Consider the following 72,089-nt stretch of genomic DNA (forward strand, 5'->3'; position numbering starts at 1 on the left):
TATATATAAGACATTAGATTTCAAGTATTTGTCTAGTAAGTCCAGTGTTTGGGTTACTTCATGGATTATTTCTATCAATTTTTGTTCTTCGAACGGCCCATACTTTCTCTTTACTTTGTGTACCTTGGTATTTTCTGCTGAATGCTGAACATTTGAATATTGTTATGTATTAATTCTGATACCTTATTTTATCTGCTCCACTGGGTTTGCTGTTTTTAATTATTGAAAATGATAGTTGTCCATTTTTTACTGAGTTTTCCAAATTGTCTTTGCAAAAGTGGTATTCCTCGTTATGTGCAGTAGTTAAGTCTCTCTTACTTTATCCAGTTTTCAACTATCATTTTGATAGAGGTTTACTTAAATGGCAGAAACTAATAAATTTTTAAAAATAATAAACCCTTTCTCCCTGCCTTTGCACATTGCTTGTGTGCTGGAGGTCTTCCTCAATACTCAACCAGGATGTTTACTACTCTGTCTTAGACTTCCTTTATTGCTTGCAATGAGCTGAGAGTTCAGTCATGGCTAAAATGTTATGACCCTCAGGTCTTTTCTGAGCATGAATCTTGCTATTGGCCATCATGAGGTTTTCTAAATTCCCCAAGAGATATAGGTGTTTTGTATACCCTAATTACTCAAAGAAACTCTTCTCAAATTATTGTAACCACTATTCAGGTTTAGTAGTCTATTTTGTCTTGGCTGTAATCTTTTGCCTTGGTTTGGTACAGGTTTTTTGTTTACCTTACAGTGTTTTTAAGTGATTCTTAACACTCTTCTGCCCCGAGTGAATTCTACATTAAGTCAAATAGCAATGAGTTAATTACATCAGTCCTTCAGGTAGCTCCGACAGGTTAGAACAGACAAACATAATAATTTAAAAATAAAGTCTATTTTATTCCTTTCAGGACCAGGGACCATAATCTCCCATGTGAAATGTCAACTTTTCTCTTCCAGATGGCCTCTGAGCCAGGGTTGGGGTGAGGCAAGAGCAATTAAAAATACCACAAAGCTTTTCCACCGGTTTAAAGTTCCCCTTTTCCGTATTCAGCATTTACTTGGTTTCTGTAAACCTTTGACTGTTTTCTAGAACTCTGACACACTTCATTTTTAAAGTTTCTACTTGTTTTTTGATGTGACTATGAAGAGATGGGCATTTGCAACTGCCTATGCTAAAATTTTCCTGATACACACTCACACTCACAACTGTGTGTGTTTTTTCTTTTGCCTATTTGCCAACAGTCAAAACAATGGGTATTAAAATCACTACAATATAAATTTCTTCATTTTTGTGCCTCCTAAGTTTTATTAAAATAAAATATTAATATAGTTTTTACAGGCAAATTTATTTTTTCTATATAATGGCCTTTGATCATAAATACATATTTTTTTTCTCAGAATCAACTTTTTAACTTTGTCTACAAAAAAAGTGAAATTGTCTTGTCTACAAGTATACTCCTGAATTAAATGTTGTCTGGATTTTAAGATTACTATAGGAGTAGAAAAGAGTTGCATATCATTAAATATTGAAAAATTTCCACGGTAATCTAAATAATTTAAGAAAATGTTTTAAACACCACAAGACATTTATTTGTTGTTGATTTTATTTCCAATGACTAAGAAGATACTTTCAATTTTATATATATTCATGTGAAAAATCAACGTGTTCCCAATTTGTGCACTTTGTAGAAATACATACATTTTTAATATTAAATACTATATTTAGATATTTAGTACATATAATACTTTTTAAATATATCATTGAATTTAATATTTTTAAAAGCTGCAAGCATCAACATTAATTTTACTTTGAAGCAGTTTGAACTTATTTTGAAACAACATTTGCACTGAACTTTTACTATTTTAGAATAATACAGCACTTCTTGAAAAGACCCATTGCTTAATATTACCAAAATGAGAGTTGAGTTTCAATATAAATTTTTGAAAGAAACATATAATAAAACCATAGCAGCATGTAAAAGGCAAGGGGAAACACAGTCTGAAGAGACAATACAATCATGACAACCAGAGTGCAATAGGATACAGCTGCTGGTGATATCATATAGATACTATAAATAACTATCATTCGCATGTTAAGCACTCAGTCTAATGGGAAAAAAACAGACAATATAAAATATGATAATGTAAGCAAAGAGATGAAAATACTAAGAAAAAATAAAATGGAAATGTAAGATAATAAAAAGTATGATATGATAAATAAGGAGTGCCTTCATGTGCTCACTGGTAGTCTCAATAAAGCCAAAGGAAGAATCAATGTTTCTCAACTTCTGATTTACACACAAGTTTTAAAAACAGTACAGAAATTTTCATATTCACACACATTTCCCTTTATTATTAAGACCTTACATAGTATGGTAGATTCATCACAGCACATAAAATAATATTAATACATTAACAATAACTAAAGTTCATACTTTATTCATTTTTCATTAATTTTTATCTAATATTCTGTTTAAAGTTCCCTGTTCCATCCCAGATACCGCATTATATTTAGAAATTGAACTGTTAATTTTTGTAAAGGTAAAAATTCACATTTTTTAATGCATTATACTTTTGCTATTGTAGTTTAATATTAAATTTCAATTTTAAAGACAAATCAGTTCTTTTCTATTTTTTCCATTCCAATATTATAGTTTTTCACTTTACATTAAATTTAATTTTCACTGAAGTTAATTGCTATACAAGTATAATATTTATGTATAGGTTTATTTTTTCATATGAGTGTCCAGTTTTTTCCAGCACCATTTATTGAAAACACTGTACTTTCTCCACTGTATTGTCTTTGATCCTCTGTCAAAGATAATTTCTTTATCAAAGATATTTCTGTGGATTCTTTTCTGAACTCTTTATTCTGTGTCATTAACGTATGTGTCTATTATTTCATCAATATCAAGGAGTTTTAATAATTTTATAGTAAGTCTTGAATTCAGAAAATGTGAATCCTCCAATTTTGTTATTTTATTTTCAGAATTATATTGGTGCTTATAGATCCTTTGCCTTAAAATATTATAAAAAGGTGGAATCAATTTGTGACTATCTACAATATACCTTGCTGGAATGCTGATTGTGATTTTTTTTTTAATTTCTAAATTTAGCTGGAAAAAAGTTGACCTCTTAAATACCAAGCCTTCTAATCTATCAACGGTAATATCTCTCAATTCATTTTGAACATTTTGCAGTCATTCTTTCAAATATTTCTTCTACACTTTTCTCACTTTTTCTCCTTGGATTTCTGAAGCATAAATTTTATACATTTTTGTAGTCCTATACAGCACTTTAACATTTCTTTCTATTTTACATTGTTTCCCTACCTCTTTGCATTTAGGTTTGGAAAGCTCCTATTGACCTATCTTAGAGAACATTTATTCTTCCTTTGGCTTTATCCAGACTATCACTGAGCCCAAGGAAGACACTCCTTACTTATGATATCATACTTCTTATTATCCTACATTTCCATTTTATTCTTTCTTAGCATTTTCATCTCTTTGCTTACATTACCCTATCTTTTATTTTATGTTGTCTTTTTTTTTTTATTAGACTAAGCTTTTAACATACTGATGATAGTTATTTATAGTTTCTATCGGATATCTCCAACAGCTGTATCCTATTACACTCTGGTTGTCACGACTGAATTATCTCTTCAGACTGTGTTTTCCTTTGCCTTTTTCATGCTGCTAAGGTTTTATTATGCATTTCTTCCAAAATTTATGTTGAAACTTAACTGTCATTGTGGTGTTATTAAGAAGTGGTTTCCTTTGGGAAGTGCTGAAACCATGGGGCTCTGTGCTCATGAATTGGTTATCCATTTTAAAAGAGGCTTTGGAGCGAGTTTGCCTCTCTTGCCCTTCCACCTTCCTCCACCCATGTGAGGAAACAAGAAAAAATTGTCATCTTAGATGCAAGACACCAAGCCCTCAGCAGACACCAAACCTGTCAGCAGCCTGATTTTGGACTTCCATACTCCAGAACTGTAAGAAATAAACGTATATTATTTACAAATTTCCCAGTCTGTGGTATTTTGTTATAACAGGATAAATAGACTAAGATTAATGCCTTGTAATTTTTATTAGTAAGCCACATATCAGGTAGCAGGAATTGAGGTAAATATAACTTTACTGTCAGTAACTATATTGATTTGGCTAAAAATTGGGTCATGTTTATTGTTTCTGGGTTTCCCAGAACTTTCTAGACCCACCCTTTAAATATAAGTACAAGCACTATTCACAATAGCTAAGATGTTAAATCAAACTAAGTGTCCAACAACAGATAAATGCATAAAAATGTGGTATGTATATACAATGGAAATACTATACAGGCACAAAAAGGAATAAAATCGTGTCATTCACAAAAATGTGGATGAAACTGGAGGACATTATGCTAGGTGAAGCAAGCCAGCAACAGACAGTTAACCACCACATGTTCTCATTCACATGTGGCTAAAATAAAATTGATCTCATAGTTGTAGAAACTATTACAAGAGATACTAGAAGCTTGGATGAGTAAGGAGAAGGGGGATAGGGAGAGTTTTGTTAAAAGATAAAAAATGGCAACTAAATAGGAGGAATTCATTCAGCATTCTACAGCACTGTAGGATGGTTATAGTAAAAATACTGTATTACATAGTTTTAAATAGCTAGAAGGAGGATATTGAATGTTTCCAACATAAATGTACATTATAAATTCTATCACTGTGATCAAATTACTATACATTATATGTATTACAGCATCACCATGTACCCCATAAATATGTGCAGTTATATATGTAAAATTTTAAAAAATAACAATAGTAAATAAGTATCAGAGTCTTCAAAGTTATCTAGTGTCGTTTTTGTCTTTCTTTTTGACTATGGACTTCCGTCTCATATTAAGCTTCTCCAGAGAAACAGAATCAAAACAGGATAGGGTGTGTGTGTGTGTGTGTGTGTGTGTGTATGTGTATGTGTTTAGGAATCTGCAGGGTGGGCCAGAAGTTTGAAAATCCAAGAAATGTAGTTCATGTTCAAAGGCAGTCTGCTCCCATCATTCCCTTTACCTTTTCCTCAGGGAGGTCAGTCCTTCTGTTGTGTTCAGGTCTTCAGCTGATTACATCATGCCTACCCAAATATGGATGATAATCTGCTTTACTCAAAATCCACTGATTTAAACGTAAATCTCATCCAAAAACATCCTTACAAAAACATCCAAGATAATGTTCTACCAAATATCTGGGCTCTGTGGCTTAGCCAAATTGATACATAAAATTAACTGTCACTTATGCATGCTGGTCTTCAGAGAGAGTCTGTCTTAAAGCTCCTTCAGCTGTCACGCACTGTTACTATACTGAATCCCTGTTGGTGTGGTACAAGGTTAAAAGGGAGGAGCTTTCCATAATGTTTCAATTAAGTATCCGTGTTTTCTTGGGCCCTGCCTTGGGGGCTCTAATCTTTATTAGTTTATTCAGCATAATAGTTTACGTGTCCTCCTCTGGCTCCTCCTTGCCTCCTTGTCTGCAGTCTTCCCAATGCATTTGTTGGATTTATTAGTTCTTGCTGCCTATGGGCTCCCCTCCTGCAAGGCGATACTAGAAGCCAGGAGTGTGGTGGGATTAATTCCTCTCTCCAAACTGAGATAAAGTTTTTGAATTGGTTTCTGGCATCTTTTCTCCTAGGTGTAAGTCTTTGCAGTGGAAAAAAGATCTCTTTATGTTTTTCACAATAGTTACTTTTTCCCTAATTCTGTCAGAGGCAAGAGATCCTCACATCTAGAGCCTACTAAGTTTCCTAGAGAGGAAGCCCATGAAATCCCCCATCAAGCCTGTCACCCAGTCGTTTCTCACTCTCATGCTAGTTAGCATTCAGGCTCCAGTTATTCATCAAAATTACCTTTGAGGCGTTCCCATTGGTTTATGTCTCCTGTGACTCCTGCACCAGTGACACAATCCTTTATCTCTCTATACCCACTTGTCTCTCCACATTTTGAAAAGGTGATTTGTCTTGTTTATTTAGGATTTTAGATCAATACTTTTCGAAGTGCTCTTTGAAAGCTCTGATAACATTCACAGTAAGAAGAAATCATTTCACAGGACTGTGAACGCATCAGCAGCTCTGGCTTTTCCTAAGAAGGAACATTTTTTATATATGGTGTGCATAAAATCCAGTCATTCAAAGAATATTTGTCAATCATTATCTTGAGGCAAATTTGCTGAAAAAAAATATATAACTTAAACATTTAATCTTGCTAAATATTTTTAATTGTAATTCATATGGTATTGTTTCTTTTAAAAGTCAGTAAGCCATTTTCGTCTTCAATTATTATGTCTGTCATTTTAATGAATATCTCACACAGTTTTTATTTGAATAATACCATTAAGAATTCACCAGTTAAAGTCAAGTTTCCCACTACCAAAATAAATATTTGCAGTCCACTATCTTCTCACATTTGAGATGCAAGCACAATATTTTTCCAAATATTTGCTAAATTCCTGGCAGACTGCCTCAGACATTCTATCCTGTGAAGTTGTTGTGAAATCAGCTGAAGACGTGTGAACTATTTAACAGTTTTATTGAAGATAATGGAAGGTTATCATTTCTGTTTACACATTTTAAATGGAAGAAAGTTCTTTTTACCTGACGCATTTGATACAAAATTTTTCCTGGAGAGAGAAAGTTAATCTACATTATCCACCTTACCATTTAAAAACTGTCAGGGAACAATTCAGGGCACGATGTGGACAGGTAGAAAGAGTGTTGGAAGTAATTTTTAATTTTACTTTGGTAGGTGGATTAATTCTCTTACACTAAGATACTGAATAACATATTTGATTTGTTTTGCTTTATTTTATTCCAGTAGCATGTAAAGAATTAAATGTCAAAAGAAAATATTTCTAATCTTTCAAGCTAAATTGAATATTCTTCTTACAATATTAAGTTTAATAGTGTTTAAAAACAATGGCATATGTCACATAATCCCAGGGCTATTTAAATGCTTTGGAGCATAAAAAGAAAAACAATTAACTTTGTCCTAAAGTACAAGGTATAATAAATAACTAAACCATATAAAAATTTTATAAAATAGACTACTCTAGAACAATCTCACTTTAAATATCAATACACAAATTTCAAACTGAATAGAAACAAATAAAATCAAATTGCACATTAAAACAGTACTATATCATAATCACATTGTACTGATTCCAGGAATAAAAGGTTAATCATAATTAAGAAATGCATTAATATATTTACCTATACATATAAGTCTTAAGTGAAAAATACTATGATATTCCATGTATTTACACAGAAAACATCTGACAAGACTAAACCAAACAACCAATCAAAAGTGAAATGAAATAAAGATTAATGCATTTTATTTAATATGCAGAAGACCTATCTTCATTGTAAATGTCAGCATTATATTTGTGTACTTATTTGATCTTACCCTAAAGTCAACAGCTAGGCAAGAAAGTTCATCTGGTTAAAATGGCAAAGTAGGGCACTCCATAGGCTTTTCCCTCTTTGGAAACCCTGAAAAAAAATAGCAAAGTTGTCAGAATCAACTTTACTGTAACTTTGAAAAACAGTCAGAGGTTTGCAACAATAATTGAGTACTTAATCAACAAAAGTCGTTACTTAAACATGATAGAAAATATTTGCAGCATGTTAAGTTAGCCCTATTTCATCCCATTTCCTTGGCAAGATAGTGGTCTTGAAGATGATAATCTCAGTAGGTATTAGTTATGAAGGAAGAACAGTAAACTTTACTCTCAAGGACTTATGTTTGTATGTTTTGATCTATCTTAGGGTTCTCTGATTGATACGAGGCACTTGCTTTCTTTGTTCTAATTCGAACTCTGACAGGGTATAAAAGGGTCTAAGTGAACGGCATTGCTGGATACCGTTATAAGGGAAATTAATAAGCTGCTTTTGCCTAGGATAAGAAAATACAGTTCAGATATGCCAAAATAGACATGCCAAAAAAAAAACAAACCTTAGAGTAAAAGCAAAGAATATAAATTTGGAGACTATAGCTTCAAAAAGCTCCTACATATAATATAATATGAACAAAGTCTTCATGCACCTACTGAGGAAAACACGTGCTTGGAAAATTACTGAGAAGGCCCTAACTTTTCATTTCCAACTGATCTTTAAGGAAGACAACTAACGCAGTGGCTAACTGTTATAGGAGTGATATAATACAGAACTAATCAGCAAACACAGAAATTTAAAAAGATTATTTTTTCTTTTCTTTCTTTTTGTTTTATGGTTCCAGAAATTTAAGGAAATTTAAGCCTCTCAAGTAGCAGGGACTACAGGCGCCTGTCACCACGCCCTGCTAAATTTTTGTATTTTTAGCAGAGACGAGGATTCACCATGTTAACCAGGATGGTCTCGATCTCCTGACCTCATGATCTGCCCACCTCGGCCTTCCAAAGTGCTGGGATTACAGGCATGAGTCACCGCACCCGGCCTGTTGTTCTTTTCTATGCACCGTGGTTGTTTGTTTGCTTCATGTCTTTCCTATGCTACGTTTAAAAGTTTGCATTCTTTGTCATGTGTGGTTTCTGAAGCTGCTGTTCCTGTAGATTCTGGTAAGCTGCTGGTTTAACCAAAATTAGGCAGGAGATTAATAAAGAAATAAAAGACTGAGACACCACTGTAAACCAATGACAGTCATTTCTTGGAATGTAGGGCAGATTAGTTTCAGAACTGTCCCCATAGATGCCAAACCCACAGGTGTTCAAGTCCCACAGTCAGCCCTGCAAAACTTATGGGCCTGGGCGCAGTGGCTCATGTTTGTAATCCCAGCACTTTGGGAGGCCGAGGCAGGTGAATCACGAGGTCAGGAGTTCAAGATCAGCCTGGCCAACATAGTGAAATCCCATCTCTACTAAAAACACAAAAAGTTGGCCGGGCATGGTGGTGCATTCCTGTAATCCTAGCTACTCAGGAGACTGCGGCAGGAGAATCGCTTGAACCCGGAAGGAAGAGGTTACAGTGAGCTGAGATCACACCATTGCACTCCAGCCCAGGCGACAGTGTGAGATTTTGTCTCAAAAAAATTAATTAATTAATTAAAATCCCCAAAAACCTATGGATATGAAAAGTCTGCCATTCACATATGCAAGTTCTACATCCCCCCATACTGTATTTTCTATGCCTTGACTGGTTGAATACATCCATGCTAAACCTGCAGATAAGGAGAGCTGTCTGTAGACCTAACAGACATATACAGAATATTACAATCAACAATAGCAAAATATACAGTCTTCTTATGTGCACATGCTGCATTTCTCAGGACAGACCACATCTTAATTAATTAAAAAAAAGAAAATCTGGCCAAGAACAGTGGCTCACACCTGTATTCCCAGAACTTTGGGAGGCTGAAGTGGGCGGATCAGGAGGTCAGAAGATCGAGACCACGGTGAAACCCCGTCTCTACTAAAAATACAAAAAATTAGCCGGGCACGGTGGTGGGTGCGTATAGTCCCAGCTACTCAGGAGGCTGAGGCAGGAGAATGGAGTAAACCTAGGGGGTGGAGCTTGCAGTGAGCTGAGATTGCACCACTGCACTCCAGTCTGGGCAACAGAGCAAGACTTCATCTCAAAAAAAAAAAAAGAGAGAAAGAAAAAAAGAAAATCTCAATCATACACAATATCTTTTTTGACTTCAGTGACATAAAATTAAATATCAAAAACTAAAACAAAGACTGGAAAATTCACAAGTATGTGGAAATTTAAACAACATACACGGAGAAAAAATGACAATGAATAAAATGATAAATCAAAAAATAATTTAGAATAAAATTAAATTTACATTTTCATAAGAGACACATGTAGAATAAAATGAATAAGATATCAAACTTATAGAATGCAATGAAAGCAATACTCACAAGGAAACTTATAGCCTTATACGGTTATATTTATAAAGAAGAAAGATTTAAAATCAATAATTTATAGACCTCAAGGAAATAGAAAAAAACAGAAAACAAACTAAGCATGAAGCTAGTATAAGAAAATAAATGCTAAAATGTTAAAGTAGGAAGAAAAAGAGACAAAGAATAGAACAATAGAAAAAATCAACAAAACCAGAAGTTGACTCTTTCAAAAGATTAACAAAGCTAACAAAACTTTAATTGTACTTGATGAATAGAAAAAGAGAAAAATTTCAAATTATTAAAAAATGAAAGTGGGGACATTACTACAGTATGTAGGAGTCTACTGTAAACAATTGCATCCTAAAAAATTAGATAACCTAGACAAAGTGGACAATAATCTAGAAATACATAAATTATCAGGATTGACTGAAGAAGAAATAACAAATCTGAACAGATCTATAAGAAGTAAAGAGATTGAAATAGTAATATAAAAAAGAAAATCTCAAGAGTCAATAACATCACAATTGAATTCTACCAAACTTTAAAAACAGAATTAATGACAATCCTCAAACTGTTACAAAAATAGAAGAGGAAACAGTTTTAATACATCTTATGAGGTCAGCATTCCCAGACACCAAAGCCAAAGACACCACAATAAAAGAAAACTATAATAAAATATCCCTTAAATATATAGAAAAATATCCTCAATAAAATATTAGCAAACTGAGTACAACTGCATATACAAATTTATATACCATTAACAAGAATGATTTAGGAATGCAAGTGTGGTTCAACATGAAAATTAATCATGTTTAATCAATTAATCATTAGTCATATCACATTAACAGAACAAAGGGAAAAAACATTATCGTCTCTACTGATGCGAGAAAACCATCTGACAAACTCTATCATCTTTTTATGATACGACACTATACAAAGTAGGAATAATAGAATAGAATTTCCGCACCTGAAAAAGTGTATTTATGAAACTCTATACCTAGTATCATTCTTAACGATGGAAGACTAAAACTTTTCTAAGATCTGGAACATGTCACACTTGACTTATTTTACCACTTCCGTTCAAACATTAAATTGTACTAGAAGTTTTTGCCAAAGCAAGTAAGCATAATGAAAAAATAAAAGGCATATATATTGAAAAGAAAAACTAAAATTGTCTTTCTTTATAAATGATGCTATTCTATATAAAGAAAATACTGAATAATATATACACACAACTATTGGATGCATAAATGACTTTAGAAAAGTTATAGGACACCATGTCAATGAATAAATATCATTGCATTTCTAGATACTGCCAATGAACAATCTATAAATAAAATTAAGAAAACAATTACACATTCAATAGACTTCAAAATAATAAAATACAAGTAACTTTAACCAAAGGGGTGTAATATTTTACACTGACACTGCAAAATATTACTGAAAGAAATCTAAAAATTGCTAAGTAAATAGAAAGTCATCTTGTGTGCATGAATTAGAAGACTTAATATGGTCATGATTGAAATACTCCACAAAGAAATCTTCAGGTGCATTTTAATTTCTAACAATATCCTAATGGCCACTCTCTGTCTGTCTTTCAGAAATGAAAAAGCCAATACTAATATTTCTATAGGATTGCCAGGGCTGCTGACTAGCTAAAACAATCTTGAAAAAAAAAAAAAAAGAAAAAAAAAAAGGACAAAGTTGAAGGCGGGAATAATACCACAAATGTCAGGAATATTATTGAAAAGCTATGAAGCAAGAGAAGCAGAGTAGTACTGGCATAAGGACATTCATATAAATTGAATTGAGTGTCCAGAAATAAATTTATACCTTTGTGGCCCACTTACCTTTGACAAGAATGTCAACACCACTTACTGTGAAAGCAAAATAGCCTCTTCAATAAACAGTGTTAAGAAAATGAAATATCCAAATACAAAAGAATGAAGTTGTACTCCTCTCTCTCAATGTAAACAAACATTAACTCAAAAAGGTCAAAGATGTAAATGTAAGAGCTAAAACTATCTTACTCTTAGCAGAAATCATAGAGGTTTCATTTTGGCAGTGATATCAAAAGCATGAGAAACAAGAAAAAAATATATTAATAAATATATTAATAAGACAGAGTAAAAAATTTAAAAAATAGTTTATTCACAAAATATCAGAAAAGTAAAAACCATACGAAATGTGAGAAAATATTTACAAATCAAATATCTGACATGGCTCTAATATTTAGAATATATAAGAAACTCATTGCTCAACAACACAAAGACAAACAACTCAATAAAGACAATGAGTAAAAGGTCTAGAGAGACACCTCACTAAAGAAGACCTACAGATAGCAAATAAACATGAAAAGATCATCAAAATTATATATCATCATAGAATTATGGATTAAAACAATGAAATACCAATAGACACCTGTTCTGATACTTATAATACAAAATGCTGACAATACTAAATGCTGGTGTGGATTTGGAGCAACTGGAACTCTCATTTATTGCAGGTGGAAGTATAAAATGGTAAGCCACTTTGGAATACCATTTGTGAGTCTCTTACACAGCTAAACATAATCTCATCCTAAGATTCAGTATTTGTACTCCTTGGAATTCACTCAAATGAATAGAAAACTTATGTCCACCCAAAAACCTGCAAATGGATGTTTATACTGTCTTTAGTCACAGTTGTCAAAACTTGAAAGCAACCTAGCTGTCCTTCAATAGGTGAATGGATAAATAAACTGTGCTATACCTACGCAATGGAATATCATCCAGTGATGAACAGAAATGAGCTACCAAGCCATAAAAAGACATGGAGGAACCTAAAATACTGTTAAAGGAAAGAAGCCAATTAAACGAAAGAAGACTGTCTGAAAAGGCTAACACTATATAATTCATCTACAAGGCAATCTGGGAAAGGCTAAATTGTAGAGAGTAAAAACATCAGTAGTGCCCAGAGCTTTGGGATAGGAAGGAGAATAAATAGGCGGAGCACAGGTAATTTTTAGTTTGATTAATTTTGTGTGATACTGCAATGGTAGAAACACAATATTATGCATTCATCGAAACCTATCACACTATACAACACAAAGAGTGAAACCTAATTTAAACTATTCACTTTAATTAAAATCACGTATTTGTATTGGTTTTTTAGTAGTAACAAATGTACCACACTAATACAAGATGTCAGTAATAAAAGAGATTGTGTGCAGTGGGGAGGCAGGTTGCCAAGCAGAGGCAATATGGGAACTTTCTGCACTCTCTGCTCAACTTTTCTGCAAATGTAAAAATGCTATAAAAAATAAAGTGTATAAATTTAGAAAACAATACACAACACAAACCTATGGAGAAAAAAAAGAATGACGACTGTTTTATCATCATTTAACTTTGTATTACAGGTATTAAGTAATGCAATAAAGTAAGAGAAATCAACTGGAGGCATCAAAAATGGAAAAAAAGAAATTAGAAAGTATCTTTTAATGCATGTAAACTGAAGGTAACTATTGGTAAAAAAATATATATGTATATGTAAATCAATGTTTTTAAATCCTCTTTAATCATTCTACTGCTCTGCCTATAAAATGATGATGTGGGCAGTGAAATTGTCATCACAACAACCTTTCTGTAATTGTATCCCTAGAAAGAAGCCCACGATCCTTTATCTTGGATGATCAAAGGTATCTCAAACAAGGAATAAAATACTTTTAAAAACTCATTGATTTACAAGTTGTCAGTCTTTGATCATGGTCAGATTTCTATACATGCTATAAAAACACATGAGATTATTAGATTTTTTTTTTTTTTAGATGAAGTCTCATTCTTGTCGCCCAGGCTGGAGTGCAATGGCACGATCTTGGCTCACTGCAACCTCCGCCTCCCGGGTTTGAGCAATTCTCTTACCTCAGCCTCCCAAGTAGCTGGGTTTACAGACAGTTGGTACCACACCTGGCTAATTTTTGTATTTTTTTTTTTTTTTATAGTAGAGATGGGATTTCACCATCTTAGCCAGGCTTGTCTCAAACTCCTGACCTCAGGTGATCTGCCTGCCTCAGCCTTCCAGAGTGCTGGGATTACAGGCATGAGCCACCAAGCCTGGCCAGAATTTTGTTGAAAACTCATGTAAGTAATGTTTCTTAACCAAAATAAAATAATGTAGAATAATAAAATTGACTTTCCCCATGGAAGATGAACTACCCTTTTTGTCCTTTTTTTTCCAGTATTTTTTGTGTTAGATTCAGTAGGTATGTGTGCAAGTTTATTAGATGTGTATATTAAATGATGCTGGAGTTTGAACCTCTAATGATTCCATTGCCCAAGTAATAAACATAGTACCCAACAGGTAGTTTTTAAAACCTTGCCTCACCGCCCTCTCTCTCCCCTTTTGAAGTCCCCAGTGACTATCATTCTCATCTTTCTGTCCATGTGTATCCAATATTTACCTCCCATTTATGAGTGAGAATGTGTAGCATTTGGTTTTCTGTTTCTGTGTTAGTTTGCTTAGGTTAAACACAAAAATGCAAAAACAGCTGCATCTATGCTGCTGCAAAGGACATGATTTTGCTTTTTTGATGGGTGAGTGGGGTTCTAGCTGCAAAGGACATGATTTTGCTTTTTTGATGGCTGAGTGGGATTCTATTGTGTGTATGTACAATATTTTCTTTATTCAGTCCACTGCTGATGGGCACATAAGTTGATTCCATGTGTTTGCTATTGTGAATAGTGCAATAAACATAGAAGTGCAGGTATCTTTTTGCTAAAATAGTTTATTTCCCTGTGGGTATATACCCAACAATTGTGTTACTGAGTCAAGTAGTAATGGATCCAGCAATCCAGTTACTCTTTATGGTTCTATCAAAAACCTCCAAACTGCTTTCCGCAGGAGGTGAACAAATTTTCACTCTCACCAAGAATATATGAGTATCCCCTTTTCTCCACAGCCTCACCAACTTCTCTTATTTTTCAACATTTGTCTCACTCTGTTGCCCAGGCTGGCATGCAATGGTGCGGTGTCTGCTCACTGCAACCCCTGCCTCTCGGGTTTAAGCGATTCTCCTGCTTCAGCCTCCCAAGCAGCTGGGACTACAGGTGTGTGCCACCACACCCAGTTAATTGTTGTATTTTTAGTGGAGACAAGGTTTCACTACGTTGGCCAGGCTGGTCTCAAACTCCTGACCTTGTGATCTGCCTACCTCAGCCTCCCAGAATGCTGGGATTACAGGCATGAGCCACCACAACTTTTAATAATAGCCATACTGCCAAGTGTGAGATATATCTCATGGTGGTTTTGATTTGCATCTCTCCAGTGATTAGTGATGTTGAGCATTTTCTATATGTTTGTTTAACACCTGTATGTTTTCTTTTGAGTAGTGCCTATTCGTGTCTTTTGTCAACTTTTTAATCAGGTTATTTTTTTTCTTGTTAATTTGTTTAAGTTCTTTATAGATTCTGGATATTAGTTCTTTGTTATATGCATAGTTTTCAAATGTATTTTCTCTCATTCTTTAGGTTGCATGTTTACTCTGTTAGGAATTCATTTTGCTCTGCAGCGGCCCTTTAGCTTGATTAACTCCTATCTATCTATTTTTGATTTTATTGCATTTGCTTTTGGGGTATTCATCATAACTTTTTGCCTAGGGCAATATCTAGAAAAGCATTCCCTAGGTTTTGTTAGAAATTTTAGTGTGAAGTCTTACATTTAAGTCTTTAATTCATCTTAAGTTAACTTTTGCCTACTGTGAGAGGTAGGGGTCAGGTTTCATTCTTCTGCATGTGGTCAGCCAGTTTCCCAGCACTATTTAATGAATAGGATGTCCTTTCTACATTATTTATTTTTTGTTGACTTTTCCAAAGATGGTTTGGTTGTAGGCTTGTTGCTTTGTTTCAGGGGTCTCTATTATGTTCCATTTGTCTATCCGTCTGCTTTTGTATAAGCACCATGATGCTTTGATTACTATAGTCATGTAGTATAGTTTAATCTCAATTAATCTGATGCCTCTGGCTTTACACTCTTGGCATTAGATTGCCTTAACTACTCAGGATCTAGTTTTGTTCCACATAAATACTAGGTTTGGCCAGGCTCAGTGGCTCACGCCTGTAATCCCAGCACTTTGTGAGGCCAAGGTGGGCGGATCACAAGGTCAGGAGATCGAGACCGTTCTGGCTAACACGGTGAAACCGCATCTCTACTAAAAATACAACAAAATTAGCCAGGCATGGTGGCAAGTGCCTGTAGTCCCAGCTACTCAGGAGGCTGAGGCAGGAGAGTGGTGTGAATCCGGGAGGCAGAGCTTGCAGGGAGCCAAGATGGCACCACTGCACTCCAGCCTAAGCTACAGAGCAAGACTCTCTCTCAAAAAAATAATAAATAAATATAAAATAAAAATAAAATAAAATAAATGCTAGATTTTTTTAAATTCTATAAAAACTGACATTATTAGTTTGACAGGAATAGTGTTGATTCTGGAGATTGCTTTCAGCAGTATGAACATTTAATGATATTGATTCTTCCATCCATTTGCATGAAATGATTTTTCATTTGTTTGTGTCATCTGTGATTTCTTTCAGCGGTGTTTGTTTTGTAGTTCTCCTCATAGAGATGTTGCATCTCCGAGGTTACATGTATTCTTAGGTATGTTCTTCTGGCTATTGTAAATGAGATTGCATTCTCAATCGGGTTCTCAGCTTGAATATAACATTCAAGTTTATCATAAGCTAATTACAAGTGGTATACACTTATAACAAGTGTATAGAAATACTACTTGCTTTTGTGAGTTGATTTTGTATCCTGAGACTTTGTTGAAGTCATTTGCTAGACTTAAGAGTCTTTTGGTAGAACTTTTAAGGTTTTCTAGGTATAGAATCATATCATCAGTAAAGAGAGGTAATTTGACTTTCTCTTTTCTTATTTTGATGCTTCTATGTTTTCTGTTTCCTGATTGCTCTGGATGGGACTTCCAGTAATATGTGGGATAGGAGTGGTGATATAGACATTCTTGTCTTGCTCCACTTTTTAAGAGGAATGCTTCCAGCTTTTGTTCATTCAGTATGATGTTGGCTGTGGGTTTGTCATAAATGCCTCATTATTTTTTGGTATGTTCCTTCAATGCCTGGTTTGTTGTGGGTTAAATCGTGAAGGGATATTGTATTTTGTTTAATGCTTATTCCATGTCCATTGGGATGTGCATATGATTTTTGTTTTTAATTCTGTTTATGTGGTGAATCACATTTATTAATTTGCATATGTTAAAACATCCTTGCATTCCAAGAATAAAGCCCTCTTGATTGTGGTGAATTAACTTTTTGATGTGCTGTTGGATTCAGTTTGCTAGTATTTTTTGAAGATTTCTCCTGTGTTAATCTGAAATATTGGCTTGTAGTTTTCTTTTTGTTGCGCCTTTGCCAGATCTTGATATCATATGATACTAGTTTTGTTGAATGAATTAGGGAAGAGTCCTTCCTTCTCGATTTGTTGAATAATATTAGTAGGACAGGTACCAGCTCTTCTTTGTACATCTGATAGAATTCGGCCGTGAATCCAGCCAATCCACAGGGCTTTATTTGGCTGGTAGGTTTTTCATTACTGATTCAATTTCATTATCAATATTATTCTGTTTGAGATATCTGTTTCTTCCTACTTTAATATTGGGAGGTTGTGTGCATTTAATAATTGATCCATTTCCTTTAGATTTTCTAGTTTGTGCACATAGAGGTACCTAGTAGGTCTCTGAGGATATTTTGTATTTCTGTGAAATTGATTGTGATGTCACCTTTGTCATGTCTGATTCTGCTTTTTTGGATCTTCTCCTTTATTCTTTGTTAATTTAATTAGCTGTCTATAATTCTTATTTATCCTTTCAAAAAACAGAGTTTTCATTTTATTGATCCTTTGTATTTTTTTTTAGATCTCAATTTCATTTACTTCTGCTCTGATTTTAATTATTTCTTTTATTCTGATAGTTTTGAGTTTAGTTTGTTCTTGTTTTTCCAGTTGCTTTAGGTGTGAGGTTAAGTTGTTTATTTGAGATCTTTCTATCTTCTTGATGTAGTCATCTAGACCTATAACTTTCCTCTTAAGACTGTTTTTGCTGCATACCAGAAGTTGTTGTTAGTTGTTTTTGTATTTGCATTTGTTTCAAATAAATTTTTCTATTTCTGCTTTAATTTTATTGTTTAAGCAAAAATCACTCAGGAGTAAATTTATTTTCCATGTATCTGTGGTTTTGAAAGTTCCTCTTGGTATTGATTTCTATTATTATTCCAGTATAGTCTGCGAAGATGCTTGATATAATTTCAATTTTTCAAATTTGTTGAGACTTGCTTTATGACTGATCATGTGGTCAATTTTAAAGAATGTTCCATGTGCAGATAAGAAGAAGGTATATTCTGTGATTGTTTGATGGATTATTCTATAGATGCCTGTTAGGTCCAAATGGTCAAGTCTCAAATTAAAGACCAGAATTTATTCATTAGCATTCTGCCTTGGTAAACTGTCTAATGCTGTTAGTGGGGTGTTAAAGTCCCCCACTATTATTGAGTGCCTGTCAAAGTCTTTTGTCTAAAGATAATTGTTTTATGAATCTAGGTGCTTTGATGTGTAAATATTCAGGAGAGTTAGGTCTTCTTCTTGAATTGAACCCTGTGTCATCATGCAATGCCCTTGTTTGTCCCTTTTTTACTGTTATTGGTTTAAATCCAACTTTATCTGATACAAAAATAGTGACCCCTGGTTTTGTTTTTTGTTTGTTTGTTTGTTTTTTGTTTGTTTTGTTTTTTGTTTTTTTGTTTTTTTTCCATTTTTCTGCTATGGAAAACAAAAGTAAATGGCTTTCCATTTCCGTCTCTGTACTTTGAGCCTTTGGGTATCATTACATGTGAGATGGGTCTCCTGAAGGTAGCAGAAGAATGGGTCTTGTTTTCTTAATCCAATTTGCCACTCTGTGTCTGTTAAGTGGAGTGTTTAGGCTATTTATATTCAAGATCAATATTAACATGTGAGGTTTTGTTTCTGTCACGGTGTTGTTAGCTATGTGTCTTGTAGTCTTGATGGTGTAGTTGCTTTACAGCATCTCTGGGCTACATGCTTGCATGTGTTTTTATGGTAGCAAGTATTGTTCTTTCATTTCCATGTTTAGAACACTTAATCTACTGGAATTGTGTCTGGAGAGTGCCCAGTATTCTGCCACCTTCAGAAAGGAAGGAAAGCAAACGTTCATGAAAGGAGAGGCATTCATTCCATTCCCAGCTTGCTCCAGATCTGGCAGTTGGAAGACATTCTGCAACAATGTCAAAACAGACAAAGAAACAAAAAAGAACTCCTTTAAGAATCTCTTATAGAGCCAGTCTAGTAGTGATAAATTCCCTTAACAATTGCTTCCCTGAGATAGACTTTATTTCCCTTTTGTTTATAAAGCTTAATTTGGTGGGACATCACATTCTTGGCTGGCATGGCTTTTCTTTAAGAATGTTAAAAACGGGCCACCAGTATCTTTTGGCTTGTAAGTTTTTCTGAGAATTCTATTAGTGTGACAGTTTTCCCTTTATAGGTAACATTAGCCTTTTCTCTAGCTGCCTTTCAAATTTTTCTTTGCATTGACTATAGATAGTCTAATCATTATGTGCCTTTGAGATGGTAATCTTGTATAATGTGTCACTGAAATTCTTTGGATTTCTTGTACCTGCCTGTTGTCCCCACTAGCAAGATTCAGAAAATTTTCCTGAATTATTTCCTCAAATATATTTTCCAATTTCCCTTATTTGTCTTCTTTCTCAAAAATGCAGATTTGATCAACTTTACATAATCCCATATTTCTTGAAGGTTTTATTCATGTTTAACGGGTGTAAATTTTTTTTCTGCCTTGCTCATTTTGAAGGACTGGCCTTTGAGTTCGTTCTTCTGCTTAGTCTATGCTGTTGTTAAGTCTTCCAACTGTATTTTGAAATTCCTGAAATGAATTTTTCAATTCCAGAACTTCTGTTTGGTTAGTTCTTGATATAGCTATGTCATCTTTCAACTTTTTTTCTAGCTTTTGGATCATTTTTTTGTCTTCTTTGTTTTGAATTTCAAATTTCTCTTTGATATCCTTGAGTTTCTTTGCCATTCACATTCTGAATTCTATTTCTTTCATTTCAGTCGTTTCATTCTGATTAGAATCTATTAATTAGGATCCAGAGGAGGCCTTCAGAGGTGACAGAACACTCTGGCTTTTTGTAGTGTCTGAGTTCTTTGCACAGGTTTCTCCTCATCTGAAAGAGCCAAAGGTTTTTAAAATTTTGTCATTGTTTGGATGGGGCTTCTTGATTTTTTATACTTATTTTTTCTTAGACATATGACTGTGGTATATATTGCATATGATTGATTAGCTTCATTTCTCAGTGCTTGCAGGGTGCTTAGGTTCTGTGTGGATGCCACGGTTGCAGTCAGACTTGTGCAGTGGCATTCTCAGACATTACCTATTGTAGCAATGCAATTTGTTTGTTTGTGTAATTCAGGCTGCAGTGCAGTAGACAGTGCTTCACAGTAAGATCCAACAGGTAGGGGTGGATGTGGAGGCAATGAAGAAGCATAAAAAGCACCCTCCCTTAGAAAGCATTTGCCTTCTTTCAGGGTGGAGCCACTGGAAAAGCCCAAAAGGAAACTCTTTCACCCCATGTTTCCTGGTCCCTGACAAGACTAGTTGCAGAATCTGCAACAGTTCACTGAGGAGGGGATTTGTGGGGGTGAAAGGTGACTCCTACTCCACAGTTATTACTGGGCTTTGGTGGTGCTGTCTTTGACTGCTGGTGCTGTGCTTGCATTTCCTTTGACGTGAGGGGGGCTTTGACAGGTTGTACTCCTGCCTCCCTTAGGGGTGGTCTGTGCCAAGAGTTATATCTCCAGCAGAGTAGAGTTTCCTTCCCTCCCACTCCTCATAGCTGCTGTAGTACTGCCCCCTAATTGATCAAAGGAGAAGATGTGAGTGCATAAAGCTGTCCCTGGCTGCATGTCTTACTGCCTAGAAGAAACCTCAGCATCAGGAACTCTCCTTCCACTCCAGTACTGGGATGGGAGAGATCCCAATCCCATGGCCTAGTACTGGGGCACTTTCCACCCTTGACACTCAGGTCTGGCTGTGGGGGCCTTTCCCCTGTCCCAGAGTAACCACCCAAATCTATGGCCTAAGACTGCAATGCCAGCTGTGTTCACCAGGTTACCAGTGTTTCTAAACTCTCAAAATGGTGCCACCTGTGAGCTTGTAACCAGAGAGGGTGGAACCCCTCTCAGGCAAGAAATGTGAGCAACAAGTTGTGGAGAGTGCAGTCCACTCAAGTCTCAGTCTCACAGCAGCCCCTAGCAGGGCGCTGGGTATTGTCTTGGGTAGGTGTAGCACAGCCTGACTTCCCTGCCCCTCCTTGGCTGGGCAGCAGCTGTAGCTGTTTCAGCCCAAGCTCAGGCAGAGTATGATATACAGCTTGGCATTAAACTTTCAAAATGATACCTTAGGCCTGCACCCTAGGAGGGTGGGACATGACTTCAGCAGGCAGTGTGGCCAAGAAGCTATGAAGAGTGGACTTTGACTGGGTCTCAATCTCACAGCAGCCTGTTGCAGGGAAGAGGGTATTTCCTAGGTATACATGGGATGGCCTGATTTCTCTGCGGGCTCTTGGCTGGGCAGTGGCTACAGCCATATCAGCCTAAACTCAGGCCAAGTGTGGAGCTCAGCCTAGAATTAAACTCTCAAAACAGCACCTTGGCCTAGGGTATAAAGGATGGGGCACCACCCAGGCAAGCAGCGTGGGTAAGAAACTGTAGGGAGTGCAATCCACTCCCTTCTCAGTCTCAACAGCAGCTCTTAGCACTGTAGTAAGTACTTATCCAGGGGCACATGGGTGCACCCATTCTCTCCTCTTCCTCCCTCCAGCAGAGCAGCAGCTGCAGCTACATCTGTAGATTCCTGGTATTTGGACTCTCAGAATGCCTCCCAGCTGTAGCTGCTCCAGGATTCAGTGACTGGAGGATTCTTTGTTGATTCCCTTACTGGACCAACATCTCTGTGAAAAGCTTAGACAGCTCCATATGTCAGACATGAAGCTCTAGTCATCAAGGGTTTCTCCCATAGCCAAAATCATTAAAGCCCACTTCAGAGCTCTGGGATTTCTCTCTTACTGCTTTCCTGCATCCAGAAGCTGCGCTCAGCTCTCAGCAAGTTCCTAGCTGGGCAAGCTGCTCTGAACCCTCTTCTTAATTCTAGCACTTCCATATCTTCTCTGCCAAATCCAAGCATTTGTTTCTTGTTAATCTGTTTGAAATGTGAGTGTCTACATACTATGCTGGCTCTTCTCCTGGAGGAGGAACATACTACCTGTGTCTAGTTGACCATCTTGATCCCAGTCTCTTTTTGTCCTTTTGAACTGGTCTTCATGATAGACTTGACAAACAGGGCTGCTGTGCAAATTATACAAAGTCAAAGTAGAACCTGTCAGAGCACACCAATTAAGTTCCTCTGTTTCTGAGTCATTCCACTTCACTTCCATGTGATGTATGTTGGGCTACTAAATGAGGTGAGAAACAATGTTTTTATCTCACAGGAAGCTGCCTTTGAAATACCAAATATGATTTGGTGTTGTGATGGTTAATACTGAGTGTCAACTTGATTGGATTTAAGGATACAAAGTATTGATCCTGGATGTGTCTGTGGGCGTGTTGCCAAAGATTGCCGGGCGCGGTGGCTCACGCCTGTAATCCCAGCACTTTGGGAGGCCGAGGCGGGTGGATCACAAGGTCAGGAGATCGAGACCATGGTGAAACCCCGTCTCTACTAAAAATAGAAAAAATTAGCCGGGCGCAGTGGCGGGCGCCTGTAGTCCCAGCTACTCGGGAGGCTGAGGCAGGAGAATGGCGTGAACCCGGGAGGCGGAGCTTGCAGTGAGCCGAGATTGCGCCACTGCACTCCAGCCTGGGCGACAGAGCGAGACTCCGTCTCAAAAAAAAAAAAAAAAAAAAAAAAAAAAATTTGAGTCAGTGGGCTGGGAAAGGCAGATCCACCCTTAATGGGGGTGGGAACAATCTAATCAGCTGCTGACGCGGCTAGAATATAAGCAGGTAGAAAAATGTGAAAAGAGAGACTGGCCTAGCCTCCCAGCCTACATCTTCCTACTATGCTGGATGTTTCCTACCCTAGAACATCAGACTCCAAGTTCTTCAGTTTTGAAACTCAGGCTGGCTCTCCTTGCTCCTCAGCCTGCATATATATATATATATGTATGTGTATATATATACACACACACACACACACACACACACACACATATATATGTATGTATGTAAAACAGTGAAATCATAATTATATATATATATATATATGTATATTCCATTATTTCTGTCCCTCTGGAGAACCCAAATACAGGTGTAAACACGATGTAAGATTGTCCAGGGAACACTTTCTGAAGTGTGATATTGGACATGCCAGAGGAGACTTTTACTAGAAATAACTTTTTAAAAAGCATTCTCTGGTAAAGATAAATTGCCAACACTTTTGCTGTTACATCAGCCAGGTCAATTCCATCAACACAATTATTATCATTACAGAGCCCTGATTTTTTCTGTCACCACACTTTATAATTACTTACCTGTGCAATATGCAGGCCACCTTGAAGGTGAGGGAAATTACAGACTTACTCCTTCTGGTAATAGCATTATAGGTACTTTGTACCAATACTGTCACTGAGAACAACGAAAACTGCCGGATAAAATAAGGAGGGAAAAGCCCATGATGTTAGAGTATGTGTGGTAGAAAGCACAGAAGGTCAGCAGAGCACTAAAGGTAGTTTTTTTGTGGGGGTGGAGATAGGCCAAGGGCTTACTTTTAGCAGACTCCGGGGGCCCAAGGACAGAAATAAAGGCTGAGATATTGCTCAGTGGGGAATGTAATTGAGGAAACATTGACATCTTATGCTGGGACCCTAATGGTTACATTTCAGAGTCAGTGTGATCCAGATTTGGTTTGTTTTACTCCTGCTCCAACCCAGGAAATTGAGGAGCAAGCAGATTAGGGGATAGACAGTAAAGGAAGACATCCTGGCCTGAGAAGTGTTGACCTTTGTGCCTGCGAAGTGCTATGCTTTCATGGATGGGTAAGCTGGGTAGTCTTTATCCTGGTCATTCTGAGAAACACATTGCATGAAGTTCATCAGTGGGAGTCTGAGAGTATGAAACCCTCAGATACTAGGCTGATCTAAATGCAAATTCTCATACGGTAAAAGGAAAGAATGCTCAAAAAATCTGTTAAGAGTGTTTACCTTTAGGAAGGAAAAATGTAGAAATAAGATGGAAGGAAAGCAATTGGTCTACCAACTTTATTATTTATAATATATTGCTTGAATTAGAGATTTTGATGAAAAATGAGCATTTATTCCTACTGGGTGGTGAAAAGATAGTACTTCTTAAAACTGATCTTTAAATATGGGCATACCTTGGAGATAACTTCTAGTTGAGTTCCAGATCATTGCAACGAAGTAAATTAAGTGAGTCATGGGTATTTTCTTTGGTTTGCCACTGTAGATGAAAGTTATGTGTACACTATACTGTGGTCTATTAAGTGCAATAGCATTATGTCTAAAACAATATGTAGGCCTTAGTTTAAAAAGACTTTAATATTAAAAAATGCTAATAATAACGTGGGCCTCCAATGAGACTAAACCTTTTGCTAGAGGAGAGTGTTGCTTCAATGTTGATAACTTTTGACTGATCAGGGAGGCACTTGCTGAAAGTTGAGGTGGCTGTGGCAATTTCTTTAAATAATACAACAATGAAGTTTGTTGTACTAGTTGACTCTTGCTTTCATAAAAGATTTCTCTAAAGCATGTGATGCTGTTTGATAGCATTTTATCCACAGTATAACTTCTTTCAAAATTAGAATCAACCCTCTCAAACCCTGCCACTGCTTTATCAACTAAGTTCATGTCATATTGTAAATCCTTTGTTGTCATTTCAGTAACAATTACAGCATCTTCACCAGGAGTAGATTCCATGAAATAACACACTTTCTTTGCTTGTCGACAAAAAGCAATTTCTCATTTATTAAAGTTTTACCCTGAGATTGCAGCAATTCAGTGGCATCTTGAGGCTTCACTTCTATTTCCAGTTCTCTTGCTATTTCTACCACATCTGCAGTTATTACCTCCACTGAAGTCTTGGATCTGCCATTTGCATCTAGAATGGTGAATTTTTCCCAGAGGGTATCCAATTAACTTTACCCATATCCATCAGAGGCATCAGTATCTCTGGCAGCTATCATCATACAAAATATATTTCTTAAATAGTAACACTGGAAAGTCAAAATTACTCCTTGATCCATGGCTGCAAATGGATACTATGTCAACAAATATGAAAAAGCATTAATCTCCTTGTACATCTCCATCAGAGCTCTTGGATAACCAAGAGAATTTTCAGTGAGCAGTAAAATTTTAAAATAAGTATTTTTTTTTCTGAGAATGCTGTAAACAGGTGTGATGTTTGTCATTCTATTTATAGAACACAAGCAGAGTAGATTTAGAATAATGCTTAAAAGTCCTAGGCTTTTCCAAATGATAAATGAACATTGGCATCAACCTCAAGTCAACAGTTGCATTAGCTCCTAACAAGAAAATCAGACTGTTCTTTGAAGCTTTGAAATCAGGTATTGCCTTCTCCTTAGCTATGAAAGTCCTAGATGGCATCTTTTTCCAATAGATGACTACTTCATCTACATGGAAAATCTGTTGTTTAGTGTTGCCATCTTCATCAATGATCTTACCTTTATCTTCTGAATAACTTGCTGCAGTTCTACACCAGCACTTGCTGCTTCACCTTGCACCTTTGTGTTGTGGAGATTACTTCTTTCCTTATGCATTATTAACCAAGTTTGGCTCACTTAAAACTTTTCTTCTGCAGCTTTCTCACCTTTCTTAGCCTCATATAATTGAAGAGCATTATAGCCTTGCTCTGAGATAGGCTTTAACTTAAGGGAATTTTGTGTCTGGTTTGATCTTCTATCTAGACCACCAAAATGTTCCCCATATCAGCAGTAAGGCTGTTTTGCTTTCCAATCATTCATGTGTTCACTGGAATAGTACTTTACATTTCATGAAAGACCTCCCCCTTTGCATTCACAACTTAGTTAACTCTTTGGTCCAAGAGGTCTAGCTCTCAGCCTGTCTCAGCTTTCAACATGCCTTCCTCACTAAGTGTAATCATTTCTAGCTTTTTATTTAAAGTGACAGATGTGGGACTCTTCCTTTGACTTGAACACTTAGAGACAAATGTAGGGTTATCAATTGGCCTCATTTCAATATTGCTGTGTGTCAGGGAATAGGAAGGCCTGAGGAAAGGGAAACAGATGGGCAAACAGTCAGTAGATGGAGCAGTCAGAACACATGCATCTGTCAATCAAGTTCACCATTTTATATGGGCATGATGCATGGCCCCCAAAACAATTACAGTAGTTACATCAAAGATCACTGGTCACAGATCACCATAACAGACATACTAATAAAAAGTTTAAAATATTGTGAGAATTACCAAATTGTGACACTGATGACTAGAGTGAGCACATGCTGTTGGAAAAATGGTGCCAATAGATGTGCTGGACACATCTGGACACATTGAGGGTTGCCACAACCTTAATTTGTCAAAAAATGCAATACCTGCAAAGTACAATAAAGCAAAAAGCAATAAAGTGAAGTAAGCCTGTATTTAGGTTTTTGAAGTTTTAATTATTAAAGTAACAATGCAGAGAGTGGGGGAGAAAGAAAATCTGTTCAAAAACATCAGAAACTTGCCTATTTCTTTTCTAGAAAAGATTCTAGTTCTTATGGAGTGTCTTATATACGGCATTAATGAAAACAACAACAATACAGCCAAAGGTAGTTTGTCAATTCTTAACAACTATTATCCCTTAATTGTGCAAAAATATCTTCCTCTGGGCAGTGAGGTGTTATCTCAATAGGAGAGAATATGCAAATTTGTTGTTGACAGTAGGACATATTCTAAGATGGTGAAAAGATTTCAGCGTTTTTACATGACAGGACTGCCAGAAGCACTATTTCTCCAAAGATGAAGTACTGTGGTACTGAAAGTTCTGAGGAACAGTGGGTGAAGCCATTCTGTAAAAAGACACTGAGTTACCCATCTGTGGACTCCTCAGTGAATGCAGAATGAGCAAATTCCAACATGAATGGTTTCACTGTGAATGTATACGTTTATGTCTAAAAACATGGGCTGTGCATAGTATTAAGTAGGAAGTCCATATTTATTGGATTCTTTTTATTACCTACCCCTGAAGTTCACTTAAGTCTCATGAGATGGAAAGTCTACTTTTAAACTTCTCTCCAATCTAGTCATTTTTTCATCTAAATCAACAACATCTCTCAATTTATTGTGACAGCCTTCAAAACAATATGTTTCCTGGCTCAGCCTTATTTCTACAAATGTATTTTCCACATATAATTCAGTGTGGATACTGTGAAATCTGATCACTCATTTTCCCGTTGCAAACTCTCCAATGACTGTTGCTCTCAGGCTTAAGGTAGGTATTTGCAGAGGTTTCCAAGTTTATCGGGTACATAGATAAAGAGACAGACAAGAAGGACCAGAGAAATTATTCAAAAATCTTAAAAAATCAAGACTTGGAGGGTGACTATGAGTTTTTCAAGGAGAATAAAAAATGATTATGAGCGTTCTAGGCAAAAGAAACTGTTTGCAAGAACTTGGAGACATGAGAGTACTTGATATTTTCAGGGAAACAGTGCAGAATAATAAAGTGTCTCCTGGGCAATGTTAGGTACAGGGAAAGATAAGTAAAGTTTGTAATTTCTGTAATACAAAGTTTTGTGATTTTGATTACTATTTTGTCTTTGTGGAAGCCTAAGTGTTCTTTGTGAGAACATGTGAATCATATGTTTAAGATTAGCCTAAAGTGGACATAGGTCTACTCCTTAATAAGGCATTTTCCATCCTCCATCCTTTTCAATGATGCAGGATTTTTTTTTTTTTTTTGGATGATCTAAGATACACCAGGGAGTTAGAATACTGCTTGATGACTGGTATTATTTGGATGTGACTAATGACTATGAGATTAGAGTATAATTTCCAGGTATTGGGTTCAGGCAAAGATTGGCTATTAAACCTGAAGAGCCTATAAGCAATAGCTTATATGAATTAGGAAATAATAAATATTGATGAGTGGGTGATACAGATATGAAAGCCATCAACCACATGTGGTAATTGGAGACTCAGCATGAACAAAATTGTTTAGAAAGTATGCACAGAGTAGTAAAACGGGAAGCACTTGACAAGCATGCAGTGACTAAAGGATCCTGTAAAAATAAGTGAAATAATGTAGTTGGAGAGAAAGAATATAGTTTAGGAGCAAATGATGCCATGGAGACCCAGAAAGGGGTCAATCCTATGAAAAACTGACAAATGATCAGGATGAGGATTGTTAGAAACTCAAACGCAATGAGTTAAGTAGGAGTTATACATATATACATTTTACATTTTTTAAGCCTAGGTGGTATCATGAAGGAATTCTAAATGTCTACAGAATGGTAGAGGGGAAACCCATTGTCAAAGGAAATTTTTAGTGATGGGGACAAATTGGCTACAATTTGAAGCTGAGGGAATGAGAGTAAGATAATTTAGATCAGTGACTTTTACTATTTTTATGTTTTCTTAAAGTACATATTATGAAGCATAAGCTTGACTTCTGTTCCAAAATGGCAGCATAAACACAGGGTGGCTTCGCTCACCACATACAGAAAACCAAAACCAAACATATACCATAAAAATTTCCAGCAGCAATATCCCAGGGCTCAAATATGAGGATGAATCAGTTCCTGGGACTACAGAGAAGGACAACAACAACAAAATACTTTGAGCAAATTAAAGAGAATTTTATTTTCGTATTCACAATACTTCTCCCCACAGCTGGCCCAGCACCAAGCACACCAAGCACATGGAAAAAATTCCCTGACTCATGGTTTCTACACTGGAAAAAGTGAGACCAAGGTGGCAACCAGCTTCCCCACCATCTTGGTTTTTTTTGGCAGATCTGTCCCTGCCTCATGCATGAGAAACATTGCGAGTACAGGAATGGAGACGTATGCCTGAGAACAGTTAGAGACAAAGGGGACAGGTGAAACTATTATCCCCAGCCTTGAAAACTCTGATGCATAACTTAGCCAAAATAGACATCAAATCAGTGTGAGTGTTCAGCTTCACCATGCTATAGGAGGTAAATTACACAGATGCCCTAGTCATAAACCCTAGCCAGCCCTTCCATGCTCCTGGGATGACCTCTTTGGGAACTCCCTCATTCCATATGCTCTGATTGTTTGCTAAAGCAGAGACAAACCTGGACTTTTGGTGCCATCTTGTACTGAAAAAGAGGCAGCAACCTAGAGAAAAAATATATATATAAAAGAAATCAAGCAGGTAAATTATGAAGAATCTCTCAGCAAACATAAACATTTTTTAAAAGCTAAACAGAGAAAACTGCAATACAAAAGTAATTATTCAATGCAAAGGCAGATGACATTCACAAGAAACAAGAGCAAACAGGAAACCATGACATTCCCAAACAGACAAAGTGAGGAACCGGTGGTTGACCATAATGAGTCAGCAGTATGTGAGCACCTTGACCAATAATTCAAAATAGTAATTTAAAGGAAACAGTGATCTCCAATACAACATGCAAAAACAATTTAAAAATTTATTAGAGAAATTCGACATAGAAATTGAAATAATAAAAACAAACAGAAAATTTTAAAACTAAGAAATATATTTGTTGAAATGAAACATTCATTAGAGACACTCAAAAGCAGAATATATTAAGCAGAGGAAAATATCCATGATCTTAAAGATAGTCTATTTGAAATTACACAATCAATAGAGAAAAAAATGAAAAAGAATAAAGATCATTTATAACTACCTGAAGAGACCAAACGTAAGAATTATTGGTGTTTGAGAGAGTTGAAGAGGAGCAAGGGTAGAAAGCTTATTTAAATAAATAATAACAGAAAACTTTCCAAAACTTGAAAAAGATACTAGGTAGAGGAAGATTAGAGAACACCAAACAGATATGACCCAAATAAGACTACCCCAAGGCTTATAATAATCAGACTCTCAAAGCGCAAGAACCAAGAGCAGATCTTAGAAGCAGCAAGAGAAAAGAAGAGAATGACCTATGAAGGAACTCCAATTCATCTGGCAACAGACTTCTCAATGTACACCGTGCACCACACTTCTCAACAGATGCCAAGAGGGAATGGAATGACATTTTCAAAGTGCTGAAAGAAAAAAGAATTTGCCATTCAAAAATGCTTTATCCACCAAAGCTATCTTTCAACTACGAAGGAAAGAGAATTCACCATCACCAGATCCAACTTACAAGAAATGCTAAAGGGAGTTCTTCAATCTAAAAGAATTAAAAAAAAAAAAAAAATGTACAAAAAGGACACACTAGAAAGTTTAAAATTCACTGGTAAAATTAAATACAAAGACAACCCAGAATACTCCAATACTGTAATTGTGGCATGCAATCCACTTATAACACTAGTATGAAGTATAATGTAATTAATACATTAACCAGTCAAGCAATAATTCTGAAGTTGAGGAGTGTAATTAGGTTGAAGGAAGAGAAGACTAACCAAGAATATATCCAGATGAATTATGTGGTACTTAACCCCAGTCTCCACAGTCTCATTAGCCATGTACCCTCATACCCAATCCCAGTTACCAAAGGTATCTGCATGGCTATCACCACCTACATTTTCTATAGCTTCCCACAAAAGATAAATAATGCTAACTTACTTAAAGTTAAAAGTTGGTCACTGATAATATTTATAGAAAAATTTTAAAAAACCATATGAAGAAAAATAAAATAATTAGCAAATAGAAGTGCTTATTAACTTGTTGAATAAATATAAAAAAACTGATACCTAGATTACAAATAAAATTGTCTTGAAAGTTGAAAAGAGACTATCCATTCTTTCATTGTAAAAAAAAAAAAAATTGAAAAATTGAGATTTCTGGAGTGATTCTTGCTGTTTGTTATTAATATATAACAGCCTGAAAATTACATTATTTATTTAAAAAATTAAAAATTGTAGGCAGAGAAAATGTAGATTTTAACAGTTTTCTATTACAAATGCATATATTAAAAGATCATAATAAAACAAGTTCTCCTTTTAATCAGTCTGACTTTCTGAATTTGATTTTGCCTTCCTTTATGATCTGTGGCATGCAAAGCAGCTCTTAAGAACATGGAGACCGCCTCAGGCCCAGTACTTGACCAAGAGGGCATGCTCCACACACCGCAGTGCAGTGTCCTTAGCTCTTCTAGCACGTCTCTTTGACTTTTTTTTTTTTTCATTTGAAACTAATGCTTATATCTCAAAGTGAACAGAAAAATAAAGGAATGAAAGAACCAGCACAGTTTCTCTATTATTCCCTTGTACTTTAGGGAAAAGTTATATCTCGGTAATTCTCCCAAATTGTTACGTGTTTACACTTTCATTGAAAACATATATTTTTGAGAAAATAAATACCAAGAACTCCCACGGTAGCATTTTTTTCAGCAACCCTTATGCTGAAAATGTTTCTTTGTAATATCCAGGCTAAATTCCTTCTATTACAGATGAAGCTAATTTTCTTAAGTTCTATCCTTAGTGAAAATAGAGGGCAAGCTGCACTCTCCTCCACCCTGCCAATACAATACTCTTGAATACAATTTAATTTACCTTCAATTTCCCCTGCCCCATACATATGGTTTCATTAACCTTTTTCCATAGAGGCTATACGTCATCTTGTCACCCTTATAAAGTTGAGTTTGAAATGCCTCAAACTGCAAGTAATAAAGCTGTCACAAATCTTAATTAGAAAAAATATGACTTCAAATTATTTATATTCTGTGTAGCTACTCTACATAAAACTAAATATAACTGTTCCAGCCAAATATATTGTCTCACTTACATTTTGAAAATCAGTACCCCATCACTGTTTTATTTTCATTTTGAGCACTGTGATCTCTTTGTATTTTCCCAGAATACTATATTATAATGTACTATATATATAAAACTCTAATTTCAAGATATAGAAAAAAAAACAAAAGAAGAGGACTTATCCTGATAAAAGTATCTGTTAGCAGAAAATCAGACGGTAAATCAGTGGCATAAAAGTTACTTAATACAAAGATTAACATTGAATCTAGAATGCTAGCACAGTCAAACACACACCAATAAAATCTAATGGTTTATTCTTCATTGGTGCTGCAATATAATAATCTTAGGGGGAAAACAAGCAAGAACCAGTAATAATGCATTTACCTGAACTCTCCTTTGGAATGTCTACAGATTCTTCCAGGAAGCTTAGCATTTCTGATTGGTGGCAAGGTCAAACACTGATAGCTATTCTGTCCAATAGTCATTATCTGCACGTGGCTACTAAGCATTTGCAATCTGTCTAGTCTGAATTGAAATGTGCTATAACGCAAAACACACAGTGGAACTTGAATGTCAAGATGGAACCAAAAATGTAAACTATCTTAATAAAGTTTTGCATTGATTAAATGTAAAATAACATTTTTATAATTGGGTCAAATAAAATGTGTTATTAAAATTAATGTCATTTTAAAACTTTCTAAGTGGCAAGTAGGAGACTTAAAATGACTATGTAACTTGCATTTATGGCTAACATTATATTTCTACTGAACAGTACTGGTTTTGAGGAGGATTGTCAAACTACCGCTCTTGGTCAAATCTGACCAGCTGTCTGTGTAAACAAAGTTGTATTGAAATGCAGTCATGCTTATTCTAAATATCCTATAGTCTAAGGACATTTTTGTGCTACAGTGGTAGGGTTGAGTAGTAGTGACAATACTGACTCACAAAGTATACAATATTTATATTTGGACCCTTACAGAAAAAAATAATGTTTGCCAATCCTTGATCTAGAGAAACAGCAGATGACTTGAAGTAGTGAAAATGAGTGGGGTGTATTTAGCAGAGAAGAGAAGATTTGTGAGATTGGAAAATTTGAAAAGCCATACTGTCTCTAAAATAATTAAAAAGGAAACTGAAATGAATAGCCAAACAAAACATATTTTCTAAGCTGAGTCTTTTGAATATAAAAAATATTTAAATTTAATGAATTCTAGTTTGTCTTTTTTTCTTTTTTTAATTTTGTTTTTTGGGACTTTTTTTTCTTATTTAAGAAACTTTTGCTTGATCCATTATTCCAAAGATTTCCTCTCATGTTTTCTTCTAAACGTTTATAGTTTTATGTCTTAAACATAAGTTAATGATGTATTTACAGTTACATTTAGCATATGTTGCTATGTAAGGGTTGAAGTTCATCATTATACATATGGGCATCAAATTTTTTTCCATCACTATTTGTTGAAATATTATTTTGTTCCAAATTGAATGGAGTTGACACTTTTGTTAAAAAAAAAAAAAAAAAAAAAATCAAACAAAACAACACAATCTTGACCCTATCTGGGAAGGTTTAATTCTAGACTCCTTGTCTAGACCATACTGCTTTGTTTAACGAAGACTTGCAGTCTGTTAATAAATAAATAAATAAATGCCCTCTAAACTTGTTTTTGTTTTTTCAATTCAACTACTCTAAGTCCTTTACTTTTCAATAAAAATTAAAGGTCATGCCATTTTTTTAAAGCTTGTTGGCATTTTGATTAGAATTATATTGAATTTACAGCTCTTCTAAGGGAAGATTGATGTCTTGAAAATATAGAGTTCTACAATCCATGAACTTGGTACATCTCTTAATTTATTTCAGACTTTTAAATAATTGTAACTAATATTGTTGTTCCTATTATATGAAATTTGCACTTATTTGCCTAATTTTATATTTAAATGTTTTATGTTTTGATATGATTGTAAATGCATTGTAAACTGAATATTTAAGTATAAGCATCTTATTATTTATTGCTAATACATAGAAATACATCTGATTATTGTATATTGATTTTATGTACTGCTGTCCTGCTAAACTCACTTATTAGTTGCATAGATTTTTTGTAGATTTATTAGAACTTTCTCCAGAGATAATCACATCATCTACTAGTAAAAGAAGTTTTATTTCTTGCTGTCCAATGTGATGGTTTTTATTTCTTTTTCTGACTCTGATTCCACCAGTATCATGCTAAATAAAACTTGTACATATAAAGCTAACTACTTTATTCCTGATTTTAGGGAGAAAGTATTCAATATTTCACCATTAAATATAGTAAGCTATCAGCATTTCATATATGCTTTTTGTCAAATTAATAAAGTTATCTGCTACTTTTAGTTTCTGAGTATGTTATTATGAATGAATATTGATTTTGTCAAATGTGTTTTGGTACATTTATTGAAAGTGTATGTGATTAGTGAGGCAATATGGTCTTTGTTGTGATTGATTACTAAAAAATAAACAAATCTTGTATTCTGGGAATGATTGCAAGTTGATCATGATTTATCATTCCTTGTACATGTAGTTTGATCTAATTTACTAAAAATTATTAAAATTTACTAAAAATTGTTAATAATTTTAAAATAACATTGCTTATTTCATTTTGTCTCATACTATATATATTATTCTGCTTTTGATATGAAGCTAATGCTGGATTTATAAAGTCTAATAAGTGAGTGTGGAAGTTGTCACTCTTCTTTTCTGGAAGAGTTTGAATTAATATTTCTTTCTTCAAATTGGGTAGAATTCAACATTGAAACCATCTAGGCCTGGAATTTACATCATGGAAAGGTCTTTATATTTAGAGTATTTTTTTAAAAAATATAAAATTATCAGACAACGCATTTGTTCTTTAAATGTCTATGATAGTTTTTGTCTTTGTCTTTAAAGGAGGTTGTCCATATCCTCTAAGTTATTGAATGTATGATACAAAAATTATTCATAATATTTTCTCGTTATCTTTTATTTTATGTAGACTCTGTAGTGATAATTTCTGTTTCATTGTTGATACTGCTAATTTGTGTTTTCTCAGTTTTTCCTTGAATAGCCTGAGTAGAAGTTTACATATTAATCTTTTTAAAGAATCGTATTTGAGTTGCATTGATTTTCTCACATAACGTCGTTTCTTTGTTAATAATCTATGTTCTCTACATTATTATTTTCTTTTGTCTGGCTACTTTGGTTTTTATTTTCTTTTGTTTTACTGTTTTCTTAACGTTAATGCTTATATCTAATTCTTTTATTCTACCTTTTCTTCCAATATAAGTATCTACTTTATAACTATATCTAATCGGTGCTTTAGCTATATTCCACAAATGTGGGTGTGTATGTTTTAATTCTCATTTAGTTCAAGATATTTTCTAATTTACTTTATGATTGCTTATATCACCCAGAAGATATTTAAGAGTGTAGTTGACAATTGTTGTACATTTGTTGTTTTCCAATTATCTTCTTGCAATTGATTGCCAATTTAGTAGCATTTTGGTCAGAGAAGATACTTTGTTTTACTGAATAGAGTACAATGTATAAAGTATAAAGTACAACAGACTACATACATTTTCTAGTTTAAAATTTTATATTTATTTTATTTTATTTTAAGTTCCGGATGTACGTGCAGGACATGCAAGTTTGGTACACATGAAAACATGTGCCAGGGTGGTTTGCTGCACCTATCAAACCATCACCTAGGTATTAAGCCCAGCATGCATTAGCTCTTTTTCCTAATGCTCTCCCTCTCCACCCTCCCTCAACAGGCCCCAGTGTGTTTTGTTCCCCTCTCTGTGCCCATGTGTTCTCATTGTTCAGCTCCCACTTATAAGTGAGAGCGTGTGGTATTTGGTTTTCTATTCCTGCATTACTTTGCTGAGGATGACTTTCAGCTCCATCCATGTCCCTGTAAGGGACATGATCTCATTTCTTTTTATGGCTGCCTGGTATTCAATGGGGTAGGTACCACATTTTCTTTATCTAGTCTATCATTGATGGGTATTTGGGTTAATTTCAAATCTTTGCTATTGGGAATAGTGCTACAATGAAAGTATGTGTGCATTTATCTTTATAACAGAATGATTTATATTCCTTTGGGTATATACCCAGTAATGGGACTGCTGGGTAAAATGGTATTTCTGGTTCTAGGTCTTTGAGGAATTTTCTGCATATGGCTAGTCAGTTCTCCCAGCACCATTTATTAAATAGAGAATCCTTTCTGCACTGCTTGTTTTTGTCAGGCTTGTCAAAGATCAGATGGTTGTAGATGTGAGGTCTTATTTCTGAATTCTCTAGTGAGGTCTTATTTCTGAATTCTCTATTCTGTTCCATTGATCTGTGTATCTGTTTTTGTACCAGTATCATGCTGTTTGGGTTACTGTAGCCTCATAATTTAGTTTGAAGTCAGGTAGCTTGATGCCTCCAGGTTTGTTCTTTTTGCTTAGGATTGTCTTCGCTATTTGGGCTCTTTTTTGGTGCCATATGAATTTTAAAATAGTTTTTTTCCTAATTCTGGGAAGAATGTAAATTGTAGTTTAATGGGAATAGCATTGATCTATAAATTGCTTAGGACCATACTACCCAAATATGGCCATTTTCACAATATTGATTCTTCTTATCCATGAGCATAAAATGTTTTTCCACTTGTTTGTGTCCTCTCTGATTTCCTTGAGCAGTGGTTTGTAGTTCTCCTTGAAGAGGTCCATGACTTCCCTTGTTAGCTGTATTCTTAGGTATTTTATTATCTTTATAGCAATTGTGAATGGGAGTTCATTTATGATTTGGCTCTTTTCTTGCCTGTTGTTAGTATATAGCAATGCATGTGACTTTTGCACATTGATTTTGTATCTTGAAACTTTGCTAAAGTTGCTTATCAGCTTAAAAAGCTTTTGGGCTAAGATGAGACCATATACATTTTAATATACAAAATCTCAACCAATTGAGATTTCTTCTATGTCTTTGTGTATGGTCTATTTTGGTGAGTTGCTTATGTACATTTGGATAAATGTGTTCACCTGTTTTTAGTTGAATGTTTACAATTGCCACTTAGGTTCAGTTGGTTGTAATGTTGTTGAAGTCTCGTGTATTTCTACTAGTTTCCTATCCACTTGTTCTACCAATTATTTAAGAGTTTGATGATGAAATTTCCAGCTTTTAGGATTTTTCTGTTTCTCTTTACATTTCTTGATCTCAGCCTGTTCTACTTTAAGTTGCATTTTACATGCTTATGCTTTAGGATGATCATGTTCTCTTGACAAATTAATCCTTGCATCATTATGAAATTAGCCTATTTACCTATAGTAATATTCCTTGCTCTAAAGTCTACTTTATAATAATATGGCCATTTAACCTTTAAATTATTTTGTCTCAATGTGTGTATCATGTATCTTTTTCATGCATTAACATTTCATTTTTGTTAGCTATATTTCACTTTTTAAAGTGGATTTCCTTATACAGAACGAAGTGTCTTTGTTTTATCCAATCCAGCAATCTCTGTTTTTTAATTTGGTTACTTAGATACTTTACATTTAAGGTGATTATTGATATAATTTGGCTTAAATCAATCCTCACAATACCTTTTTTTTTCTATCTGTCTAATATACAGTTTGTTCAGTTTTGTCCTCTAAATAATCTCTTGGATAAATTAAAATTGTTTAATGTTTCTATTTAATCTTTACTATTGTCTTATTATTTCCTCCTTTTCTGTCACTTAGTTATTCTAAGCTTTTAACTTAATGCAATTTAATTTTAATATGGTTCCACTTCACATATTATGCAAGAAACCCACACAATATAGTTTCATTTTCCCCTACCATTTTTGTGCTATTACTCTAGTTCTACATACTCTGTAAGTTCCACAATATATTGACTGTTTTTTAACTTAAAAAGTTAATAATCTTTGAGACAGATTAATACATAAGAAAAAGCTACACATTTACTTCCAGTTTTACCTATTTTATTTCACTGTGAAGATTTTTATTTCCTTCTTACATAATTTTTATTCTGTCTTAAAGACTTTCTTAATATTTCTTCAAGTGTAGCAATTCTCCTGCCTCACCCTCCCGAGTAGCTGGGACTACAGTCACACACCAACATGCCCAGGTAATTTTTTTGTGTTTTTAGTAGAGATGGAGTTTCACCGTGTTGGCCAGGATGGTCTCAATCTCTTGACCCTGTGATGTACCCACCTCAGACTGCCAAAGTGCTGGAATTACAGGTGTGGCCACCATGCCAGGCCAAAATCTCTCAGCTTTTTGTGAATAAAAAGTGTTTATTTTATCTTTAACTTTGAAATATATTTTGATGGGTAAGGATTACATGCATTTTGTTTTTCAGCATTTAAAAATACATTATTTTTTTCTGACCTGCAGTTTTTCTTTAAAGTCGGCTGCTATTCTTATTCCTATCTATATATGAGTATTTTTCCCCTTGTTTCCTTTATGAGTCTCTCCCTCTCTTATTGATTTTCAGCAATTTCATCATGCTTTTAGGTAAACTTATTTAGGTTTATTCTACATTTGTTTATTGAACTTCTTGGATATGTGCGCTCTCTCTCTCTCTCTCTCTCTCTCTCTCTCTCTCTCTGTCTCTCTCTCTGGAATTTCAATTATGCCCATATTAGACTGTTTAATATTGTCTCATAGGTCACCGATGTTCTATTTAATTTTCTGTCCTTTTTATTTTTGAGCTAAATTTTGGAAAATTTAAATTGCTAAGAATTCAAGTATGCTGCTCATTGTCTCTGTATCAGCTTACATGCTATTATCACACAGGGTTTTATTTTTTTTAATTTTAGATACTATACTTTTCATCCCTAGAAGTTCCATTTGAGTATTTTCTGCAATCAATCACTCACACTGTTTACTTTGTTCAGTCTTCTAGAACATATGGAGCATGTTTATAAGACATCTTTGCTGTCTTTGGTAGTTCCATCATCTTCATCTTCCTGTGTTTCTACTGATTGCCTCTGCTGCTGCTTATGAGTCCTATTTTCATGCTTCTTTAAGTGCTGATTTTCCTATTGGACAGCATACATTAGAGTTTGATGTTATTAATTGTTGCATTTTATTGTATTTCTTTCAATAAAGTTTTTATTTATTTTGGCAAATATTTAAGTTAGTTTGAAGCAATTTGATCGCTGAGGTCTGCTTTCAAGATTTGGTAGCAGCTTTAGAGGTTTTAACTGTTCTGCTTTGTGGGGACATAGACTTTTTTCACTTCTGTTGAAACACTAGAAATTATCTCTCTGTTCATTTATGAAGAATCTTTCCCTAACCTCAAGTGCTTCCTTCTTGTGCATATACCAATCAGTACTTAGCTAGAGAATCATAGGAACTCTTGGCAGATCTCTGGAGTTCTCTCTCCCGTGAAACTCTGCCCTCTATTCTGATTGGCTTAGCCTCCCTGACTCTGATTTATATCTTTTAACTCAGTGGAATCAACGGGCTTTGTTAGGCTCCTCCTCCCTACACTACAGACTGAAAATTGATTCCAGTCATAAATCAGGAATTAATCAGGTTCATCTTGTTTCTCCCCATTTTCAGAAAATATAATCCTGTATTGTCTTTCTTCTAATGCCTGCAATGCAATATTTTATATATTTTGTCCGATTTCTCATTGTTTAATGTATTAGTCTACATTATTGAAAACTGGAAGTCCCTTAATTCTTTTAACTTTTATAGTTTGCTTCTGTTTGCTTTATTTTTCTCCTAAGACATTACCCATTCTGTTTTTTTTTTTTTTTTCTTGTGTTCCTTTTGGCTTTTTATCAATATTGAATTTTCTTTTTTCTAATTTCCACATTTTTTGAAATATTTTATTCTTGCGTTTTTCTAATTTTGCTGTTTTCTTTTCTGTCTTTCATCATTTTCTAAGTATGCTATAGTGCATTTTGAAACAGTAGGTGACATTTTTACCTGTTTTAAAGGAAAGTCTTCCTGGCGTCATTCACAGGAATGCTCCTCAGTCATTCTTCTTAAATGACTCTGTGTTGAATTAGACACTGACATTTTTTTGTGATTCAATCTTTACGTAAAATTTGTTTTCCTGAATTCAACATGATGTGATATACGGAACAGCTATTTAACTTCTCAGAGCCCTTTCTTCTCTTGTTTTCTTGTTTTTTGAGGTTCCCAGGACCTGTTTCTTTTCATCAAGTTTATCTGATCTTTCACTTTCTTTTGTTTCAACCTCTCTGTCCTACATATCTTGTTCCAGTTTGAGTACTTTCTCCTCAGTGTGAAGCTTTGAAAGGTAGCCCTGGGTCATCAGTTTTGAGAGTTCATAGAGGTTAGAAAGCTTGGGCCCTTCAATCTTTTCTACATTGGACCCATTGTACTCAACAGCTTTTGGATTGTGAAAATTCATCCCAGCTAGTATATCTGCCCCACTCTTTATTTAATAAGAATGGGATTTTAGTTATATTTAGTTCTAAGGTTTAAAATCCTCATAATTTCTCCCTTTTGATTCTTTCTGCACAGACACTCATAACAGGCAGGTGTTAAGATTGTTGGTGAATTTATCTACTTGGGCTTTAAAGTTTGTGACAATATCGTGTCACCTAGATTACCATTTTTTTTTTTTTTTTTTTTGTAAATTAAGTCCTGTGGTTTTGTTTTTACTCTCCAGTCCATTTTGACATTTTAAATTAGAGATTCAAGAAAATTAAAAAAATAAATAAATAACTATACAACCAATACTGCTGACATCTATCCCGATTTTGTCTCTTTTTTATTTTGTTTGTTTATTTATTATTTTGAGATGGAGTCTCTCTGTCACTGGGCTGGAGTGCAATGGTGCGATCTCAGCTCACTGAAATCTCCGCCTCCTAGCTTCACGCCATTCTCTTGCCTCAGCCTCCCGAGTAGCTGGGACTACAGGCACGCACCACCACGCCCAGCTAATTTTTATATTTTTAGTAGAGATGGGGATTCACCATGTTGGCCAAGATGGTCTGAATCTCTTGACCTCCTGATCCGCCCACCTCGGCCTCCCAAAGTGCTGAGATTACAGGTATGAGCCACCGCAATTGCGCAAATTTCTCAATTTTTGAAAGAGAAGACTAGTTTAAATCATGAATGGCCTTCATCTGTAATCACTTTGTAAACCATTGCCTCTATTTCCATGTGCCTGTATCTTTTCTATAATTGCAAATACGTTCTATATCATTTTCTGTTGCTGTTGTAATTTAAATGTGTTTTTGCCCAATATTATTTCATGTGTGCAACCACTATTAGGCTAGCCCACTTGGTGTGGCTCTAAGGTGTGAATTTCGTGAATGGAGACTCCCTAGCCTGAGTGGAAGCATTCACCAGATCTACAGAATACATAAAGCAGTTTGTTAGCTTAGAGAACTTCATATGAAGAAAAACAAGGAGTCGGCAAGCAGACAAGGTAGTAAAAACGTGCCTGAAAATATTACAGCTTTATGTGGTGGAAAAGGCAACTATAGGACTAAAACTATCTCTTGGGAACGCTTTTCATCTGCCGAGCTAGAAGTGATTTGAAGTCATTTCTAAATGTACTTTTTCTAGATGGATATACTCAGGGTGACAAAGAGTTACTCCATAAACAATCTATTGAGATTTGAGATTTGGAGGCCAGATACTTCTTTTTTTAACAAGCATTCTCAAGGTTTTTTGTTGTTGTGTTTTTTTAAATACATCTCTGGACAGTTTTAAAATGACTAAGCATACATATTAAAACTTACTTATCTTGTGGGGTTTTATGGAACCCACTAGCACTTTTTGGCATAGAGTCTATCGCACTCTATTAAAATTGTCTGTGTATGTGTCTGTCTTCCTCCACCACTAGGCAAGAACCATGTCTTTTTTGCTATTTTATGTCCAGTGCCCAGAGAAATAGGATGTAATATAAAATTCATCATCTAAAAATCCAGACTAATGCAGCAGACTAGTCTGTACATTTAATTAATTTGTCTGACAGTATGAAAATGGAAGAGCTCACTAAAGACAAGAGCCATAATCCAGTCAGTGGTTATAGAGCGATCACCTGCTTTAGGGCTGATTTCACTAGAGGTGGACTTTTTATCGATTTCTACAAGAGAGTGATGTGATGGTTTTAGAATCATTAATGCCAAGGAAAGTACCTTGGTGGTGGTGAAACAAAATCAATGATTACTTATGTATTGAAGGAGATACAGCCTGAATGTGTTTCCTCTGAAACAGAAACAGAGGAAGATATTAAACGTTATCTGCACATGATGCTCCATGACCATCAAATAGTCTGATTGCATATTCCAGCAGTAAAATAATTTTAAATATACTCCCAATGCATGTTTGATTTCAAACCACCAGTAAAGAATAATTCTAGATACTTATCTATTAGTTCAACATTAGCTATACAGAAAGTATTAATATATATTTCTATTTCAGATGGTTTCTTGCCCTTACTTTGTCAGATATAATTACATCATCAGTATTTTTTTGATGAACTAGTGAAACCAAATAGTTCTTACTATGAACAGACCAGGCGTTAGGTGTCCTTTTATACTTACTTTATTCATATACTTATTTCAGGATTTCTTGACACAATGCATTTTTATTCTCCTTCATATTTTAAGATATTTTAATTTAGATAATTTTGTCCACCTAGCATACATAAAATACATTGTGTTATGATATTCTAAAATAGGTAAATAAGTGAAAGTTCACCACCTGCCAATACCACCACTTTGCACAAGACCCCTTCTTCCCAGGTGTGCCTCACATAACACATGAAACATGATATGCTGGTTATTAAAAAGAAGTAAAGTCATCAGTGTCAAGCTACACATTAAATAATAAAGAAGCTGAATTGCTTTCTTCTTTTTAGATAAAAATAGACATAACTTCGAAGATCAAATATTTTTCTCAAACCCCAGTAAAACATTTAGTTCACCAGCTGGCGGGGGTCCAAGAACAACATTCACAAGATAGATCATGACTACTGAAGGAACATGAGTAAGATAAATGGAATTAAGATGCACTAAATATTGAATTACTTGAGATTAGACTTATCTCCTTACAGATATCTCTGCTCTCTTATTACATGGTTGTGTAGAAAAGAGTTAACATGGCAGGCCTAGGAGCTGTCCTGTTTGCAAGACTGGCTCTTGGGTGACATCTGAGAACTTAGATTTCAGGAAGACGTTCGCTTGCCTAGCTTGTTTGTATTAACAATGTGGTTTATGCCAAATTCCTATTTTCCTTAGGAGGATCTTAAATTTGGAAGGTGCTAAGCAAAGGGTAACTCGAGACCAGCCTCCATTAAAAACCCTGGTTATTGGATTCTTAATAAGCTCAACTGGTAGAAAATATTGCACCTTTTCACAATTCATTGCTGGGGGAATCAAGCACATTCTGTTTGACTTCCTTGGGAAAGGACTTTTGGAAGTTAGTACCTGTTTTCCCCTGTCTTTTCCCTTTTTGGCTTTTGCTTCGTATCAGCTTGCTGGAATCATAATCATAAGACTCAATAGTGAGTCCCGTGAGTCCTCCTAGCAGGTCAGTGAATCTGGAAATGATTATGAAAAAATGGTTTGGTAGATTTGACAGGAAGAAAAAGGCCACCAAATTTATGCTAACTACATATTAATTTTTCGAATCTACTTACAACTTTGGTCAACTTTATAAACTTTAGTTAATATTATTAGTAACTGCAGATACATCTTTAAGTTGTTAAGGAAGTTAATGATCTGCTGTGCTACAGCAACCATCGAATGACATGTGTTCTACTTACACCACCACCACCAACTTGCCTTACATTATAAACTTTATGCGTGCTAAGAACTGGGGGTCTGGACCACTTGAATCCTGCAAAATAGCAAAACCAAAATTGGTGAAACAGGCTAACGAGATTTGAAATGTTACCAGTCATAGTTTACCTAAAATAGTTTGGAAAGCACAAATGTCAACCCAACTCTGGTTTCTTCTTTCTATTTTGCCATTTCTGCAATGACAAATAAGCCCAAGTTGTTCACCTAGATGTGTGTCCCAGTAGTGTGTGGCTAAAGGGCATCGGCAAGTAAAGTCCAAAATTTGAACACATCAGGAATAAAACTAGACATTTAAATACAGGATTCCTAGCCAGGATGGTCTCGGTCTCCTGACCTCGTGATCCGCCTACCTCGGCCTCCCAAAATGCTGGGATTACAGGTATGAGCCACTGCGCACAGACCTATTAAATTAATTTCTATTCAAAATCAATGATTTTGTTCCTTTTAATGTATCCAGGGACCCTCGGCTTTCTGCAAAAATATCTCTGAAAAATAAGGATCCCACAAGATTAAAAACCAAGATTTTCATAAAAATTATTAGAACCCGGGGAAAGTTTCTAAAAATTGAAAGCTATATGCAAATAAAATGAAAAATACATTGCATAATTTTTTCACAATTGCATGATTTTGACACACCTTTTGCCATGTTAAAAAATAAATGAAGTTTGCTAAGAATGAATAGAAAACCAAACACCGCATGTTCTCACTCATAGGTGGGAACTGAACAATGAGATCACTTGGACTCGGGAAGGGGAACATCACACACCGGGGCCTATCATGGGGAGGGGGGAGGGGAGAGGGACTGCATTGGGAGTATACCTGATGTAAATGACGAGTTGATTGGTGCTGACCAGTTGATGGGTGCAGCACAGCAACATGGCACAAGTATACATATGTAACAAATTTGCACGTTATGCACATGTACCCTAGAACTTAAAGTATAATAATAATAATTAAAAATAATTAATTAAAAAAATAAAAAAATAAATGAAGGATTGACAGTTTCTTAGAAGTCACTTCATCCCTAATACCTTTTTTCCCTCTGGTTGAAGACCCAGGCTTTATACTTAGAAGACAACCAGAGTCTCTGTCATCCACACATGGGATAAGGTTCTGCATCTCCTCAACTACCCTTTCCCAGCATCATTTTAATTCTATACACTCCTTGAAAATAACAAACCATGACTGGGAGAAAATATTATGTTCTAAAGCTTTATAAATTCTTTGGGAGGTATTTATCACCAAAAAGATCATGTTTTGAAAACTGTCATTTATCATGTATGTAATTAGGTTTTCGTATCTGAGAGGAGGCATTATTTTTATTCTCCAGAGGTATTCTAGATGAATGGTCGCACAGCACTGCAAAATCAGCTGAACATCTCATCTTCTAGCTGTCAAAGTTATAATCACTACCAAATAGTATGGTAGTCATGTATGCCTTTTCTTGTTTGAAAAATTGGGTGCTTGAACTTTCTTTATTGAAAATAAAACTTCTAAAGTGAGTACTATGTAAGGATTCTTCCTGGTCAGATTGCCAGTTGAATATGAGAAGATGAGTCACAATGCCCAGTATTTTTCTTAAATCTAAGAGGTTAGAGCAAATTTTGCTAAACTTTTTCTTAATGGATCAGTTAATGAAAGCTGTAGGCTTTGTGGCCCATATATCAACTCTGTTACTAGAATGCAAAGACAGCTACTGACAATATATAAATGAATGAGCATATTGTATTCTAATAAAACTTTATGGACACTTACATTTGAATTTCATATAATTTTCATGTGTCATGAAATATAACCTTCTTTTAATTTTTTTCAACCATTCAAAAACGTAAAAACCTGGCCGGGTGTGATGGCTCATTCCTGTAATCCCAGCACTTTGGGAGGCTGAGGCAGGAGAATCACCTGAGGTCAGGAATTTGAGACCAGTCTGGCCAACATGGTGAAACCCCATTTCTACTAAAAATACAAAAATTAGCTGGGCGTGGTCATAGCTGTAATCCCAGCTACTTCGAAGGCTGAGGCAGGTAAATCGCTTGAACCTGCGAAGTGGAAGTTGAAGTGAGCCGAGATTGAGCCACTGCACTCCAGCCTGGGCGACAAGAGTGAGACTCTGTCTCAAAAAAAAAAAAAAAAGTAAACTTTTTCAGTTTGTGGGCCATAGAAAAATACATGTACAAATATACATTTACAAAGTCTTATTACATAGATAGTCTTATGATATCACAACTTACAAATGGAATCCAAATTCTGTTTAAAAAGAATAAGAATGATATTCAGAGTAAAGCCCAAAAACATTAACATTTTAACCTCTGCAGCAGAAATGTTTAATAATTTTCATTTAGTCTTTTATACATTTTGACGGATTATTTTCTTTTTTTTTTTTTTTTTTTTTTGAGGCGGAGTCTTGCTCTGTCGCCCAGGCTGGAGTGCAGTGGCACTATCTCGGCTCACTGCAGGCTCCGCCTCCCGGGTTCACGCCATTCTCCTGCCTCAGCCTCCCGAGTAGCTGGGACTACAGGCGCCTGCCACCACGCCCGGCTAATTTTTTTGTATTTTTAGTAGAGATGGGGTTTCACCGTGTTAGCCAGGATGGTCTCGATCTCCTGACCTCGTGATCCACCCATCTTGGCCTCCCAAAATGAGTTGACGTATGCGATTATTTTATTTCCAAAACAAAATTCAGCCTCAGTCACTGATACTTGAAAGGTTTAAATCATCTACAATATCTAATGTATAACAATGCATCTTCACACATCTTTTTTAAAAAAATAATGAACATATATTAGCTTTCTGATTACAAAACATTTTAAAAACATTAACAAGACTGAAAGTGGTTTATTTTTTTTTTTCCTTCTAGCATTTGATTTTAATAAGGCCTCATTGTTGCTAATTAGCAGATGTTTTTGGCCCTGAGAATGGAAGGCAATTTAGCAAGAAAGGAGCAGAGCTGGACCAAGAGGCAGGCAAGCAAGGCACCCTCCTGGGATAGTAATTGATAGTCTGTAAAGACCACTAAAGTGTTCATGGAGCAAGTCAGAAACCCTAATTTCGTATGTAAAGATTAGCATTGCTATCATCACCAAAGTGATCGGATTCTCTAGCAGACATTAATATCAAAATACAAACAAAATATCCATTAGCCAAAGTCAACCAAACTCTCACTGAGAGTTCAACCAAGTCCAAGTATTCTCCCTCTGGGGACAGTGGCATTCTGGACCCCTCTCAGGGGTCCAGAGCCTGCCCACCTGACATACGTAGAGATCGTGGCTTGGATGAAGCATTTGGACAAGTCTAGGTATTCCTCTAAATATTCGACTTGGGCAAAAGATTATTTTAGTCTTTTCTTACAATATATATGAGAAAATAAATTTGATTTTCAAAATAAAGATCTTTGGAGCTTTTGAATTGTCAGAAATTTACATTCAAATGCAGACTCTATGGAAATGCTTACATTGATAATATCTTTATTTTAGAGACCTGGTCTTTCCGATTCAAGGGAATTTTTTTTTTTTTTTTTTTTGGTTAGGTGATAGAAATGTATATATTTCCAGTGATTTGTATTATAAGAATCAATCATTTATTAGATTTCTGTGTTTTGAACTTTGTTCCACTGTAGAAAGATCGTGGGCTTTGAAGTCAATGAAACTTGTTTGAGCCTCAACTCTGCAGGATTCTTCAGGCCTCTGGTGTGTTGCTTCATATCACAAAGCCTGGTTTCCTTATCTTGAATATGTGGGTAGTAAAATCTATCAGGATTTGTGAAGATTAAATCATGTAAACTGTATGGTAAATATATATGTTAATTCCTCCAATCTGCTGAAAAGACATTAAGAAAAATCATAATATTTAAAAATTACAGTTAATAAAAATGCCTTAAAACATTATTTTTTATATTTATTTGGCCATACTTGCCAATACTCATCCATTATTATTCAGTTCAGACGTATACTTGGGAAACTATACAGCAGTATGGGAATTTTAAAACTTTATTGTATTTATGTTTTAACTAATTTATTCATTTTGTATTTGTATAAATTGAAGGGGTGCTAGTACAGTTTTGTTACATGGATACATTGTGTGATGGTGAAGTCTTGGCTTTTGGTGTAACCATCACCCAAATACACCCATCATATAATTTCCCATGTTTTTCTTTTTTAACACCAATCTTAAAATAACTGCCCATAATGGAGGTTAAAAATTTGTTAGACATACACATATTTCTTGTATACATCTTTTAAAAAATTGACAAAATGTGACTACTCATTTGAAATAAGAAATAAAGGAAGTTGATAAGTGTTACTGCATTAATTTCAGATTTTGAGATTGCATTAATAGAAGAATGTTTCTGATATAAATTGTAAAATTTGAAAAATTTACTTTGAAAAAAAGATAAATTTGATTTTTATTTATTTATTTTTTATTTTTATTTTTAGAGACAGGATCTTGTTCTGTCACCCAGGCTTGAGTGCAGCAGTGTGATCATGGCTCACTGCAGCCTAGACTTCCTGACCTCAAGCAATTCTCTGCCTCAGCCTCCCAAAGTGCTGGGATTGCAGGCATGGGCCACCTCACCCAGCCTGAATGTTATTTTGAATAGAAATAGTTAAAGCACTGTTGGCATTGTTAGGATATCTTAAAAGGAAATACTCTCAATTTGGGTGAGGGAATTAAAGATGGCTGAGGAGAAGAAGTAGCTCATAACTCACAGATAATTTGGGAAGAAGAAATTGAGGTTTTGTTCTTGAGTAGGAGTCACTGGAGAAACCCAGAGGTGGAAGTTGAAATTTAGGAGGGAGCTCATAGACGAGGTGTAAAGTTAAGTAGCATCTTCCCTGCCCCATACTCAAGAGGGCAGATGTGCGACAAGGACCCATTCCCTTGAGTGCAGCTACTTCCAGAGTTTTCAGCTGTCAAATTCCTTGCAGATAGAAGCAACTTCTTACCAGTCATTTCAAAAAATCCCTCAACAGTTTCGACTATTTGATAAACAGAAAGTACAACCAATTTTAAAATTAGTAGAAATAACCTTTCCTACCCACTTCTCCAAAATCAAGTCTAAGATAACTCCAAAAGTCATTTATTATTCTAAATTACATTTTCCTTGAGAACAACCTGGATATGAAATGGGTTTAGTTCATCTTTGTTCAATGGGTGTTACTCACGTGTAATGCACAAATGAATGTTTGTTGAACGAATAACAGAGGTAGTGTTCGTGGATCTACAGAAAATCATCAGGATCCTGTCATAGAAACAGGGCATGCTATTAATACTGTATCTAGAAAAGTTTTAATTTCAGGCAAGTCTTTTCTACTTCTGTCTGCTCTAACCTAGGGTTTCTCACTTCAGTACTACTTACACTTTGTGATGATGTCTCTTTGACAGGGGTCTGCTCAGTACCTTGCAAGATGGTTAGCTGCATCCATAGCCTCTGCCCACTGGATACCAATAGCATCATCCCCTGTTGTGGCAACCAAAATGTCTCCAGGAATTTCCAAATATCTTCTGAGCCCTTGGGGGCTGAGAAGCAAAACTCATACCGATGTATCTTCTGTACAGTTACCCCAAGATCGTAGCTGTAACACAAACTAAAACCTTTGCAGCCATAGAGCAGAAGTCATAAACCAAAAAGTCCTCTGGTACCATGGGGAGTATGGCAATTGAGGGGTGTGGATCTCACACATTCACTGAAGAGTTAACATTTTGTTTAAAAGAGGAACTTGTTATTCAGGTATTCTTACTATGTGAGCAGAAACCTGGAATCCAGATGTATTTATGAAATTCCTAATATTTAAATTCTAATTACTTCAAATGCTGTTTGTAAGCATGGTGTCTGCTATACCTATGAAAGTCAAATAAAATGCTGCATGGGCTGTCTTTAGAACTTAGGCAGCTCTATTTCAAAGGGCTGCCGTAGAGATAAAAGACACGGGTACTGCATATATCAGTGTTGCCAGTATCCCTGGATATTCTGATATTCCAGGAAGGAAATGTAGCCTTGCTTCCAACAATTAACTTACTGATCTAATCTTTCTTTCCATAACCACCATGCTGGGTAGAGGCAGGAAATAATGAGATAAATGTGAGTGTAAAATTTAACTTTTGCCTTAGACATACATAACTGTTTTTGTTGTTGTTGTTGTTTTTTGTTTGTTTGTTTGTTTTTCAGTTTAAAGCTGTCTGTTTTAACTTCAGATTCCTTGGGGTAATTAGTCTTTCAAAAGACTTTTTTTCTTGCCCCCCAATAGTACCCAGTCAGTGGCGAATTACTTGGGCAGGCCCCTGGACAGTATGGGAGAGAGGTCCTCAGACGTGGTGCCCACCTTTGGGGCGTAGGACATTTATCATCTGGATCTTCCCAGCATCGTCTGGCTCTGCTGCCAGCATTTTACTGGGACCCAGTCTGGAAATAGTCATATTCCAAAGCCACAGAGATCCATCCTCATAGTATCCCAGACTCATCACAGCTTCTTCTAAAATAAAACTTAGCAGTCGTGTGGATGCCAGCACCTCTCTAACTGGCCTGTTATATTCCAGGTTGCACACTGGAGAGCTCAGTTACTCTGCACTGTGTTTGGGGCCCCACTTCTCTCTTTTCTGGGTTTCTATTTTCTGTACACCCAGCTCCATCCTACAACGAGGCCATGGATGCTGGGGGTTAGGGGTTACTCAGGACCTATAAGCTCAACCTCTGTTCTCTCTCTCTCTCTCTCTCTCTCTCTGAATCTCTCCCTTCATTTTCTTGGAAATGTCTCCACCTCTTCTCCAATAAAGTGGATTCCTCTTATCGTCTTCTCACTTCTATGTATTTGTGCCCTATAGAAGATCTTGACTTGCCAAAACATTGCACTTGTTATATAAAGCAAGGATTTTATCTAGTCAAATATTTTTCTGGCAAGAAACTCAAAGAAGATTGTCCCGGCTGGGCGCGGTGGCTCAAGCCTGTAATCCCAGCACTTTGGGAGGCCGAGACGGGCGGATCACGAGGAAAGGAGATCGAGATCATCCTAGCTAACACGGTGAAACCCCGTCTCTACTAAAAATACAAAAAACTAGCCGGGCGAGGTGGCGGGCGCCTGTAGTCCGAGCTACACGGGAGGCTGAGGCAGGAGAATGGCGTGAACCCGGGAGGCGGAGCTTGCAGTGAGCCCAGATCCGGCCACTGCACTCCAGTCCGGGTGACAGAGCGAGACTCCGACTCAAAAAAAAAAAAAAAAAAAAAAAGAAGATTGTCTCTGAAGCCCATATGCTTAATTAGTTCTTTCATTCTGTGGTATTCACCCACCACAAAAAATGGGTGAGGACCATTGATGTGGGCGGTGGTAATTCACAACACAACAGCCTTCCACAGTATGGCAGCACATTCGCGGGCCTGTGCATCTTTGAATCATTATTTTATATTTCCAACCTGTGAAGCTGGATGAGTCACGTAATCTCTTAGGCATTTGTTGTGAACAATTCTGAGTGCTCCGTGAGTCAATGGCTCCTGATACAAATGGAAGCGCTAATGTTACCCCCACCCACACAGCAGGGGGATGGTCCTGGGGGCCTCCATCCTCACGTGACATCTACACAGCTGTGCTCACATCCCCCGGAGTCCGGGCATCTAATGCATCAGAGGAAGCTGGAATTTCCTTGTTTTCTGTAAAACGTTTTAGTGATTTTCTTAAGAAATTTTGAAAGTAATTTTTTCTTGATATCACCTTGAGATACTAGGAAATCAGAGTTGTAAATGTTAATTTTTTTATTAACCTAATGCAATATTTTTAAACAATGGAAGTAAACTGCCCCCCCAAAAAGCTCTGTTTTCTTGTATTATTAAATAGTACTTTGCTCAGCGATTAGTGATAAATTAGCCAAAACAAAACAAAGCAGCCAAATACCCATTTCTGACATCACCTAGGGCAGAGCCTCTATCATAAGCTGAAGTCCTGGTGGAGGGAAGGGCTTGGGTGAGGACTGCAAGATGCTGCCCAGGAGCACTCAGAGACTTCAACTCTTCCCTGGGCCATGTGTCTGAAGGTTTTGCCCCATCCTCTATCCTATGGTCCAGGACATGCAACATTCATGTTATAAACACTGATGCAGAACTTGGTAAGTCCCTGGCACTGTTCTAGGCATTTTGCAGTTTTCCTAACCAGCTTCTACTGCAGGCCCTGCTACATTCTCCAGTTTTGAGGATAATAGGGCCTGCAGAATAGGTTTGACAGAAAGTAAGGTGGAGAATGTGTCCAAGATCACCTCGTACCACCCAAGTGTTGTACTTTACTCTCACTAAGGATAACTCATCTCTTCCTAAGCCAGGGGTGGCCTGAGGGTGAGGCTGACTGGCTGAGCTCCAATGCACTCACTGTGTCACCCAGCTGCTGCTGAACGCACACTCTCTGCAGACATTTGGGCTGGCTGAGCCCCTAGAGAGAGTGGTAAGACCCAGTGCTCTTCCATAGTGGAACTGTGGGACATGCCTTAAAGCACTCCCAGGAGGCCAGAAGTGCATGGCAAGGGAAGAGTTTTGTGCTCCTGGAAACTCACACAGTGGCTTCTAAAACTTGCCACCTGCTCTGTGACAGGACATAGGAGGAAGTAAAGGCCACGTCTGAATTCCCTGCACTCTGTTTATTTATTTAGTATTTATTTTCGATTCCCAGGCACATATGTGGGTTTCTTACAGGCATATGTTGCGTGATGATGAAGTTTAGGATACTAGTGTACCCATTATCCAAATAGTAAACATTTTACCCAAAGGTAATTTTGCAACCCTTGTTCTCCTCCCCCCCTCCTGTGGAGTCCTCAGTGTTTATTATTTCCATCTGTATGTCCATGGGTACCCATAGTTTAGCTCCCACTTATAAGTGAAAACATATAGTATTTGGTTTTACAGCCTCCGACTCCACCTGTGTTGCTGCAAAAAAACCATAATTTTGTTCGATTCCCAGGCACATATGTGGGTTTCTTACAGGCATATGTTGCATGATGATGAAGATATTCAGTTTGTAGCAACATGATCACAGGTGGGACAAGGTCGGAGCCAAGAATGTAGTCTATCAACCATGGGGCAAAATGACAAGGCCTCTTTTCTGTAGGGCCTTTGAGAGCCATTTGAAAAAAAAAAAAAAATGAGAAGTCAATTTCACTTCTGTCAGACATGAAGACTATAACTTTAAGCAAGTGATTGATTGCTTGCTTGGTCAGATTTGTAGGAAGCCAAAGTTGGTTTTTTTTTTTTTTTTTTTTTTTTTTTTTTTTTAGCAGAAGAAATTGGGATGATGAGAGAGAAGGAATGACAAAAAAAAAAAAAAGTGAGTTAATTCTAAACACGGTTTTATTTATAACTTATCTACTTGTAAAAGAAGAGGTATCCTTGAAGGAGAACACTGGCTCATGGGAGCCCCTAGTGAGATAGAAATAGTGCATTTTAGAAAGAGGGGACTGTCAACACCAGCTACCCAGGCACCATGATTCTCTACAGCTACACCACCTGTAATTTAGCAGATAGTGAATAGAAGAGCTGCCACAAGATTCTGGCTGTTCACCCTTCACACACGTAATGTAATGTGCAATGAAAAAGAACATCATTTATTCTTTCATGAGGTACAGTTACAGAGCATCCTGGGTGATTGCATTGGAAGACATCGCATGTATCCTAATAAATGTATTTCCTTATGTTCAATTCAGAGAAAAGCCAGCCTGGAAGATTGCCCTTGCTAAACAAAATAAACTGTTAACCTTGGAATAACCTTCATTCTGGGCCCAAAATCAAAACGTTCACAAAAGTTCTGCTTAGCCAGTGTTAATTATTAAGCTAAAAACAATCACAGGAGGTTGATGTTTTTTGTTGGATATATTGGTTTAAAAGATTGTCAGATATTTTTTATTGAGTATATGTGTGTGGCATAGGTAGATTCAATTTTGATCATAAAAACATTTTAAAGGCACAGTTGTCCAATAGTATATTGAGATGTGAATTTACTAATACTGGTGCACAGGTTAGCATAGGTTTTTGCAAAGATATGTATGCTCCATAATAAAGTGAAAAACAAAATAAAATAACATATGATGAATGCAAATTTCTAACGATGTTCCATATATTTAACTCAGACTATTATTCTGAGAATATGTCAACATTTTGCAAAACACTCATTTGCAGAAAATTGCTTTATGAGCTATGACATAGACACATGGTACACAGTCCTTGCAATATCTCCTGATTTCAGTACATCATGAGATGCGTACCTAGATTTGCATATGGACTGTGAGTTACATTACAGGATTTTGCCGATGTTAAACTTTCTTATTTTACTAACTGTTCTGAGGTTGTGTGGTAATCCAGGGCTTTGGAATTATTACATATTAGTTTAAAATACGTGAGATTGTTAAAATTTGAAAATCATTTTTCTTTATTCTAAAATTGAAATAAAATTTGAAAATTTATTTAAAATAGTGTAACTTAAAAACTAATAATTCTAATATGAAAAATGTATGCTAGGAAGCTATTAATTTGAAAAAAGCAAAACATAATATAATTGTGAAAAAATCAAATCATTTGCATATCTAAACATTGGGAATGGTTCAATAAACTTAACTTTATTCAAGTATAAGTTATTAGGACTTTGCGAAACACGGCAAAAACATGTTTGTTTCTATTTTATGGAAAAAGGAAAATACAGCTTTCTTTAGTATATATTTAAAAAAGCAAATTCCAGGAATAGGAAAAAAGTGATCAGAGCACAGCAGATTACAAATAGTGGATTTCCTGAGGAATTACAAAATACATTTCAAAATTTAATTTTGAAATACATGACAAAATTTTAAATATGTTAAAAATTTCTCTTAGTGGAATCAGTAGGCTAGTATTTTCTGGTTCACAGGGAAGCTATAATAAATTGATGAGAGAAGGAGCTTTGCTGTGTCCTGGTTGGCTAGTTTTCCCCCTTCTGATGCTGAATTTGGCTTATAAAGTAATATTGCCTGAGATTTGAAGACACTGTCTTTAGTGCAAGTGCACTGCAGTAAGGACAATTTTCTGGGATGGCGAGGTCCCATGAAGAAATGTCTCTTTCTAAAACCGTCCTCACTTGCCGAGCTCACAGCCCACCCGGCTGCCTACTGTCTTAGGACCCCAAACAGGAGAAGTGCATGGACGAAAGAATTGCAAATGCTCGCGTTTCTATGTCACCAAGGTCTTCATGTCATTTTAACAGTGATATAGCAAAAGAAGATGTTTCCACACTGTATTAGGTGATCCAAATAATCACCTCTTTATAGATTGATTTACTGAATTATTTACAAAAGTGATTCAAAGCAGAGACAAATTTTCATGCACTTAACGTTGATTTCCTTATCTTTCACTTGTACAGACATCTCAACTACTTCTGATCAAAAAATCAAAACCAAAAAGCAACAAAGAGTTTATCATAAAAAGTTCAAAACTTTCATTGAAATAAAATTGTATGCCTGCAAGCTAAACCAAAAACAACTTGTTGGAATAAACGTAGGAGAGAGAATAATATCAGAATTAATTTTCTTAATCCTATTGTCTAACTCCAGTGCTCTCTCTTTCTGTGTCTAGTGTGTGTGTGTGTGTGTGTGTGTGTGTATGTTGTGTGTGTATGTTTTGTGTGTGTGTGTGTGTGTGTGATCTTTCAGATGGGCATTACAGTGGCTGGGTCAAGCAGGTTAGCTAACTCTCTTTAAAACCACCTGCAGTATCATACAGGAAATCCATGAATGGAAAGACACTACTCTCCCCTAAAAATGTTTGAAAGGCAAGTGGCACCAATGAAAATAATAAAGCAGTCCTGTTTTTGAAACCTTTCAGGAGAATAGAAAGTAAAAAGGTTATTGCTTTTATATCAGATGCAGAAGTGACAAAATAAACCTTCCAGCACTGGAGGATGCACTATGGGAAGCTCCTGTGTGATGTGTCTCCTGCAAGGGCTGCTGCATGCCCCACTATGGACATGCTTATTGATGGTTGTACTAAAGGGGATGTACAGGCATCTGTGGACAAGGAAAGGCTGGCTTTCGCCACAGCCTCTATCAGTTTTGATTATGGTGGAAAGTTGTACCACTTATCTTACCCACAATTAAGAAACAGTCTGGGGTGTGAGGGTATAATTCATAGAAACCAAACTAGAAATGGTAACAGTAATTTAGCAGGGAATAAGAGAATAGCAAGTTCAAAGAAAAATTCAGAGGGGACCCAGAATGTGTGCAATATTTATGCAAGCATATAGCAATAATATTTTTTACTTCCCTGGGTAAATGCTTCTCGTGGCAATTGTAATACTAGTAAGTACAAATATTTAACTAAAATTTACAAGTTGTTAGACTTAGTATTTAGCATATAGGTGTGTATGCATATGTGTGTACATATATATAATGTTTTAAGTTAAAATCCCATGTTAATCAATTTTAAAGTCAATCACAAGCAGTTTTTTAATACAAAATCTCTGGAATTTATTATAAACATGTCTTGGCTATGAGGAGCATTACTCTTGAATTATATAAATGTATGGAATTTCTAGGTAGAAGCATAACATTTCATATTTTAGAGAAGCAAATGAAAAATAACTCTAAAGGGAAATATTCAGTAAAATGAAATCCTACCTGCGCCACCAGCCCAAAGCCAATACTTACTGGTACCCTAATGCAATTAAATCCAAGAATCTCTTTCCTAAAATAAGTAAATAAGCTCATCGCTTGATTTTGAATCAACTCTCGCCTGGGTGCTCCTCCCCAAGTTGATTTCTTCTTCTCAGAAGCACAGAGCCTTCGCCTCTCATTCACATCTCAGCCCCATGCAACTTTTATTTCTGTCACTACCACGCTCTTGAAACTTTCTTGAAACTTACTTTGTTAAATCATCAATTATACTATGAATAATGAATAACAAAACCAACAGAAACATTGTTACATTATTATTATTATCATCATTGTGGCTTACTGTATTTATTCTCAACTAAGTAATATGTTAAGTGCTTTACATTCCTGTTGTAATTTAATTTTCATAATACCACTGTAAGGTACGTTGGAGGATGAGGTTGGGGGAGAGCATTAGGGAAAAAAGCTAATGCATGCTGGGCTTAATACCTAGGTGATGGATTGACAGGTACAGCAAACTACTATGGCACATGTTTACTATGTAACAAACCTGCACATCCTGCACATATATCCCAGAACTTTAAAAAATATATATAGTTTACTCATGAATAAATGATGCTCAACGAGAATTCTTAGGCTAGTGAAAGTAATTTGTACTATAATGATACTATAATGGTGGATACATGTCATTATACATTTGTACAAACCCAGGAAATGTGCATGGCCAATATTTAAACCTGTGCACTATTTGGAGTAGTCAGGACTATTTTTAAAATACCTGCATCCTATTCCTGATGATCTTGATGTAATTGCTCTGAGGAAATTGTGTTAGCTTTCTCTTTGAGTTGCTTATTGGCATTGTGAGGTCAAAAGGGTTATCTATTTGTGTTTCCCACTAGAAAACATACAGCTAATTTTGTGACCTACCTGTAGCAAGGTATGAAATTTTTGTGATATTCATCTTAAAAAAATTAATTTAGAACAGTTTTATATTTACAAAAGTTATGAATATAGTAGGGAAATTTCTATAAACCCAAACCTAGTTTTCCATATTATTAAGACCTTATAATAATATATAACAATTAATAAACCAGTATTTATAGTTTATTAATAAAAATCCACACTTTATTCCCATTTCCTTAGGTTTTACTTAATTTTCTTTTTCATAATGGTGTCCCATCCAGGATATCATATTGCGTTTAGTGGTCATTGCTTAACAGGCTCATTTGGGTTATGATAGTTTTTTCCAAACTTTTCTTGTTTTTTCATTACCTTCATAATTTTGATAAGTACTGAGTAGGTATTTAAAGAGTATTCCTCCTTTGGTATTTTTCTGATATTTTCTCATAATAATACTGGATTTATGAGTTTTATGGAGAAAAGCCAGAGAGGTACAGTGCCATTTTCATCACATCATATCAAAAGTAAATACTACCAACATGATTTATAACTGCTGATGTTGACCTTGATCAGCTGGGAAGGGTAGCATTGATCAGGTTTCTCCACATTGAAATTAATCTTTTTTTTCTCTCAGATTTTAATTTTGTAAGAAAGTTACCATGCTTATTTTACACATAAAGAATAGGAAATTATGCTCTGCCTTCTTGAGTGCAGAGAATCTACAGAAACTCTCTGAAATCCTTCTGCAAGAGAGATATGTTTATTCCTCTCTAATATTTATTCAATCATTAATTTATATCAGTATGGACTTGTGAATATTTATTTTATGATTTCTGTATTTGATTCCCAAATTACTCTTATCTTGACCACGAGGAACTCTTTCAGTTAACCTGTGTGTTCCTTCAGTGTATTGCTGCCATTGTGTTTATTACTCAGTATTTTATTACTTTCTGATATGATAGGGTGCTTCAAGTTTATCTTGCAAATTTTCTGTCCAAGTCCTAGAATGAGCCATTTCTCCATGAAAACGCTGTGGTGTTTTGTTTTTATTGTTGTTGTTGAATACTATTAGACACAAAGATCTGTGCAGTAGATGTGCTGATTGTTACTTGGGTGTCGTTGCTTCTAGCCCCTCTAAACTAATGGAGAAAGGGAATATATGTGTGTATACACACTGCTGTATTGATACATATCTGTAAATATTCCTGTAAGTAAATATCTGCATCTATATTAAGCTGAAGATGAGCTCATTTTGATATGTTAAATTATCATCCAATAACCCATGAATCATCCCAGTCTCCACCACTTGTTTATGACTTTTCATTCCACAGTGAGAAAACTGGTTCCCACCATCCATAGTACTCAGCACTTTCACAGAATTATTCAATTATGTATATATTAATATTCCAAATTATATGGCCAGTAATAAAAGGGCTTTCCGAATCTGGCTCTTACCCTCTTTTTTCAACTTCATGTTGTCTATTTGAGGCTCACAGAATCTTATCTTCTAGAAATCTTTACAATAAACTCATTTTAAACTATACAGTGAACATACTCGTTGCTTCCCTAGGTAACTTCCAAATTTCTATTAACCAAAAAAACCTTATCTCAAATACTATTGCCGCTGAAAAGTCTTCCTTCAATTCAGGAAGTCAGTTCCTGACTCCATCCATTATCTTAACATTGTGGCCATTTTCCTAAAATGAGGTGATTCATATTAGTTCAATGAATATACATTAAATTATTCAATATTTGACATATGAATAATTTTTAATGTATGTATATATTTTTCTGAAAAATAATATCTTTTTTGAGGGGAGTACAATATTTACATTAATATATCACTAACTAAAGTATAATGATTGCATAGTATACTGTATATTATAGAATAAATTATATTTCTTAGACATATTTGGAAAAGTTGAATCATTAAATTGAACTCACTCTATTATAAAAAATTAGAAACATTGAATTAATATCTTACACATAGCCACAGAACGTTTTCCAAAGCCATGATTAAATTTAATTGCTTTACTCTTTTTAGTTCTTTGACCAGATAGACTAGAAAATTTATATTTTCCTTCATAAGGTTTTCATAAGAGATTCAAGTACTTGACTTTCAGGGTTATCAAGGTGAATAAAATACAATAATCTATTCAAATGAGAAAATAAGATTCATTTGTATGATTTAAAATAAGTGAAAATGGCTGATTCTTTTTAATATATGAAATAATTTGAAAATTAAATTTTCTAATTTAAAGATCATAATTCATAAAATATGCATAATTTTATTTTAAAATAGTGTACCTTAAAAGATTTTCTCCATGCTCTTTCAAACACTGTCAGCACATAATATTCACTTATACAGAAACTCCTTAAATACCGAACACTTCAAAGATAAACCATGACATGAAGCATCTAAAGGCTCAGTGTGAAATTATGCAGTTCTATATTTAACATATCTGTAATTGTCAGTGTTCCTTATGAAATCATTTTTATATTGCCATAGGAAAAGATGGCCCTCATATAAAAACCTTGAGAGAGTATATGTAGTAATAAAGTCCATTGGTTATCTTAGATCTTACATACAGTAATCTACGCATAGACTTAATTTGGTTTAAGAAAGAGACACTTGAAAATAACATTTTATGATACAACTTGTTTAGTTGTTACTTAAAGCTTCAATAAGTATCTAAGGTTAGATTACTGGTGAAATAGACTCTGGAAAATTTTTGCATGCAGAAGCTTATAGTTGATGGCCCCTCAGATCAACACCTGATAGAAAGTGGCGGAAGCAGGAATGGACAGCTGTGGTAGATGAATCGTGATAAGATCCCAACAAAGGTCTCAGCCAGTGGGAGTGGAGCGCTCTGCAGCTGGGCTCTGCACATGGGAAAAAGGGAGACTTTCAGATAGGTGGTAGGACTTCTCCATGTGGGGGCTGCCTGTATGCATGCGTAATTGTGTGTGTCTGTGTGTGCGTGTCTTTGTGTGTCAGGACACCAATGAATACTAATTCTGTTCCATTTTATTTCATCTGAAATAAATGTATTGTCTTATTTTCTGCTGCAGTTTTCCCTTGGATCTTCACTGTGCAATGCCATAGTTAGCCATTGGGACATTCAGCTGCTTTTCACAAATCACAGGGAATAAAATTACTGCAATGATTGATAATGGTATTATAATTACTCAGATTCAATTTTTTTCTTTGAATAATCTCTTAGGGGCAGTAACATGATCCTCTGTAAGAACAAGGTAGTAGGTATAAGATGAAGACGTGCTGAAGACTTAGTCTCTGTTTTACAAGTGAAAGGTCATAGTCATTATTATAATATTCAGTTTCTAATAAAACCGTTTATCTAATGCTTTATTTATTAACCACATCATAAGTAAAAGTCAAGCATTAAAGTCAACTAAAAATTATATCTCTTTCAAACAAGGTACACTGCCAGCATCTCCAGCCAGAGTATAATAAAATTGTCCAGCATACAACTGACTGCTCTTTTAGTGTCATATTTACTGCAGCTCATAATCAAAGCTAATAAAAATAACCATTTAAGGCAGCCAAACAAGAAGCTAGCAATAATGTAAACAATTTTATCACATTAATTTAACAATCAGCATGGTAAAAAAATGTTCAACACCTAACATACGCCTTTCAGTGCTCTCATTAGAAATAATTTTCATTCTCTCATACATTCAAACATTAACTCTGAATGCATTTAATTGACTTTAAAACTGTGATATGTGATTCTCATTTTTATCCTTACAGATTTCTTTCTCTTTAGTGTCCATTGATATTATGAGGCTACACTTTTTAAAGATAATATGTTGCTTTATTTCACTGTCAAAATAAGTGAGGGATGTTTCAGTTTTCTATTAAATGCTTATAAAAAATGATACTTTCTTAGAATTCTTGAGATGAGTCATGATTTTTTTCTGTACTTGGCAAAAAAAAAAAAAGGCACAAATTTTTAATTACCAGTTCTCTTGAGGTCTATTACATAAACTAAGTCTTCATAATGCAGAACTCATTGTACACAGAGCAGACACAGGGGACAGTTATGTAGAGGCAGGAATTGTACAGAAGGTGAACTGGAACGTGTGCTATAGAAAATTCAAATGTCAAAACCCTGTTTCTTTCATTATGAGTGTGCTCAGGGGAAATAACACTCTCAGTCAGTCCTCTCTGACGTCTGACGTATTCCCTGACAATAAGACAATCAGTACCAATATCAGAAGTCTATTAACTCTTTCAGGCGTCTTTGGAGCTAGTTAATATGTTATTTTTATAATGTTAATACTTTGGTATACTACATGCTTAGTATGTCTCTTTAAAAGGCTAGCATACCATTATAATATGTAATAAACTAGATTTATAATATCACTGTACATACAATTATATCCTATTAATTTCCCCTGACTTACTGAGAAGTCTACCTTGGCATTTCAAAATCTGTAACATTACTGCTATGCTCCTGTTTTTGTCCAGGAGATCCCACTTATTTGACAAGGATAGACTTTTGAACATAAACAAAAAAATTGCAAAGCCGTGAGTTCCCTTTTGCATGTATCTGGCATATTGACCTTAAACATAGATATTAAAGATACATGCAAATATACACATCTTATTTTAAAGTTAAAATTTAGTAGTTTTTTCAAACTGCCATCTGCTAAAGACTAGCAGGTTATCAGAAAGTCTCTGACAAAAATATCCTACATTTTTTCAATCAAAAACAGTATAATAAATATAAAACTAGTATTTTAGTTCCCATCACCACTACAGCTACCTAAAAAATGATGCTTTTAAGAAGTAAACAGGATTAGAGCCACTTGATTTTTATTCAAAGATAGCATGCCTGTTCTGCGCTTTGCCCGTATTTGTTAACCTCTTAGAGCCACAGTTCTTCAGGTGAAAACAGAATAAATCTATCTATCTCACAGAGTTGCAAAGATCAAATAAGTTGATGTATATAAAACGTTAGCAAAATCCTCATTACATAGAAGAATTCAATAAAAAGTCTAACGTGTAATATGGATGATATACACTCTGAATACCTTCATATCTGCAAATATCACTCAGTCACAGCAGGGATGATATCTTGCCTGTGTATATCATTTATTAGTTGCAGGTCTCTATTCTCACTGTTCTGTAGATGATATTTCAATCTTTCAGCTCTTGACATTTCAGATGAGAGCACGGACACCTGTCTAATTTTTTCCATAATAGATAGTATGTGCTTTCTAAGATTATCCGCAGAATGTTATCTTTATCTTTGAAATTCATAAACTTGAGAACATGTAGAAATATGCATGGTATGCCACAGTGATTTTCTCTTCTAATCAGTCTTCCCCAAAACACTTGGTGAACTCTTTGAATCTGAAATAGTGTTTCTTTCTTCAGCTCGGGAAAATTACATTACTGATTTAATCATTTTTTGCCCTATCAGCCCCTTTTATACCTAGATCTCTCACTTACAATTAAGATTTTCTGAATCTATTGTAGTGAGTTTTTGTAATTTTGCCCTGGGCTTAGGGATACCTCTTCATCTTGATCTTCTAAGACATTAATTTGCAAGGAAATAGTCACCTTTGAGTGGATTATATCCACTGATTTTATATGTTAAATTGGAAGACTCGCTTGCAATGTTTAAAAATAATACTGTGTATCTCAAGTACTTTCATTATGTTATTAAATTTGCAAAGACACATTTATTTTTCGAGTCACATTTCATCAAGAATCTCTACTTTTTTGGACATCTCTTCTATTTCTTCTTCTTCTGCCTGGTTTCTGGGTTCCCATATATGTGTGGTTAGATTATTTTTGCATGCCCCCTGGCTACTGGAGTAAATCAGTGGTGCACCAAATCAGCAGTTTTAAATGTGAATGAAAATAAAGAGGCTTGTGTTAGTCCGGCCGCTGTGAGAAGCAGATGCCAGTATGAGCCCCAATACGTTCAAGATTGTATCAAAAGAAGTGCCTGTGAGATCAGAAGATGTAGGAGTCAGAGGAGGGCAGAGGAGGGCAGTCCCACTGACTCAGCAGGATGCAGATCCGCCTTGAAGAACACTAGGAAGGAAGGGAGGTTGGACGGAAGATTCCTAGACTATGGTACTGGTATAAGGATGTTTGATAAGGCCTGGTGTAAATTGCTCGGCCCAAAATCTCCCATCAGACGAGACCCTGTCTCCCAGGAAGCTGCCTAACTTAGTATTCCTGCTACCTTAATATCCAGTCATTGGCTGGGAGCAGCCCATGGGAGCTGGACTCTATAGGAAACCATGGTGATGAATTTTATACTGTGTGAGCTCCAGGCATTGGTCAATTGTGAGTCCCAAAATATAATTTCTGAGAAGTGAATTTCACTACTTCCACTTTTTTTTTTTTTTTTTTTTTTTGCACAAGGTACACTCTGTCACTCAGGGTGGGCTGCAGTGGTGCTATCACCACTTGCTGGAGTCTTGACCTCCTGGGCTCAGATGAGCCTCCCACCTCAGTCTACCAAATAGCGGGGACTACAGGCACACACCACCACTCTCAGCTAATTTTTGTACTTTTTATAGACACGGGATCTCACCTGTTGCCCGGCTGGTCTCAAACTCTTGAGCTCAAACCATTCTCCCCTTTCGCCTCCCAGAATGCTGGGATTACAGGCGTGAGCCACTGCGCCTGGCCCTGCAAAGTATTGTGCACCCAAAAATTATATCCCCCATTAGACTAGCTGAGCCCATTCTCCCTGGTCTCTTTGAACACTCAGTTGCCTGTTCATCTTCCCCTAGATTTCAGGGGCCAGGGAGACCAATCACAGACGCATGTGTGCATGCCTGTTCTATCAGCGGCAGCTGCAGAGCCGCCTCAGGCGCACTGACACTCAGCTGACGGCTGCTACTTCCTGCATCCTGTGCTTGCCCTAGGAGGAGCAGAAATCGGAGTGACGGTTAGTCGAATACAGAGATAGTCATGCCGGCGCCATCTTAGAATTTCTATTGTCTCAAGGATGACTTCATTTCTGTCTTTTTAAAATACGAAATTTTCGAAGGTGAGGACTGTGGTTTACTGCTTATTAAAGTGCCAACATCTGTTGCAATGCCTCTAAATCAGTGTTCTTGAGGGAAAAATTATTTATTAGAATGTAGTAGTAACTTAGGTTTACTTTACTGAACTTGTATTCTGGTAGCTTTATTTGATATTTCTGTTTCGGGGTGTTTTTTGTTGTTTCTGTTGTTCTGTTTTTTGTTTTGTTTTGTTTTTTAGTTGACTAAGTGACTATAACCCATGTACCCATATGATCAATACTTTCATAGTACAGAAATTATTGTTCACACATTGCAGAATAGTTTAGGATTTAAGAGAGTTTCAAAACAATTTAGATACAATATTCTTAGAATTGTAAAAAATTAATTTTGTGCATTCATCATAGAAAATACTATTACTTTTTAAAAGTCTTAACCAATTTCACTTTCTAAATAAATTTTGCACAAATACCACCACTCTATTCGATAACAATTATTATCCCAGTCAGCTGTAGGAAAGTTTACTTGTGTAAAAATTAATAACTGTAAATTAGAGTTCAGGTATATCAGAGAAGAACAAAGCCTTGAGTTACATTTATTTGACAATGTGAATAGAGCAAATTGATAATCCAGGGCAGATTTCTCATAATAGTCTAATAAATAAGAACATAACCTCAAAATAGCTTAAAGTTCTAGAATTACTCTGAAAATATCTTGATTGTGTTTTGTCTCATTTTTCCACTGTGAAAAGAGGAATGACCGCAGTACTGCTCTAATATTAGAAAATGCTCTAAGGAAAAAAACCTTTTTCTATGACCTTCATATGGTCTCAATTCCCCAGTATTCTTCACTATGCATCTTACTAAACCATAGTTCTTCAAACCAACACTGATAAACCACAACAATAATTTCTGTCTGTTTCATATTTAGATCATATGTAGATAGCTGTTCCTGAAACTAGCTGAGCTTTGGTTGATGCTTGTTGCTAAAGCCCTATGAAGACTCCACTTATCTTTCCTAAGGTAGCACACTTCTTTGGAGGGTTTTTTTATGCTGATGCATGATTACAAGTGATCTGGTTGCTTTTCTCTAACAGTTTTAGTGACATGCCTGGGAATATAAGTCAACCTTTTGTCCCTTCTCTGCATTCACTTTGACAAGGGTAGAGTCCCTGTGAGCAGAGAGCTAAGTCATGCTCCAGTCATGTTCTCCTCCCCAGATTGAGTACTATATATTTCTTTACTTTTCCTCTTGTCTGCTGAAAGTATTTATTTCAATTTGTTTCACTACTCAGAGATCTGACCAGCGTGGTGAAATCATGACTGGTTCTGAGATTTTGAAGGTCTGAATATCTATGTTTTTATTGCCCCCAATATTTGAATAGGAGCAATAGCAAGTCTATCGAACAGCTTCCAGATAGTTGTCAGAATTCTAATATGTATAATTGTTACTGTATCAATATCATCAGACATTTGAAGTTCTGGCAGAATTTATTTTAATTTCAAAGTTATTTTGTGAAACTATAGATTTACATGCTGTCATAAGAAGTAACATGAAGAAATTCACTTCACTTTTTATTCATTTTTTCCCAAAGGTAGTATGTTGTAAAACTATAGTGCAATATAGAAACTATTATATCTATATTTGTAAAATTAATTTATTGTATTCATACAAATCCAGTTTTACTTGTATTCATTTGTGTGTGTATTTAGCTCTATATGATTTTATTACCTGTGTACATTTGTTTATCCACCAAAGAATGAAGACACAGAACAGTTTCATTGCAAAGATTCCCTTTATAATAACATCAGTCTTCTCCAAGCTTCCCTAGTCGCTAACTCCTGGCTGACACCAATTTTTTCTCTATTTCTAAAATACTGGCCTTTTAAAAATGCTACACAAATAGAATTACATGGTATTAACCTTTGTAGACTGGCCTTTTTCATTCAATGTGTATCCTTGGAGATTCATGAAAGGTTTCTGTATTCTTTTTATTACTGCATAGTAATCTTTGGTATGGGTGTACTGCAGTTTGTTAATTCACCTGTTGATAACATCGTACTTCTTTCCACTTTTTGTTTATGGTAAAAAACAAAAATAAAAACAAATAAACATGCTGGTATAAATATTTGTGTCTAGACTTATTGTGAAGATAAGTTTTTATTTATCTGAAATAAAAGCTTTCAGAAAATCATTGTCATGATAAATATATATTTAGATTTTAAGATACAAATTGCTTTCTAGAGTGGCTGTACATTTTATATTTTTATGAGCAATGAGTCATTCACTTTCTCCACATCCTTGCCTGCATTAGTAGCAACACAAAAAATATATATATTGTAATTTCAGCCATTCTTATAGGTGTGTTATAATTTCTCACTGAGACTTTTTCATTTATCTGATAGTTAATATTGATTTCATGTGCTGATTTGCCATCATTAGATAGATATTCTGAAATATCTATCTATGTCTTTTGCTCATTTTCTAATTGCATTGTTTGTCTTTTTACTGTCGAGTTTTGAAATTTTTTATATATGCTAAATATTAAGTTTTTCATGGACATCCATACCCAGTATGCAAATATTTTCTCCCATTGTGTGGCTTGTATTTTTATCCTCTTAACAGAGTCTTTTATGGAGCAAAATTTTACTTTCCATACAGTCTAATTTAACATTTTTTTCATATGATAGATTTTTTTTCAGTGTTAAGTATAAGAATGCTTGGTTTACAGATTCCAATTATTTTCTCCCAAGTCTTTTCTCTAAAAGTTTTGTAATTTTATATTGTATAATTAAACATGTGATCCATTTTGAATTAGTTTTTGTACATGGTGTGAGATGTAAAGGTTTATTTTTCTCCTGGGGATGTACTGTGACTCCAGAAACATTTGTTGGAAAGGCTTTCTTTTCTTCACTGAATTATTTTTTATACCTTTGTTAAACATTGGCATATCTTCGTGTCTGTTTCTGGAATTTCTTTTTGATTCTGTTGATCTATTTGTCTCTCTCTCTTCCCATACCATAGGGTCTCAATTACCATAGCTATAAAATAATTCTTAAATATGATAGAAAGATTCCTACCATATTATTTTTTATTTCTAAATTGCTTTAGCTATCTGAGTCCCTTTGCTGTTCCACATAAGTTTTAAAATTAACTTGTTGTAACTACAAAAATTTTACTGGAATTTGAATTAAATCTTGTGTTTCAATTGAGGAGAATTGATATTTTTTACTGGGTCTCCCATCCCATGAATGACATGCCTCCCCATTTACTTGGGCTTTCATTCATCTATTTCATCAATATTATGTAGATTTCAGCATACAAATCTTGTACAACTTTTGTTATATTTACATCTAATTAGTTTATATTTTTGAGTGACTTAAAATGCTGTTGAAATTTTAATTTTGTTGTCCACCTGCTCATTGATAGTATATAGGAGCACAATTGATTTGTATGTTTGTGATGTCTCCTGTGACTTTGCTGAACTAAGTTACTAGTTCTAAATTTTGTTTTCTGGTAGATTTCTGGAGATATTCTACATAAATAACCATCTAATTCACAAATAGAGATAATTTGCTTTCTCATCTAAATGTTTTAAATTTTCTTTTCTTGTCTTATCACCTTGGAAAGATCTCCAAATGCCACATTAAATCAGTGTGGCATACTGGAACCCTTGCTTGTCTCCTTTCTTAGGGGAGAAATCATGCAGCTTTTCACCATTAGTTTAATATTAGCTGGAGGTTACTGTAGGTGCTCTTTAGCAATTTGAGTAAGTTCCACTCAATTCCTAGTTTTCTGAGTTTTTGTCATGAATATATGTTTAATTTTGTCCATTTTTTTCTGTATAAATTTATATGATAATGAGATTTTTCTTATTTATCCTGTTAATATGTTGAACCCCAAATAGTCATGGTGTGTAACCTTCTTTTTTCTGTTGCTGAATTGAATTTTCTAACATTTTGTTAAACATTTTTCCCTCTACATTCATGAGAGATATTGATATGTAGCTTCCTACTTTTGTGCTGTCTGTTTCTAGTTTTGTTACCAAGGCCAAAGTAACTTTATAAAATGAATTTGATGGTGTTATTTCATCCACTTCTTCTTTTTTGTGTAGAATTGGAATTGGTTTTCGTTTTTAACATTTGGAAGAATTATTCAGTAAAACCACTTTACCTTGTGATTTTCTTTTTTAGGGGGAGTTTTCTAATTAATTCAATTTTGTTAATTGTTACAAAGCTATTTAAATCATCTATTTATATTGGGTGACTACTAATAGTGTCTCTCTTTCAGGAAGTGGCACATTTCACCTAAATTGACAAATTTATATATGTAGAGTTGTTCATAGTGCTTCCTATTACTTTTATGCCTGCAGGCTCTATGGCAGTATTCACTGTTTCATCCTGATGTTGGTAATTGGCATCTTCTCTCTTTTTCATTTCAATCTTGCTAGGGATTTCTCATTTGTATTGTTTTAAGTGGTTTCAGCACAGCTACTTGTTCAAAAAATTAATAGTCATTAAAAAGATGAAAGTCTCAAGAATCCCTTATGGTCAGTCATCAATAACTAGGGCTATTGTCTACATGAGTTGCATAGATCTGGAGTTCTTAACAAGTACATATGTGACTAAATAATTAGACTCAACCTCACTGTTGATCAAGGTAACAGATTCTGAAACTGAAGGAATAAAAAATTTCCGAGGCCATGCTCTCATGAGCTTAGCCACCAACTGTCCCTGTGTACTCTTCTTGAGAAACTGAAGTCGCCCAATGCATGGCTGAAAAACTGTAAGGCAATCCTCCCGTTTCCAAGAGCCATTTTTGATGAATTATTTACCAAAGTATTTCAGCTGACCATTCTTGCGCTATCTACACTCTTTCTTTTTAAGTCAGATTACCTTTCAAGGTGTTTTTGTGATGCAGAATTATGAAGAAAGAATTGTACTTAATGGTTCTCTGTTTAATTTTTTTTCATATGGTCTGGTAAAGAATCCCTTACACATGGGGACTCTGTTTAGCCTTGAAGAATAAATTGAGCACTTTAATCTTTAATCACATCTATAGGATAGTCCTATTTTAATTTATATTTGCATAAATTTAATTATACTTTAATGAAGAATGTCTGATATTATACTATATATTATTTTGCTATTTTATTTTATTACATTTATTTAATATATTTATTATATTATTTTATTTTCATTATTACTCTTTTGTATATCATAGTTCTACAACAATTGGCTGAGACAATACTGGTGCAAGTGTTCTATAATCTGCATGTAAAATGTTTATATATGTATATAAGACGTGGGAGGATAAGATTTTACTCACCTACCCCCTTATCATTTTCCTACAGTAATGAGCAAAGATTCCTTCCCCCGGTCAACATCTCCACTAAATGAAAATAATGGATATTGCATTGCTAAGGACGAAGGAGGAAACAGAAAGTCATTTTGACATCCAGTGCACCAGATTTATGATATTAAGTAGTCAATCTTGGCAGTAGAACACTTTGTTCAACTCCCATAAATATGATTTTACATATATATATATGTGTGTGTGTGTGTATATATATTTGTATTAACAAGGAAGAAAATGTACAAGGATATATGGCTGACAAATGTTTGTCATATTGACTTACTGTGTAAGAAACAGAATGGAAGGAAGGAAGGAAGGAAGGAAGGAAGGAAGGAAGGAAGGAAAGAGAGAGAGAGGAAGAAGAGGACCATAAATAATAGCTCATATGTCTTGAGAGCTTGTTATGTGTACTAGGTATTATGTCAAGCATTTGATCTATATTGACTTCTTATAACATGCCTATGGGGTAGGTACTCTTATTCACCTGAGCTTACATATTAGGGAACCAAGGCATGAATACATGCTATTAATATAATATGTTAAAGAATGCATAATTAAAAAGTAGTAAAGCTGAAATTTGAAACTGAGAAATCTGCCTCCAAACCTGGCTAAACAGTAGTCCAAATTACTAGGTGATATGGTTTAGTTCTGTGTCTCCACGCAAATTGTAATTGCCAGGTGTCCAGGGAGGGATCTGGTGGCAGGTGATTGGATCATGAAAGTGGTTTCCCCCATGCTATTCTTGTGATAGTGAGGGAGTTCTCATGAGATCTCATGGTTTTAAAAGTGGCAGTTTTGCCTATGCTCTCTCTCTCTCTTCTTGTGTTGTGAAGAAGGTGGCTGCTTCTTCACTTTCCACTATGATTGTAAGTTTTTTGAGAGGCCTCCCAGCCATATGAAACTGTGGGTCAATTAAACTTCTTTCGTTTATAAATTACCCAGTCTCAGGTAGTATCTTTATAGCAGTGTGAAAACAGACTAATACACTAGGGTATACTGAATTGTTAAAATTATTTGTTTTTATATAATTTTTCTTAAGGTTGGTTTAAGGACAGAAATTTCCCTTTTTCCATTTCTCTCATGTACAGAATCTATCCAGGTGTCTATCACATCATCATGCTGAAGAAAAAAAAAACTCTATGAAAATAATTGACTGACAGACAAAGCTGGACACTTAAGAAGGTGACAGTACCTCTAGAAAAAAAAAAAAAAAAATCCTCCACAAGGAGTGGCCAAGAGATAGCAAGAATGAAATGGCAGATTATTACAAAAAATATGATTTTATATTTCCAGTTTCACATCTGATATGTAAAGAGCTTAGAAGTCATTGTACCCAAGCATAAAGTAAGAAAAAGCTGACTAAACTGAAAATCAACAACTTTTCTTTTACCCATCAGAGAATGACTGCCATCGGGAAACTGCCTCCATCAGAGAACTGCCCCACAAAACTGTCTCCACAGAATCTGAAATGCCAAGCACAGTGCTAAGAACTACTTGCAGAGAGGAGGGCCACTGAAGCCATAAACCAGTTGGAAGTCATTAAACCATTCACCACTAAGAGGAACACTTCAATGGTAGGTTTGACTTTCTGGAGACTCAGTGTGGACTAGCTCGAGAATGACAAACTACTGGTAGCTGTAGTCTTAGAAGGACTCCATATAGTCACAAGTTTTACCTCTAGGTAAAAAGATCTAGAAAGATCTAGATCTCTTTCTAGATCTGGCAGGTCAAGGACAGAATAATCATTGTAAAATAGCTGGAGGACATTCTATATAACAAAGGCATTTTGAGGGGTTGGTGGTGGGAGGCTTTACTGGAACCTGGGAAAAGGCATGACTCCTACTTTGTTTTTCTAGCCTTTCACTCACCTGAGAAAAGACACAAACAAGCAAAAACAACAACAACAACAACAGCAAAAAAACCAAAAAAACTCTTTAGCACCAGAGAAACACTTGTGAAAGTCATAATTCAGAGACACAGCCTTACTCTAAGACTGAAATTTAATCGTAAGATTGTAAACCACTTCCCCTCCCTGATATTTTACCACCACACCAACAGGGATATAATGTAATAATTATTGTTACTATATTTATCACATGTGAAAGAGTTGCTCCAGAATGCTGTCTCTGAGGACAGGATTTAAAGACTTCAATGTCAAGAAGGAAACAAATAAGGACATTAGAAGAACTTGAAGTCTATGGTGCCTATAGCTGTAGTAAACATTAAACACAGCCCAACTCCTGGACAAGTTATCATAAATCCTCATACTGAAAGTCCATTTTTCTTAGTTCCCATTTAGTTCCCATTACCCAACACAATAGGTCAAAAGGCAGGAAATCTATTTCAGAACAGGCAAATTTAGAAGCTGACACAGATAAGCACAGATGTTTGAATTACCACACAACAGATTTAAAGAAACTCTGAATAATATATTAAAAGCTTTAAGAAAAAGAGTAGACAACATTTAAAAAGATGGATAAAAACCACAGACAACAGGAAACACTAAGACTCCAAAGGAGATGCTAGAAATAAAAAACACTAATTGAAATAAAAACTGCCTTTGATGGTTTCATTACCAGATTGGACAATACTGAGTAAAGAAGCAGTTAG

This window comes from Chlorocebus sabaeus, chromosome 8 (assembly GCF_047675955.1).
Source record: "Chlorocebus sabaeus isolate Y175 chromosome 8, mChlSab1.0.hap1, whole genome shotgun sequence".
NCBI classification, from domain to species: domain Eukaryota; kingdom Metazoa; phylum Chordata; class Mammalia; order Primates; family Cercopithecidae; genus Chlorocebus; species Chlorocebus sabaeus.